Genomic DNA, 72,089 nt, shown 5'->3' with positions numbered 1-72,089 from the left:
GACTACCGGATGTTTCTCCGGTACTCCGTTTGCACACATCCTCGCCGAGGATTAAGTCGTGAATACCTTCGAACGACAACTTAACATCTCCGACTGAACTAGTAATTGTTATCACCATCCCGGACCAACAATCATGTAAAAATGATAATAGTAACAATGTCATGACCTCATCTTCAAATCCGATATCAAATTAAGCCAGTCTTGAGATAATTGAATTGAACTCGTTCACATGATTAGTCACAGAACTACCCTCCTTCATCTTTAGAATTACAAACTGACGAATCAAATGCACGTGCAGATGATTTTTCATACATATTGGACAACGCCTTCAAGAGATTGTAGGTAGTCTTCACATTGATAATAATTTATGCTACATACTATTCCAAGGACAACCTTATCACTACAAGTGTCTTTCGATCCGGTAGATACCAATCCTCCTACTCCATATCTTTGCTCCATATCTTCAGGCTTCGATTCCTTCAATGGTAAATGCAATTATTTTTATAGAGATAATCTTCGATTTGCATTCTCCAAAACCCACAATCGTTTCCTTTATGGATCTTAAACTTCCCTTCTTTTGTTGTCATAATTCTGATACTAGTTTCTCTTAAAGAAAACCTACCCTGCTACTTTAACACTTGTCGACCGCCTAAACAATGTTGTCAATAAGTAGCCCTACTATCATGACTGCCATAAGCAACCCTATTTTTCCTTGAAAATTCTGGGTTTTATACCCATGTGAGGCGTGAGGTTAGGAGTTTGATTGCTATCTCTTGTGGTGCCACATGTGAGGAATTTTTCCCTGAAAATCTTTATGAGGACTGGATTTGCCCCGTAAAGGAGCTCGAACTCGGGGTGCTCGCTGAAATATTACGAGTAGGCTTCCACTTAATTCGTTTTCCGTTTTCAAAAAAAAATAACAATCCTATTTATTCGGACTATTCCAGCAGATTGCCATAAACAACCCTGCTTATTCGGACTGCTCATAAGCAACTCAACCTCTACACTCAACAAGATTTTGGTTCTTTAATGGAGAAGCACAACTGAGTACAAGTATAGTAGGTAATCCATCGTAATTGAATAGATCCCATGATGATCGAGGTATCACCACTAGATTATGGCAGCTACAACATGTGCCAAGGAAGGAAGCATTGTGAGGGCGATAGTGCGAGAACACAAAATGATTTCAGGGGGGAAGGAATCACGTGTTGGGTTTTAACGAATAGAAGGGGATCTAGCGGTGTTGTCATGTGAACACACTGTGAGATGTAAATGACCCCTCGGATTAAGAGCCGGTGGGCGAGCTGGGCCACTGCCCTGGGCTGAAGAGCATCAGATTGTATTGCTTCTTATGGTATATGTTCATATATATTATTGGCCATATTAATGATCCACTACGGTAAAATACATGCAGCTATAAGGCGCCAACTCTAAAAATCAAATTCAATTGAGTAGCTAAAAGATATGATGCACACGACACGATTTAATGTATGGGTAAATGCAACGTCGCAATACATCTAGATTGAGGAGTTTCCTCAATCCACATATTGACTTTTGATTTAAAATATGAGTCCCCCTCTAATTTATTTTATTCAAAGTAAGGTTTTTCATTTTACACATCATCCTACATTGACTTACTACACACCAATTTAATACGAGTTTTTGATCAAAATGGTTTTTTTTTTAAAAAATATTTACCAAATAGGTGTAGTTTTAAAAATATTTACCAAATAGGTGTAGTTTTAAATTTTTAATTTTTTTTTTAAATTTCAGTTTTTTTAATATTTTGCTGTTTTTTTAGCATACTTTTTTTACTTTCTTTTTTACTTTTTGCTATAAAAAAATGTGTTTTTTTTTTGTTTATATACATCAAACAACAAAAAAAAAATGGTTTGTACACTGCTCGACCGATTAGAACACAAAAAAACGAGAATGTTTTTTTCTTATTTTTTATTGTTATAGTATCTATATGAGACAAAAAATTATTTTTTTATTGTTTTGTATTATTCCTTGAAAAAAAAGATTTTTTTTTCTTGTTGCATCTAAACTCTAGATATACAAAAAGAAAAGAATTATGTATTTTTTTTTGCTACGACATATATGTATTTAAAACTAAAATTGTTTGTTAGTTTTTATAAGAAGTCTTTGTTGGTTTAGATTAAAAAAATTGTTGTTATAATGTTTTAAGTACAAAACCAACCATTGTTTCTTACAAAATAAATAACATCGAAATAGCTTGTTTCGATAACCACTATTTGAAAAAAAAAAGTTAAAAGAATAAGATCTAAAATCGAATGAACCAAACAAAAAGATATTGAATATGTCTTCATTTATTTTGTTTGGTTCATTCAATTTTATACCTTATTTTTTTTAATTTTTTTTCTTTTTTTTTCAAATAGTGGTTATCGAAACAAGCTATTTCCATATTTTTATTTTGTTTTGTATTTCTTAGAAGTGATTGTTGGTTTTTTTAAATAAAACATTGTACCAATAATTTTTTTAATCTAAACCAACAAGGACTTGTAAAAACTAAAAAACAATTTTTTTTTCAATATAAACCAATAAATATCATCTTTATAAAAAACCATCTAAATAATTAATATATTAATAAAGCTAAACATTGTTGGAAAACAATTCTAAAATTAAACTATTTAATTAAAATTGATTTGATATATATTAGTTTTAAATACATATATATGGTAAGAAAAATATACACAATTCTTTTCTTTTTGTATATCTTGAGTTTTAGATGCAACAAGAAAAAAATTCTTTTTTTTCTTCAACGAACAATACAAAACAATAAAAAAATGATTTTTTGTCTCATATAGATACTATAATAATAATAATAACTAGAAAAGTTACCCCCGCTACGCGGGGGCCAGAAGCTTTCAATGTTGTTTCTGAATTGATAAATATGACAGACATAGAAAATGCAAGGATGAAAAGTCCGGGCTTTGCCCCGGACAAAAAATGTAAAAGTTTTGACTGCAAGGACCAGAAGTGTGAAAATGGCTAAAGAATTAAAGGGTTAGGAATTAGCAACTTTTTAGAAAAGGGATCAAAGTTGTCAAACCGTTAAAGTTTTGTGGCCAAACTTTAAATATTAAAAGGTTCGAAAAAAGTGTAAAAATATTGATTGCAAGGACCAAAAGTGTCAAAATGGGTAAAAAAGAATAATGAGCAAAGTTGCCAAAAAACATCCAAATTTAGTATTCCTAACTTCCAACAATAATACAGGGACCAATTCTGCCAAAAAAATGGGAAGTTGAATGGAACACAAACAAAAGGACATGAATAAATTAATTAAAGAAGTACAGGGACCGGATATGTAAATCAAAGGACCAAACCTGGACAACCAACTTCACTATTCCTTTCTTCCACAACTTTAATATATATACTAGAAAAGATTCTCCGGCGTTGCCGGGGTCGGAAGGTATTGCTTTGTAAAGTAAAGTAGCATGTTGATTGCTTTTTGTCCGTTAATGTGAGGGTAATTTGGTCTTTTCAGGTAGTAGGGACTGAATTTGTCATCATGGGTAAACCTTATGAACCATTTATATAATTTTGTCGGCAAATTCAACAAAACCCAAGGACCATTTATGTAAAATAAACCAAATCTTCACTGTTCATAAATGTTTTTACACATTAAAAAAAACCCATTAATTAAAGAAGTGACGATAAAAAAAAAATGGGAATCGTTTTAAGCAAAAGCGGAGCGAGAGAATTGAGCGGAAGAAGTAAAAAACAATAACTTAGGGGAAAAGTGGCAACAGGTAAAACAGTTGAGGCAAAAGAGTAAAAAAAAAAAGTTGTAGAATTACCATTTCATAAAAGTGTTATCCTTTAAACAAAGTGACACACAAACAAAAATGGAGGGACCGGAAATGTAATTTAAGAGACCAAAAGTGGCAAAAATATCTCAGCTTTACTGTTCTTTTTGTCCACAACTTTAATATAATAATAATAATAAGAATAATAATAACTAGATGAGTTTCCCACGCATTGCGTGGGTTAGAAAGTACGTTAATCAACATGGTTTGAGCTGGCAATAACTATGATCTCTTGAGTTATCTGCAAGAAACAGAAAAACCTTAACGACATAATGGCAATGTATTTTCATCGATATAGTCAATGCGTTAGTTACATCGGAAGGCAAAACAACAATCGAAATATGTAGAACCGATTTCTTTCATGGTGTCAAAATGCTGTCTCGCTGCATTTAATGAAGCGTGTGCAGTGTGTGAAGGTAGATATGTGCCATTTGGCGTTTGTGCTTGCCATGTTGTAGTATGATGCCGATTGTAGACTTGGAATGTCCCTTGGATTCATCCAAAGTTCAGATGTCTCTGCATGGAATGGAATCAGTCTTTGCATTCCATTGTATGAATGGAATGAGTTTCTTGTATTAAATATATTTAATGAGAAATTGTGAAAAATATATTAATAGCACTGAGCTTTACCTAAGGATTAGGGACATAAACATTCCCATCTTTGTACATAAGCCAGGCGGAATCATCAATTCCGGAGGCTTGCTGCTGTTGTTGCTGTTGTACCATGGGAATTGTGGTTGCAGGAATGGTGTTAGCCACATGAGAACTAAATCCCTGTATGGAAAAAAAACACACAAATGATCAATTATCAAATCAGTCATTTTTTGAATCAAGCCATCTACATTTTTATTTTACCCATAAATCCAAAAAAATACGTTAAAATAATATTTTTTGGTGAATTAAACCATGGCATAATAATATGTAAAAATGAAATCATTTTTACCAGATACGTTAATTTTGGTCATGACCAATTTCGTCATTTTGGTGAAAATAACCATTTTAGTCATTTTCCCATATCAAGCTAGTTAAACAAAATAAAAATAATAAATAAGCAATATACCAACTTGCTCTCCCACAATGGCATCATTTCCATCAGAAGCAGCTGCACATGTACTCACAGTAAACCCAAAGTCAACATTTGACAACATTTGTGTAGCCTTCAATTATCATCCTCATAATCCTTATTTGATATATAATTCTTTAGATTTTTTCAATGCATCAACAACTAACAATTTAGGTAACTTTACATAACTAAAATAAGAAAATAATGAAATCAAATATAAGGTCTAACTATTTTTTTTTAGTAACTGTTAGGTTAACAAATGACACAATTACATATGGATTCCAATGGAGTTGATTTTGACCCTTTTAAAGTCAAATCGATTTGTCTTCAAATTTGAAACCGATAAGATTTGTTATCATTGTGGTTAAAAAGTCTAAAATAAATGTCTTTTTATGTCAAATTTCTTGAATCTTGGAAAAGAAGAAAACCCGAATATCAAGTTGGAATCTTTCACTTTCTTCCACAAACTTAAGTAGATATGACTTTCTAAAATTAAAAAGATTCATTTGTGACTTTGGACATCTATAAAAATTTTGTTATCATAAAAGAGAAAGAATTTGAATGTTGAGTTAACGGAATCTTAAAAAACAACCCCATAATGGAGTTGAAATCCATTACCCTTGACCATAAGTTAGAGTCAATTTTGACTTTTTTGAGTCAAATTTATTAATTTTTAACTACAATATCGATAAAACTTGTTTTCACTATTAAGACAAAAAAAATGAAAAGTATGTTGTGATCACCGAAAACATTTGACCACAGAAAATTCAGTCCATCAAAAAAAGATTGAATTTACAAAGTCAAAAGTTGACTTTCACTAATAAAGTCATCTTTGACTATTCATACAGTGGAGGCCTGAACTTCAACGATTTAAACCAAATGTTCCAGACTTCCAGTACCCGTTGGGACAAAATTACGTGCAAATTCAATTTACATTTCAAACAATAATTTTATTTTGCATTTCAAGATTCCTTTAAAACAACCACCTATATATAATATAATTTCTTGAAAAAAGAAGCATTTTAAGAAGATTTTTCGTTTTTTTATTAACAGATCTTCGTGATGACAGAGGATATTTAGCTGATCACTTGTATTCCTAAATTCAACATGATCTTCTTTGTCAGAACTAAGAGAAGTTTTCGCCACACACTATAGATTCACTCTTGGTCATATTTATTCGGTAATTGTAAAACGGCATGTGATGAACTGATAGAGTAGAAACATTGACGAAATAAACTTAATACATAAATGATACATGTAAAAGAAATCAGATTAAGGTAACAAATTTGTGAATATAAAATCATAACAAACCTTGATTGGCTATTCATATTTGTGCTCCCATTTGCAGAGTTGATAGCAGCCCCGAATTAACTAATGGACCTAAACACATATCAATGATTCCAGAGATCAAAATCTAACGACAGAATTGAATCAAATTAAAAATGGTGACATACCTGGTTGAAATATTCAACTTTTCAATAATACACAATGCCAAATGGGACATGTAGAAGACCTCCGATTTCCTACAAATAAAAAAAAAAGTTCAGTAATGGAAGAATTGGATAAAATTCATTTCAAACTCTCAATTGTGAATCAGACTGGTGTTAAATGAAGTTGATTTGAGGGTTGTTGGGCAAAAGACATTGATAGTAACCAAAAAAAGCACTTTCCCATGTTTCCCGTCTTCAACATGTACATATGACCAAGTAAGATATTGATACAATCATTTGGAGCACAGTCGTACCTGAAACTTAGTTTTCCAATTCCAAAGACTCCTTTTAAGCTTTGTTCCCCCTAGTATTGATACCTGAGATCATGAATTTAAAACTGAATTTAAAATTTCTTACCTGAAGAATCAAGCAGTTTCATTTCAGCATACAGTGCAAGGGGGATTCAGATCATCGGGATTTTAGGTTTGGGATGTCCGGCTGCTTGGTCGCCATCGCACCAGGGGTCGTCGTCGCCCTTGAATCGACGATGGTGGATGGAGCAGAGGTACCACCAGTAGCGCCAGCGTCCGTTGTCGCTGCCTCCTCTTCCCTGTCCGCCGTTTAGTCGACATCATACACCGATCGTTGCTTGCCTGTAGCAGGTAAAGGTTCCGACACTGCATGTTCTTGAAGCATTTGCAATCGGCAAGGGATCGCGTATACTGGACTTCGACGGTAATCGTAGAGCAATCGTAGGCACGCAGACATAATCGGCGGCGAGGAAACGGCCTCCGACTCATCTTCCTGCCGATGGATTGAACACAACACAGACGTGACCTTTTCCTTCTTTTTTCCTGTATTGATCTTTTTGATCTGTTAGTCGACTCGATGTAAGAATTTGGGGTAAGGAAAGAAGATTATTTCTCCAAACCATTTCCTTAATATATACGAAGTGACACACAAACAAAAATGGAGGGACCGAAGAGGGTTAGGAGACGGTGGAATCTGGAAGAGGATAAAAGGAAGATTGTGGAAGGATCAGGGTGGAAGGATCGGGATAAATTAATTAAGTGACGGAAGAAATAAAAATAGAGGGAGCGGAAATGTAATTTAAGGGGCCAAAACCAACAAAAATGTCTCAGATTTACCGTTCTTTTCATCCACAATTTTAATATATATATAATAATAATAAAACATTCTCGTTTTTTTATGTTCTACTCCGCGTCGAGGAGTGTACAAACCATTTTTTTTCTCTTGTTTGATGTATATAAAAAAAAATATAGCAAAAAGTAAAAAAAAAAATAAAAAAAGTATGCTAAAAAATAGCAAAATGATTAAAAAAATTGAAATTTTAAGAAAAAATTTAAAACAATACCCATTTGGTAAATATTTTTAAAACTACACAGGTAAATATTTTTTTTAAAAACACCACCAAAAACTCAATTTAATATTAGATAAGTTAACGTCAGCCTAAACTCTACAAAAACCAATGCACCTTTTTTTAAGAAAAAAGCCACGTGCCTTTTTGGCTTATAAGAAGCCACACATCATTTAAACTTTTTTTTTTTTTTACAAACTAATATAGATACATCAAACTCTTAATTTAAACATTTAAATTTTATGATATTTATTATTAAACCTTACGGTTAAATTAATTTTACTTACTATAATCTTAATAATAAAGTATTTTATAATATATTAAAGCAAAATATTTCCTATTGTTTTTTTTCTTGTTTATTTACAAATTAACCCTTAGATATATCAAACTTTTAATTTAAACCTTTAAATTTTATGATATTTATTATTAAACCAAGCCGTTAAATTAATTTTATTTACTACAACTTTTCTTTTACTCCAAAATTTTGAAATTTTCTAAATTTCAAATATTATACCAAAATGTTCATATTTTCGTATTTTTCAAATTTCAAATTTTTTTATTTTCTAATTTTGAAGCACTTGTTTTTCTGAAGATATATTAATCTCTGATTAATTTTAATATTTTATTAATAATCTATGGTTCCCGATTAATCTCCGTCAAGACCGATTAATCTTTTAACCCCCGTGGACCACCAAATGATTGTTAAAACCTATATATATATATATATATATATATATATATATATATATATATATATTAAAAGTAATATGTTTAGACTATAGTAACACAACAAGAAATAAAGGTATTAGGGGCGACAGTATTAGAGACATCAAGGGGTATTAGCGGCGACACATGACAACATGCATTTGTGTCATCGCTAAAAGCGCCCCGTCACCGCTAAACGATTGTGTAACACCGTAAATTTCAAACAAAATTTTCAATTTAAAATCACATAATTCTCATAACACATTTCGCAAAATCCCATTTATTTAATTTACAAAACGCAACTCCATAATTGTTTGATTAATAATCCAGGATCCTCAAAACATAACTCTTTCTCTGGTGTGTACAATCGAACCGACACCCTTCCGCGATCCTGAGAAGAACCTGAAACACATATCACATAACACGGTAAGCACGAAGCTTAGTGAGTTCCCCAAAATATCACATACAACTCATTAGCCACTCGAGGTTATAACTCTGTAAGACCCTCTTGGTCAATGTGTCTCAGTGGGACCCTCCAGTCCCACAACTCTAGTGGACCCTCCAGTCCTAACTCTGGGACCCTCCGGTCCTAACTCTGTGGACCCTCCGGTCCTAAATTTGTATACTCATAATAAAACATAGCATAAATCACATAGACATAATGCAAAACATCACAGTACTCAAATAAACACATAATACCCTCTGGTCACCCTACTCTGGCTACCACTCTAGGTATGTATAGTGAGAAGACTCACCTCGTAAGCAAGCAAGCAAAACCTTGTACACGAATCTCAAACTAGCCTCCGCCTATCACATAGGATAAATATCTTCAATTAATACTCTATTCTCGACTCTAAATAAACCAAGGGTTATTCTCTCTCTCTCTAGCTCTTGAAATGGGTAAAAGACCATTTTACCCCTCTATGGCTCTCCATTACTCATATTGACCAAATCCTAAAGTCAATAGAAGTTAAACTCGAGTCAACAGTCCATGTTTGACCTGACTCGCCGAGTGCACCCATGTGACTCGTCGAGTCCACTCTTTTCCTCAACAACACATAGATCGAACCCAATAACCCGAAAAGCACCACCGAAAGGATCTCATACGATACAACTATCTTCCTCCATGGACACCTGAATTCAAACAAGAACTCCCAAACCCAGAAAAGGACAGACTCCTCTGCCACTACGATACCCGTTCTGACTCTCCAGAACCTGAAGACTCTAGTGACCTGTCTCACTGCCAGATCGCCCTCTCAATATATCACCATGTTATTCGTCCCTCGAATAACAGACCTCGATAACTTACTGCCCCTCTGATTCTCTTGTTGTGTCCGATAGAAACAAGTCAATGCCCAAAAATTGGCTACCGATCACTCATTCCAGACATACTAAACGATCCAGATCATACTCCAAGGAACGAAATGATCACATCACACCAGGGACCCATCCACTGTACTGCAATCACAACCTATCTGAACAATGAACTCTCAACACCCTGTCCTCAGACACAAGAAAAAATCATGCTTGCTCAGAAGTATCTTCTGACATCTAACGATCATAAACCCTAACTCCCTTTTCAATTATCCCTTTCAACACTGAACACCAGGTCAACTCCCGATCCAACAGTTGAACCTCCAAAGGTTACCCATTGCTTACTCCAAAACGTCTCACTGACTTCCTTCTCTCTATAAGTATCTCGGCCCAGTGTGACACACAAGTCACGAAGTTCGCTTTACCCCAAGCGAATACTACAACCCCAACTGAAATCGTCTCACCCTCGACCTCTGTCGTCTACTACTCTTTAGTTCCATACGTCTCGCGGTCCTTCCCATACAAACGAACTGACCCACTCAGGTCTAAGACATCAGATGACACACAATACCCCTCAAAATGGAACCCATCTGCGAATCCGGAACCTCATCTCGCCTACTCAATACACGAATTGTCCCATATTCAACTCGAGAGTCTGATTTCACAGCAAAATTGGAACCACTCATTTCCAATATGTTACTCAACCCAAACTCGCGATTCGCAAATTTATGCACACACCGTCTCTCCAATTCCTTTCGATTACGATAGTCCCTCCTCAACCCGGGATACAACAATCCTCGACCGACACGGAGACCCCAGTCTCGCCCCTGGTCCGACAACTAGGTACCAAAAGACTCAAGTGGTAAGGCTACCCAAGCCTAAGAACTCCTCTGCGTCATACTCTGTCTAGTGAATACTACAGCTCCCCGTAGATTCACAACGCTGCTCTCTTGCTCGTATGGTTCCCCGCAGTTCCACAATACTCTTCCGCTGACCAGTGAAAACTACGGCTCCCCGTAGTTTCACAACGCTCTCCCTCTGACCAGTGAAAGCTACGGCTCCCCGCAGTTTCACAACGCTCTTCTTCTGACCAGTGGAAGCTACGGATCCCCGCAGTTTCGCAACGCTCTTTCGTTGTTTGGTGGATACTATGGCTCCCCGCAGTATCGCCACACCCCCTCGCTAATTGGTGAATACTACGGCTCCCCACAGTATCACCACACTCTCTCGCATTATCTCATGCTCCGCGGCCCAACATAGATAGGTGCACACACCCATCCAAAATAAGCATCACTACTCCTGACGGCAACCGTCATGAAAAAACTCATTTTCTCGCCGCAATTCACATTCTTAGATAATCCCACTTGATGTCAATTAGCCGAATGGCTCCCACTTGAACCATAGATGCTTGATACACCACTTACCATCCCATAACCCAATACTCAAAATAATTTGAAATTTAGGACATCATACTCGAATACCTCGGTACACCATCACAGGACCTCACGATGTCTTGCCTCAACCACTGATCTCATATTCACAGCATCATACTCAGATACCGCAATGTACCTTCTCATAATCTCACAACCGATCTTCCTCTCGCACAACTTGTAACTTCAGAATATTCCCATCTCACAAATTGAAACACAGAGGAATCGTCAATGACTGAAAACACGTTGACGAAAATCCGAAGCTCCACCCTCTACTGATCACCGCCCATACGAACTACTCACACTAACTCGAAAATTGGTTGACAAATCAACTGTTGCCCCTCCTGGAGTATAGATCACAATCTATACCTATACCCGCAAATCTCAGCTATTGCACCTTGAACTCGACGATCCAACCGCCTCGAACTCAACAATTGCAAACTCGAAAAATTCCTAGTTATAATAGATTCTCTGACCAACGGCCACCTGCCGTGGATTCATTCATCCTTCCTTAAGCACATACCCATACATCATCCCGCCTTGCGCCTCGCCTCATCCACCAATAACCAAGATCTCATGTGTCCGCATCGCGGATCTCCATAACCAGTTCTCTAACCGCACTTTGAACGGATCGCAGATCCTCTCAGTAAAATATTCAGTTCTCTCCCACTCAGGGTTCGAACCATCACCAATTGGCATACCAACAGTCTACTCCACAGACTGTTTCACCAGGTACGTCACACTTGACTCTTGGATTCGTACCACGTAACACTCGATGATCTTCTGATGAAAACCAAACAACTCCAAATATCCCGTAACTTAGACAAAAATCTCAGAATCCTCTCGACGTGACTGCCTCTAGACATCTCGAAGCCTCAGACCGACACGCCGCCGGATACCCCAACTATTTCGAATTAGTCCTGACTCTCCATCTGGAAATAATGCACGATCACACACCTCGTCTCTTATTCCTCGACCAGCCTCTCATCGCAGAAATCATCATAAAAGCAAGAGACCTCACTCTCACAGTCGATGCACAACGTAGACAACAAGGGCCACCGCCCCAGTATACTCCTCTTGATCACTTGAAACCGCTGCTAAAAGTATGCCTGACTCGACTAAGGCATCTCCTTGTCCTCATCTCAGTCTCCACTAATAGCTCTCTTGTGGTATATGGAATACCTCGCAGCAAACATACTGCCCAAATACTCTTGTGAAAAGGTTGCAACCCTATGCTACCCCACGGGGTTTACCTCCAACTCTGAAACCGGAAGTTCAATATCTCGTTTTGCTTCTCCCAGGAAATGGGAACAGTGCAACTCTTGTCACAGAAAGTGACATCTCAACTATCGGCCGATTGCTCAACTCAGGCCGCAATTCTCCATAAAGTCTCATCTCTACTCATCCATGTGTCTTGCGACTCTAACTGGTATCTCACCAATGGAAATCTCTCAAAACTAACTTGATTTCCCTCTCCAGGTATGCTCCATTAAAACTCGCTCGACATGGCCCTCTGGCCCCACACTCTATCATATCTGCTCTCAGTCTAATCAATCACAACAGAATAACTAGTAAAACCAGAAGCACTAGCCGCCACGAATCATGGTACTCGAACCATGTGATCTCCTCTCAATCTGCTACGAATCATGGTACTTGAACCATGTTATCACTTCTCAATCTGCCACGAATCATGGTACTCGAACCATGTTATCACTTCTCAATCTGCTATGAATTATGGTACTCGAACCATGTTATCACTTCTCAATCTGCTACTTAGAACCTCTGGGATTCTCCCTGTTTCGATTACGGGTCCTCTGCTTTCAGTAGTACGGGCCCATACTACCTGCCACATCTACCCACACTTCCACACGGATCGTCCCAGATTTCCTAAGTAGCTGCTCAACCTCCTCGATCACCAATCCCGATATACATGGTCGCTATCCAGCGAATATTCTCCTTGATCAACGTACTCATCTGACTAAGATATCTCCCTAGGATCTTCCTAGGTTCTCACACTTCTCCGCCATCAGCTGCTGAAGAACTCCTTATGGTGTCAGGCATCTACCTCCTGAATATCTTCATATTTACTCGGTAGCTGACTCCCATCATCAAGAGTTCCACAAAGCACAAAGCAAGCATCATTCAGGCATCGAATAATCTCCACCAACACATAAAACCACTCTAGGCTACAACTCCAGTTGCTCTACTCACACTCAAAAGGTATCACCAAACTCAAGCAACCCTACCTCTCGCGGGTATCTCACTACTCCCTCTGTAGACTCCTCAAATGCTCATCTAGGTATCTCTCCTAGATTACTGCACTACTCAAAGCTCTCTCTAAAAGATTCCTGCTAGATACTCTTACTCAGCACATACTCAAGGCACATAACAGATAGCAGCAACTCCTAGGCTAAGGCATCACAAATCAGGAAACTCTAGCCCTAAAATATGAAATACCTAGCCTATCCTCTAGCATGCATCACTAATATCTCAATAATAAATCGTAACACAAATAAGTAAGGGTATTTTGGGAAATCACCGTTCGGGCCCTGGCTGATTGTACACACTTCTCCAACTCGTTTTCTCTTAAAGCTCTTTCTCATTTTAGAAAAATCATTTCTTTTGAATTTTTTTCTCAAATCCTCAGTTTGAGTCCAGACACACCCGAAGGTACATCTGAATCCCTCAAACCTAGGCTCTGATACCAACTTGTAACACCGTAAATTTTCAAACAAAATTTTCAATTTAAAATCACATAATTCTCATAACACATTTCGCAAAATCCCATTTATTTAATTTACAAAACGCAACTCCATAATTGTTTGATTAATAATCTAGGATCCTCAAAACATAACTCTTTCTCTGGTGTGTACAATCGAACCGGCACCCTTCCGCGATCCTGAGAAGAACCTGAAACACATATCAGATAACACAGTAAGCACGAAGCTTAGTGAGTTCCCCAAAATTCCACATACAACTCATTAGCCACTCGAAGCTATAACTCTGTACGACCCTCTTGGTCAATGTGTCCCAGTGGGACCCTCCGATCCCACAACTCTGGTGGACCCTCCAGTCCTAACTCTGGGACCCTCCGATCCTAACTCTGTGGACCCTCCGGTCCTAACTCTGTATACTCAGAATAAAACATAGCATAAGTCACATAGACATAATGCAAAACATCACAGTACTCAAATAAACACATAAGACCCTCTGGTCACCCTACTATGGCTACCACTCTAGGTATGTATAGTGAGAAGACTCACCTTGTAAGCAAGCAAGCAAAACCTCGTACACGAATCTCGAACTAGCCTCCGTCTATCACATAGGATAAATATCTCCAATTAATACTCTATTCTCGACTCTAAATAAACCAAGGGTTATTCTCTCTCTCTCTCTCTCTAACTCTTGAAATGGGTAAAAGACCATTTTACCCCTCTATGGCTCTCTATTACTCATATTGACCAAACCCTAAAGTCAACAGAAGTCAAACTCGAGTCAACAGTCCATGTTTGACCTGAATCGCCAAGTGAACCCATGTGACTCGTCGAGTCCACTCTTTTCCTCAGAAGTCTCATGAAGGTCCAGCTCAGCTCGTCGAGTTGACCCCCAACTCGCCGAGTTATCGTATGATCAATATCATTGGGACAAACTCTCACCGACTCGTCGAGTCAGCTCATCGACTCGGCGAGTCCATTCAAACTCATTCCCCATTCAGACGATTCAAAGCAGATCTACCACTCCAAACACTAGATCTAGCATCTCAAGCCTCATTTGTCACGTAAAGCTTCAATCTTTACGTTCATGTATGGCAATTTTGCTCCAATATACCAAAACATGTTCTCACAAGGTGTTAAGCACAATAACCCTCATGTGGATGAATAAAGTTGGGACCTTTGGACTCTAGGGACCTCACAAGGTCCAGATCTGAGGTTTAAACCCCATGATAACTCTATTGCTTGAAGTCCCAACAAAATGTGTAAGAAACCCTAATATTCCACAATAATGAGATCTAGGCAAACAAATGAGAAAGGTGCAAGCTTTTACCTCCCACTGAAGCCCTTGCATGAAGATACACTAGATCCAACCGATTCTCTTGCTTCCTTGTTGGATAATCTCATCTTCTTCTCAAAAAATGCACTAAGTTACTCCAAGTTTAGCTTCTAAGACTCTCTTAGCTCACTACACACGTTTAGGGTTTTACACAGGAAGGTTAGGCAGCTGGTGAGGCAGAAATGGGGGCATAAGTTCCCTTATATAGGCCCCAACCTCGGGATATTAGGGTTTCACAACACAGCACCAACTCCGCGAGTCGGATCTCTGACTCGTCGAGTCCATTCATTAATCCCACACGGACAGCTCGACTCTACTCGACGAGTTGGACTCACAACTCGTCGAGTCACTCCATAAATCTCAAACTTAAATCACACAATAATATACCTGAAAGTCCGGATGTTACAGATCGCCTCTAATTGTGTAGATCGGCGATCTGTGTAACTTCGCTTAGAGTCAATCTTGGTCGTTCCTTTTTGAACTGATCCAACGGGCATGGTTCTTGCGCATCAAAGCAATAGAAGCGACGCGAATAGAAATGTCGGCGTCGTCGCTACTAGTCACCAAAAAAGACGCGCGATCCATTCCCTCCATCTTGTCGCCCCAATTACCGCATTGTCGCCGCAAATAGAGTCGTCGGTAAAGGGTTTGTCCCCTTTACCCCTGCATCGTGTCTCAGAACAAGTGACAGCAAAAAAAATTCACTCTCCTCTCCACCAGCGATTTCCGACGAAGACAACACACAACATCGATTTCTCCGGCGACCACAACCACAAAAGCCTCTCTTTTCTCCTTTCCACTTCACTCCTCCTCTCCCCCACTTCACTTCACTCGGCTGTGATACATTTTCCGGCGAGAACTCGCTGTGGTACTCCCTTCCTTTTTTTTTCGTTCAATTTCTTTTCTGGAACAAAATTGTATGGTAATTTCAGATTTTGGTGGTTTCACAGTGATTTCTTTTCTGAAAAATTACTTCTCCGGTGACCACGTTTTTTTCCGGCGACCACGACCACAATCGGTGCGCATGTGAATGCCTTTACTTACACCGCTTGCATAGTGAATGGTGTTAGGTTTATGGTACTTATGCGTGACACCTAACGATCAACACAAAACTCGGGGGTTCTAACTGAGGGAGAGAATAAAGAGAAATATTATGGTCAACTAGAAGAGATTATCGAGTTGCATTGTCCTCATAAATATTCCATCGTACTTTTTTGTTGCAAGTGGTTCGATACTGGATGAGTTAAATCTGATAATAATTTCACCAGTATCGATCCACAACGCGAATTGAGCAGCGAAGATCAACTCATATTTTCTACGCAGGCCAAGCAAGTATTTTACATCCAAGAACTTTCTCGAAGTGACGAAAATGACAACCAACGGTGGGTTGTTGAAAATGTTAATCATAGAAGAATTTGGGATCTATCGATGAACGATGTCGACCATGATCCCATTGAAAATGTCGACAATGATTCAACTGATGTCGTTCTTAGTAATGTTTCTTCTAATTTCACTCTCTCAATCGACTTTAGCCAGTACTTTTAAAATTTTCAATATGTTGAAGATGATATTGAAGTTGACCCGCCAACGAGTATCATCAATAATGTGTCTGATTGCGAGACTGATTATGATGAGGAAGATTCCGATTATGATAGTGATGTGTCAGCAGACACTGAAGTGTCTAAAATACAAATTGCCTTAGTTGTTGAGGTTTCTCTACAGACTCATCAAATAGCCGCCTCTGGTGGTGATTTAGACACCATTGATTGGATCATAATATTTGAGAAGGTGTTGGGTACACAAAGGGGGCATGTGAGAGGCATTGGGCCTAAACCTTCTTCAGCTATCGATACAAGTGCTCTATCCCAATGACAGTCACAGTCACAAGCACCGCAACCAATGTAGGTACTTGTTAAATTCTTAAAGAATTTGGTAGCTTTGTTATATTGTTAAGAACTCGATATATTTGTTGTATTTTTTGGTAGCTTGGTAGTTTGTTAAATTGTTAAAGACTTAATTGATTTGGTCGTTTAATAGTTTGTTAAATTGTTAACGACTTAATTCATTTAGTGCTTTGATGGTTTGATAGTTTGTTAAATTGTTAATGACTTAATGTGTTTGTGACTTAATTGTAGGATGTTGATGTGAATGCTTTTCTTCAAAACTCGACATTTGTGACGGCCATTGGAGACATTATCCGCTCATTCAAAAACCAAGTCAACAACGAGGAAAACAATGATGGGGAAGACGAAGAAACATATTATTTCTTGTTTTATGTTACGGATGATGTTATTTTGGATTTATTAGATAGTTTATGGATGATATATTAGATGTTTATTTGTGATTTATTAGATAGTTTATGTAATGGTATATTTTATGTTTTATGTAATGTGGTATGTATTATTTATGTATTTTTATCAAATCTGCATTTTATAATATATACAAACTAATATCATAAAAAATATGTTTTTTCTCAAAAAAAAAAAAAAGCCATTAGCAGCGACACCTTTAGGGACGACATCGACCAATTGCGACGACCCATGACTCCAGGAAGCTTTGCCGGAAAAACCCCGGCCGGTGACGGAATGTCAATAGAGACGACGCTATTTGCGATGACAGACGAGTATTAGAGACGACCAGTATTAGAAACGACACTATTTGTGACGACAAACGAGTATTAGCTACGAGGTAATTGCAACGACCCTTTAGAGACGACGTGTCGTCGCTAAAGGTATTAGCGACGACAATAGGCATCAATTGCGATGATGTTTGTCGCCACTAAAGGTAACGTTTTTTGTTGTGGAAGACCGTAATGTAACTTATTAATATATATATATATATATATATATTAAAGATGTCTCCCCTTAGGAACAGTAACGTTCCTAAGGAGTTGGCAAAGTTGGTCCTCTGTTTATATCCGTATGGTAAATTTCGTCTGTTTTGTGGCTTTTTTTTTTTACAATAGGTTCTTTTACACCATTATCTAGATTGGAATAGACATGTGTTGTTTCTATTTTCGAACATATGTCCAACTCCACCGCCTTTGACTGCTTTGAAACTTTAACCAGATTCTCGATTCTTCTTCAGTTCTTCTGGTCGTACCCTTTGTGATTAACATCCATATTTTCTTCCTTCTTCTATCTAAACCTTCTCATATTTTGGGGGTATTGTTGCTCTGTGAGAGTCGTCCTCGAATTCCTGTCGGTTTGGAGAAATTATCCTCTTTCCTTCCCCCAAATTCTTATATCGACTCAAATAACAAATCAAAGATCAATACAGGAAAAAAATAAGCAAGGTCGTGTGTGTGTGTGTGTGTGTGTGTTGTGTTCAATCCATCAGAAGGAAGACCAGTCGAAGGCTGCTTCCTCACCGCCAATTATGTCTGCGTACCCTACTACGGTGTTATGGCTCGAATCTTCCATCATCGACTCAATTCGGGCACATGTTTTTCTCTCACCTATTCCACCGCTTCCACCACTTCCCACTACCCCTTCAAACGCCGATGTAGTCAAAGCCTTGTTTGAGATGCTCCATGGAACGCCGTCTCCCTACCGCTATTAAATCTTCTACATAGTCTCTTTTCCCTGTTGATATGTGTTCTTTGCCTCGTGCAATTCCTCAGAAGAAGCCGACATTGGCTGTTTCTTTCGTTGGTATTGAGCCGACTAAACAAATATGGAGAAGAATACAAACCGAATAAACCATGTTGCCACCGGGACATGCGTTCAAGATTCAAAGGTCCATTTTGAGCGACAACAAGAACAAGAACAAGTTCAATTAAAAGTGGGAGTAACTTCAGATGGTAGTGTTTTTTTTATTTCAATCGCCCTTCCCACTATGTATTTACTATGTTTTCTACATATAATTTGGGGTTTTTTTTTTCTGGCAGCAAGGGAATTTGATTGATGGTTGTAGGAGGATTAATCTATTACAGAGTACAAACACGCAGGTCGACTTCCACGTTCTGCAACCACCGCCATCTCTCACCCTCCCTTTATATACTCGATCTAACCCACATACCTTTGGTTATGTTGGGTGTAAAAATTAGTTTATACTTTGCTTTTCTTAGATATTGTAGTTTTCGGTCTGAGGCCGAAAACTCATTGGGTTTATTTTTAGCTTGGACCGAAAACCCATGTGTTTTCGGTCTGGGTATTGGGTTTGGGCTTTGGCTTTAGTACATAGGTATAAATAGGGCAGAGGAGGAGTGTTTTATAAGCATTAGACTAAGGAGGGGCGTTTTCGGCTAGAGGTGCATTCATTCATAATCATATTGTAGAGAGAGAAAGTTAGAGAGAAGAAGTGTGTGTGTGGATCTTGTGTAAGGATTATCATTCATATCATCAATACATCATAGATTCATCAAGTTCTTCTTCTTCTTCTCCATTTTATCTTGCATCATCCGCTTGATTGGGATTCCGCACCATCAAGCGGATCGGATTGATACGTCAATCAAATTTTTGGGACTTACAGTTGGTATCAGAGCTTGGATTGTATCAATCTCCTTGGCAAGATTTGGAGCGTTTTTTCACTTTTTCTTGAAGAATTTTACGTTTTTGGATAGTTTTTGAAAAAATATTGGGGGTTTGTTCTTCGTGTTTTTCATAAAAATGGTTTTTTGATCAAGTTTTGGTGCTAAAAAGGTGAAAAATCGCGTTTTTTGGTCGTAACCAGCGAGGGTGTGGCGGCGGTTTTCGGTCAGCAGCTAGGGTTTGCGAGGGGTTTTCGGCCGGAAACACGTTTGCGGTCCGAGGAGTACTCGGTCCAAAGCTGTTTACAGCCGAAATCGGATTTTCGGTGGAGCGTCTGAAGGTTTGCGGTGCACGTGTTCATTCCGTATTTTCGGTTCGGACATTTTCGGCCCAGCAGGCGTTAGGTCCTCGTGTTCTCGGCCAGCAGGTTTTCGGCCCACGTGTGCGGTCAGCAACTCGCTTGTGGACTAGTTCATAAAAAATCCGGGGTATAGCAAGATTCGAACCCGGGTCTCTCCCACACACAACCCACACCCTTACCAATCCGTCTAGCAAGCCTCATGTTATATGTCTTCCCGATTTAATTCAAATAACTTCGTTTTTCGGTTCTATTTTCGAATTTTTGATAATTTTAGCCCAAAAATCAATTTTTCAAATTTTAAAATTTCGTTTTCAGCCCATAGCTTTGACTTTTAATTTTTGACTATCATTTTTGACTTTGACTTTAAACTTTGACCTTTGACTTTAAACTTTGACTTTCTCGTTTAACCTTCAAATTTTCACTTTTAGCTTTTCGGTTTGACTTTTAAGTTTGACTTTTCAAGTTTGGCTTTTTAAACTTGACTTTTAAGGTTGACTTTCGAGGTTTTAAGTCAAAGGGCATTTTTGGTAAACAATGAGTTCCGCAAACATTCCGGTCAATGAAGTTACATGTTCTCAATCTTGTGAAGCTACTGTTAAATTTCTGCGTGATCAAATTGATTTATTGCGTAGAGAAAATGAGGACGTTAAGTATGAAGGCTATACCCTTAGGAAAGGTCAGAAACCCCTGAAAGAACAATTAGAGGCCAAAACTAAGGACTTTAGGAAACTTGAGGAAGAGTACAACAATAAATGTGTGAATTATGATTATGTTAAGTTAAAACTTGCCAGTTTGAATGCTGAACTTGACACATTGAAAAACAAATTTGAAAATGAAGATTTTAATTTCAAAAAATTTGATGTGTCAAGTAAAATAGTTGCATCCATGATAGAAAAACAATTAACATTTAAAGATAATCAATCCAAGGGTCTAGGGTATCATAGTGTTTCACCTCCTTTCAGTGACAACTATAACCCACCCCTTAAATCCATCGAGGAAGAGATACCTGTTCAGTATGGCCAAACCCCTGTACCAACTTCAATTAAGACTGAACAATCAGGGCCAACTGAGGGTGTTGAGATGAAAGATACTAATGATTCTACTTCCTGTGCAGGTAAAGTAGCGGAGGATGAGGAAAAGGAGAACAAAACTAATTCTAGTTCTACAAACTTTGTTAACTGTCAAACCAATGACTCCTTAAACTCTGAATCTGTTGCTTCTAAATCAGTCACTTCTCATCAACCTGCTGTTGGTAAATATAGGCCACCAGAACAAGTGAAACAGTTGGCCTGCTGCAAGTGTGCTTGTGGGAATAATCAGAAACGAGGCAAGGGCACGCCACCAGGGGCAGGAAGAAACAATTCCTATGTGAAGAAAAAGACATGTTTTCATCTTCTGTTTGTGATAAGCAGGATATGTCATGGGAGAGAGTACCTTGCACAAACGACAAAGGTCAACCCAGTTTCAAAATGCACTGGGTTCCAAAGACCAACTGATCCCGCTCTGTGCTGGAGTAGCTATGGAGGCATATCATCTGACTTCGGTTTGTTGATAGTGGTTGTTCTAAGCACATGATAAGGGACATCTCTCAAATGTACAACATTCAAAACTTAGAGTGAAAGTATGTGTCCTTTGAGGGAAAGGAAGAAAGGAAAGGATCACACATGGGGTTTGTGCTTTACGATGTGAAGAATTTTCCGATCTGTTCTGAGATAGAAATATGCGTGATGTTCTCAGACCTTCTGGATGCAAATTCAATCGGTGACTTATGGTTTGAGTATTCTTCTCGATACTCCTGAGTTTATCTTAAACTGATTCGTTTTGAAGACAATGTTTTATTTTCTTATAGTTTTTCGTATGTAGGTTTTGTTAATTTGGGAAGTGATATGAAGCATAGTGCTAAATGGAAATTTATGATGAGTGTAATGCACTAAAGCCAAATTGTCTAGACTTTGTGTTTAATGTGCTGGTAGGCACAAAGGATTCAAAAGGACTAGACTTAGTTTGACAAATGAAAGGACTTGAAAGTATGAACTTAGATAGTTTCATTTGGACTGACCATATGACGCTCGGGTAGATTGAGCAGTGAGATAAACATGGGAACCTGCGAGATACACTAAAAGTTAATTATCTAGAACTGTGGCTCAACATTTCCTTGATGTATGGACTCATGTCCTTAACTCCGGTACTGATAGGACAACTGGGGGGTTCTGATAAAGAAGGGATGTAGGAAATTATTTTCTTGCTTTCTATCTGTCAGTCATATGTTACCTCCTTTACGCGAATGGAACATATCCGACCTGGAATGCAACATATGCAAATCTATTTCTATGCATCTTCTTATCTATGCATTTCTTTCTATCTGTTAGTCATATGCTTTCTCATTTGCGTGATTGAAACAATCTGACCTGGAACACAGCATATGCATTATTCTATCTCTTAACCCCTCTATCTGTTTTAGTCACATGTTGTCCCCTCTGCGTGATTGGAAGAGATCCGACCTGGGGCACAACATATGCACTTCTAAATCTACTTCTCTCTTAATAATTGAATAGTCACCTAAAGTAAGGAGTTCTCTGGAAGTTCTTGATTACTGGGGTATATCGAGAAGTGGGAAACACGTTCTAGTACATCTAAAATTGAACCATTTAATAGGTTGTCTGTAGATCTCGCTGCTGAATTTAAGTGGACAACAATATCCTTGGTCGTCGTCAGCTAAATGGTCTATTTAGGAATATAGGTGCAAATGTCTGGTCACTTATTATCTGTCCAACTTGTCAATTTCCTTCGTGTTTAAGTGAACCACAATACCGGTGATTGACCAGATCTAGACATGCAGGCGTGTGCTGATAAACGATATTGAATTGTTTGACAACTTTGATCCAAAAAGTCTTAAATTTAGTCATTATTTTTGTTTTTGTTAAATTTTTTCATAGTTTTCCTCTATGCACAAATTTAGGGGGAGACTTAAAAATTAAAAAAAAAAATCAAACAAAAATCAGAAAACCAAAAATCCAAAAATAGTGTTATTTCTGTTTTTTTTTTTCTTTTTCAAAAAAATATAAAAAAAATCCAAAAATATTTTTGTTTCTGTTTTATTTTTTTCAGAAAATATGAAAAATCCAAAAATATTCATCCGTGATTGTCGAAGAATTCTCATTCGAAGGAACAAGAAATGAATATTATTCTTTCAACATTCAATCTTTTAACCCCAGAAGCAAGGTGAAGCTGTACTTGAAGATTATGTGACAGATTGCATTGAAGCCTCCTCAATCAATTTGCTGCTATCTATGTACCTGCTGAAGTGATCCAGAAGATTCGTTCTCTCTGATATTTTCTCTAAAGATTCTCAAGCTGAAAGCATAAATTTTCAAGAATCTATACATGAAGCCTCCACACCCAACGTGCGTTCAATGTCAAATTTTGAAGAGAAACCCAAATGTTCAAGATGAAGTCACTCACGTAGAAGATTCATTTGTTCATCTTGAAGCTGTGAAGAAATTGAAGATAAACGCTGAAGCCAAGCTCACAGAGTGAAGACTGAGAAGAAATGCAAGCTACAATCCTAGGGGGAGTTTGTTGGGTCAAAGGAAAAGAAAGCTATAAACCAAGGGGGAGATTGTTGGGTCTAAAAACTGGTTTATACTTTGCTTTTCTTAGATATTGTAGTTTTCGGTCTAAGGCCGAAAACTCCTTGGGTTTATTTTTAGCTTGGACCGAAAACCCATGTGTTTACGGTCTGGGTATTGGTTTCGGGCTTTGGGTTTAGTCCATAGGTATAAATAGGGTGGAGGAGGAGTGTTTTATAAGCATTAGACTAAGGAGGGGCGTTTTCGGCTAGAGGTGCATTCATTCATAATCATATTGTAGAGAGAGAAAGTTAAAGAGAAGAAGTGTGTGTGTGGATCTTGTGTAAGGATTATCATTCATATCATGATGTGTGATTATTGCACTAGTTTTAGTCCTACTTTTTAAATATAATTTAAACACACAAAAGGCAGTGTACTTGTCAATTGGTGGTATAATTAAGCAAGCAGGGTATTGAACACAAAGAACGGTAAATAAACTAATTACTAGAATTATCTTAAAAAAACAAATAATAAAATGAAAAAGGTTTTCTCTAGTTTTGCAAAACCAAAAACTTAAGCACTTATCTAACACTCAAACAAAGCAATTAACAGCTAAAACAAATAAAAATCAACTAAATTCAATATTAAAGGAGACTTCTGTTCAGGTTCGACTTACTTATTCCTATGGTTGATTTTATGGCACGTGCAATGGATTAATTTGTCATTGACTACCGATTAATGTGATTAGGTTCATGTTCACTATTACTAATCCTTAGAAAACAGATCAATTCAAACAGTGGCCAGTTGGTTAAACCAATGAGTTTCCTAGTTTACTGATTCGGGTTAAGTAAGACTTGTAGTTGGCTAATTAAATTGCTAATTCAATTAACTTCTTGTATGATGGTTCGTCACACAAGCTCACACATTGACTTACCTATTTTCTAATTAACCCCTAGTTCCATGTTTACTATTCCTAGGCATATAGCATTGTTTTCACATAAATTATATGAGACAAACAATTAAGAGATGTTCATACAACTTAATAGACTTGAAAATTAACAGAAAATAGTTATTGTCAACACATAAGGGTCTTTAACAAGCTGAACAAAACAAAATTCACCAAATTAAACAATCCAAGCCATAAAATTCAAACCATAGTAATAAGTTTGTCTACCCTAAACAGAAGCTAAGAGTTTTTAGCTCATAATCATGGCAGAAAATATCTCACAAAATGAACCTAATGATCTAAACATGATGTAAACACTAGATTAAGAAAAGAGAATAAAATTGTGCCTTTCGATCTCCTCAAAATTGAATGCTAAGGTTGACCACGAGTTCCAGAGCTCCAGCAGCACTCTCAATCACAAATCAGTCTCCAAGGGTTCCAGAGAGAAGTCCTTGTTTCGTGAGTTTATGCCATTTATATAATTTCTGAAAACAGGGGCGACTCGTCGAGTCCATAGGCCGACTCGGCGAGTCCCTCACTTAAAATTCGTGCGCGGTAAGGTACTTGATACTTCGCGAATCTTCGTGCCTACTCGTCGAATAGGTGTCCAACTCGCCGAGTACATCCGGTTTTTTACTCTTTTTCTTCTTTCTTCAATTCCCGAACTTCCGATTGCATTTCCCGCTTCCTTTTGCTTCCGAGCATTTCTTTTAGGCTGAAAATACAATTTAAACATAATTAAGTACCTTTTGCTTGATAATTGCAATAAAATAGCCAAAAAGTATTAAAATTCTACACAAAATATATATCAAAATATGCACATATCATATCATCAGTACATCATAGATTCATCAAGTTCTTCTTCTCCGTTGTATCTTGCATCTTCCGCTTGATTGGGATTCCGCACCATCAAGTGGATCGGATTGATCCGTCAAGCGAATTTTTGGGACTTACAGGTTAGGCTCTCGATTTTCTGCATTGAAATCCCTCTTTCACTCGATTTTATTTTGTTTCATTTGATTTGAATCCATAAGGTATAAATTTCTAATTTGATTTGATTTTTTGTTCCAGGTTTTGAAGAACTCGGCTTATATACTCATCAGGTTTTGAATCCCTATTTATCCTCTTTTATTCTATTTATCTTCTACTTAAATCAACTCTTTTAAGATAAAATACCAATTTCCTTCAAGCCATCTCACTCTATAATGTTATATTGAATTTTTACTGATGGTCTAGAGCAAATCGATGATGTTGAAGATGATCTGAAAGATAGGAAAAGTAGAAATTATTGTTGGGAGTTTCATGTTCTAGGGTTCAACCAGTGTGTGCGTTTTTTTATGCTTCTATACTCCCTCCTCTAAAACTGGAATTAAATAAAAATTACAACGCTTTTTCCATCTCCTTCCAGACATACCAGCCTCTTGAGATTGGAAAAGTGGGAAATGAAGACGATCAATTGGGAAACTTAATTGAAAGAGACGTTGTCATGTATTATTGAATTCTCCTACTCCATTACAGTTCAAAGGTAAGATGTTTTTTTATGTTCTCTTTGTCATCTGTTATTACAAAATTGCTCACTGACTCAAACTAAAAAATACTTAATTTTGTTGTCTCATCATTGTAGCGGTGTTTTTTTTTTCATTTTGGTTTTATGCTTGAAGGCATGCTCACAGTTCATCTGCTCACTGCTCACTGATGACTGTCACCGCTAATTTTTGTTCTTAAAATTACCAACCGGTTGTAAATTTGGTGTCTACAATGTTTGAATTGCTAATTTTGTTTTATAATGTTTGAATAGTGTATTTGGTTAGTGCATTTGGATGTGTTATTATGTTCATTTGCTCACTGTTTGAATTGCTAATTTTGTTTTCATGGCTCTGGATCTAGATTTGGGCACTACCATCATTGGTTTTGAGAAGACTGCTATTTCGAAGCAATATATGAATGACGTACATCAAAGGAAAAAAAGGAGAAAAAAAGCAAATGACTAGATAAAGTAAGTAATAAAATCGTTTCATGCTAATTGTTATATGACTTGGTGCATTTATAGGGTTGTAGTAACATTTTTCATCTTGAAATTGCTGTCAGGTACCACAAGCATCAGATTAACACTTTGTTCATGTAGGTATGAATCACATGATTGCAACCCAAGATAATTTGTACAAACTTGTATGGACTTTTATGAAATTTACCAGAATGGATATTACTTAGGATACAATGTTTTTTTCTCTCCCTTACAATATCAAAAGGCCATTGAAGAAGAATGTATGAAGCTCGAGGAGAAATATTTGTAGAAAATAATAGTTAATGAAGTCAAAGAGAAGATAAATTTTAACTTTTTATCATAATTTTGTCACTTTCTTTTACTTTTCTTGTGTTTATTGATTTGGTTTTAATCCTTATGTAATATATGTGTGGCTTTCTAGGAACCGACTACTATTACTTAAACAATTACTAGGAACTGATATCGATGTCCACCATGCTTTGGGTAAAATCATCATAGATAGCAATAACAATCCAGAATACTTTCTCACTACCATGCATATATATTTTCAATAGTTTGGTGGCATTCTTGAATCTGTTATCATCACTGATAAAATCATCTATATATCTTTCTACTTTAACCCCAGGACTACAAGTACAAATCACAACTCATTCATTCAAACTGTTGATATGAATTTTATTTCAGATTTTTTATATCTGTTTTGGGTGTTCTTTTTTAATAAGAAGCTTCCACCTACGTATTCATGCCATATTTATATACATTTTTTTTTATCTGTTTTGGGTGTTCTATTGATATGAATTTTATTTCAGATTTTTTTTATCTGTTTTGGGTGTTCTTTTTTAATAAGAAACTTCCACCTACGTATTCATGCCATATTCAGGTGAATATGACATAGCAAACTCAGAAAAGGTTTGTGTTGAGATCATACATAGAATGGTATGCTTTCTTTGGATTATTCATTAAACTTATAATTATTTAATGTCATATATGAATAACCAACTTTTTAAACCATTCAAAACACAAAGCAACCGATGAATAAACTTTTTATAAAATATTAAAAAAAAAGATCAATTCCAACATATCATGTAGGGAATATATTGAAGCAACTAGGGAGATTGAGAATCAGCTCCAAAGAAGGACAATCAAAATAACCTTTGATGATATTGTTGTAGCATGTGGCAAGTTTTAGTCTTCTTATTGGTTTTCAACTTTTAATGTGATTAATATTCTATTTTAAGCATAATATTAAGTTCTCTCTCTTAACTTCATTTTCATTGTATTTGTATTGATTTTTAGTGGTGGTACAATTGTTGGATTGTCAATTGTTTCATGCCTAAGTGAGCTTAAAACAAAAGTAAGTTCATTATACATTGTTTATTTTAATCTAAATTCTTTTATTGAGTCAAGACTATGAATTTGAGATAATAATGGCAAGTTACTGCATATTGTGTGTGTGATGATCCTAAATACTTCTATGATTATATCCAAGGTCTACTTGATAGACTTGAAGCAGGATTCAATTCACATGATATAGTCAAAATCGAAAATGTAACAACATAAATTTGTTTTCATGTATATATATTTTGATGTTTGTTTAATATTTTGTTTTGGTAGGCTAAAGGAGTCAGGTATACCATAAGTATTGTAGAAGAGCTTACATTTGTCAAAAAAGTTGCAGAAAGCACTCGTGTGATCCTGGACCTGTTTACAGGTTTGACTTAGCCTCTCATTGACTGAGTGGAAGCTTCAAGTAATTCTTAGTTTGATTAGTAATACAAACAGTTGCCAAATGCTCAAATAATGCTTATAAGCAAAAAGGTAGAAAAATAAATACAAATAATTAGTTTTTATTTCAATTTCTTGCATTTAATCCTTTATTGGCCTACATACAACAAATAGCAATGTCCTTTCAGTTTATTGTTTAATATAGTATCTTACTTTCACTTATATTTTTTAATTTTTGTTCATTTTTGAAAGATACTTTAGTGTCTAATATAGCAACTTGCTTTCACGTTAAACTATAAAATGAAAGTACATTGCCACTTCTTTCATTTAGTCGATTGGGATAAATGCAAGAAATGCCAATGTATCCACAACCTAGCCTTAACCATTTCTTTATTTAATATTCGAGAGGTAATTTTGAACTCAAGATTTACTCTTTTCTTATTTTTTTTATTGAAGCATGTTGTAAAAAGAATATTTTTTTTTTGTATACTTTTACTTTTTTTTAACAGGGTGTTGTTGCTGCACTTGCTATTTACTTTGCAACACAAATGGGTCATTATCTTATAGCATACTACAACATATTCGACTATTATGTATTTGTAAATGGGCGAAACGTAGACAATAGCAACATACTTTACGGTAGTTACCAATTCAAGCAATGTACTATATTTTCACACAAAAGCAACACCTTCCAACTCCGCAACGCGGGGAACACCTTTCTAGTTTATATTAACCAATATAGAAGATTAAAATATAAAAAGATATATAAAACAAAATACTATATATTATTTATATTAAAAATACTAAAAGATCGAATATAATATATATGTAACATCCCATTTAAAATAGAATAATTAAATAATAAATCGGAACCCCGAGAAGTAAATATTATTATTATTTTATATTAATATTGTCTAAAATTAAATAATAATTAGCGGGGTGTTGGTTTCGGGAAGCCAAGTATCGTGATTTAAAGTCTCGGGGGTTAAAATGTAATTTTTGGATTAGTTTTGCAAGAGATTCTCAAAGTTGAGGGCTGTTTGGTAAGTTTTGGACCAGAATTGGGATGGAATTTATTGTTGAGGGCCAAAAGGGTAAATTATGGTCTCATATTGGAAGAAATTATTAGGAGGGGGCTGGAAACGTAAATATGGGGGAAATGTATGTGACCGGGTATATAACCCGTCACCATGTTCTTAACCCTAACCCTAGGTGAAGGCAACAGCCGCCAAACCCTAAGTACCGGCCGTCACTCCTTCTTCTTCGACTTCCGGCGCCGCTACTTTCCTCCGTCGAGTCGCACACCACCTCAGTTGGAGCCCAAACCACCGGAGCATCCACGTCCTGTCCATCCTAACGTCGGGAATCAATCCCGCTTGTATCTCAGCCGTCGTGTTCATGAGGACTCCTCTTGGCCGCCGCCGCTTGAACCACCAACGATGTAGGCCGCTCCATCGTTCTTCCCTCCAACTGTCATGAGTCGCTGCGGGGGTGGCTGTGTGTTGGATGCTGTTTCACGTCGTACGAAGCCAAGGAAGACCACCGCTCCGAGCGGCTGTCTCATTCTGTGACCACTGGGTGCCGCCTGCCACACGCCACCGTGAAATGGTGGCTGTGTTCGTGGCTTGCAAGGTGGAATGTTGCTATCATGGGTTCTGTCGACATGGAGTCACGAAAATCCACCATGGCTGCCGGCCATGGTGGCTGCCGCCGTCAAGATCGCTATGGTTCGCTATTTCCGGTGAATGTCGGCGTAAGGCATGGCTGCCGCCGTCAAGATCGCTATGGTTCGCTATTTCCGGTGAATGTCGTCGCCGCCTTACGCTGCTAGGGGGCGAGTGGACTCCTTCAAACAGGGACTGGTGTGTGCGTGTTTTCATTACTGTGTAGCGGTGTCGGGTGCTTTTTGGACGGAAATATAAAAGGGGACCACCATGGCCGCCAGCCATGGTGGCTGCCACCATATACCACCACCGGCCACCACGAGGTGGTTGGGTGTGTGTGTGCTATTAGTGAGTGTGTATGTGTTTATTAGTGTGTTTGTGTGTGTTGGTTAATTGGGGTTTAGCATTGTAATTGTAACAAAAGAGGAATAATGAAAAAAGGAACCCAAACCACCACCATAGGGTGGTGGCTGCCGCCACCGGCCGCCGTGTCGGGTGGCGGTGTGCTTGTCTTGTTGTGTTTGACTCGTTTGGGGATGTTTGGACAATGTGGAATCAAGGAAACCCTAATGGGCCCAAAGAAGCCCTAGTGGGCCCAATGGAACCCTAATGGGCCCAATGAAGATCTAATGGACCTAAAAGCCCACTCACTTGATTAATGGGCTAGTAATTGGGTTGGAAACCCTAATTAGGGTTTGGAAAACCCTAATGCCATGAAACCCTAATTTTGGGATTTATCGGGACCCGCACGTGGATTAATTATTAAACTTAAAATAATAATTAATAATCATTGACAAACTAACTTAAGGCAATAATGGACTTAATGGATTAAGTCCTTAATGGATTAAGTCCTTAAGGGGTTAAGTAAGAAACACTTAACCCTAATCATCATTTCATGTGAAAGCCCTAATCTCACTCGGGCCTTGAATTGGGCCTTCCTATTGGGCTTTGGTAATTGGATTATTAATGGACCATCCAAGAATGATCATATAGACTAGAATATATTGATGGGCTTAGGGTAAGGCCCATATGAGGGTGTGGGCCCAATTTGGAAAATTGGGCCATAGTTTGGGCCTTGATGATTATATGATATTGGGCCATATGTTGGGCTTTGGCCCATTACTTGACTATTGAGCCTTTAGTGTGTGAGTTGGACTTTGGGCTTGGAACCCAATTATTAATTGGGTGTTGTTTGATGTTGACAGTTCGGGAATCTGTCAACCAGCAGCTGGAGTTTTATCGGCGACACTTCAGCAGTGCCAGGTGAGTTCTCCTCACTATATCAACAGGGTCTAAGGCACCAAGGCCGGCCCTTTATGGATTGTATTCGGATTATTGCATGTTATGCTTACTGATTTATATCCCGGTAGTTAGGATGGTGATATGCTATGCTTTAGTGACCCGGTTGGGTCGGTATCCTGGTATATAGGATGATGCTATGTTAGTGACATGTTAGGTCGATATCCTGGTTATAGGATTGTTGCTATGCTTTGTGATCTGTTAGATCGGTTTGACTGTTATATATGCATGCTAGTGTTATATGATGTCTATGTGCACATGATGGTCCTGGTTATAGGATGATGCTATGTTAGTGACCGGTTAGGTCTGTATCTCGGTTAATGGGATGTTGCTATGATTGGTGATCTGTTAGATCGGTTTGACTGTTATATGAAATGAGCTAGCGTATGATACTTATGTGCACATGTTTGTTTGATTGGGGGTTGGGTTGAGGCGGTCCTACTTTGTGCTGTAGGCCAACATACCCGACGAGCGGTCCGGATAGGCTGTAGGCCCTGCGTGGCGGTCCAGACGTGCCGAAGGCTCGAAGAGCAGTCCAGATAGACTGAAGGCCTATGAGGCGGTCCAATCAGGCTGATGACTCATTATGCATGTTGTTCTGTATTGGTTATATGATATGGTTATGTTTGTACGACGTTGGTATTTTGGGGAAACTCACTAAGCTTCGGGCTTATAGTTGTTGATTTCGTTTCAGGCACTTCTGATGATTGCGGGAAGGCAAAGGCGTGATCGTGCACCTCTTCATATTTTCATGATTGATTCTGGGAATACTCTGATGTCTAAACTATTTTGAAAACAACCTGTAATGATTTAATGGTTTTAAAATGTGTTAAAAAGTTTAAATTTGGCTTGAATTTTATGGGTGTTACAGTATAACATGAGAAGCCTAATATGTAAAATTTGTTTATGAGAATTATACCTATAACAATGTTTAGATGTTATGGATGATGTCTTATTATACTAACATAATCATTCATGAATTTGTACGTAATGCTAATTTAATAATGCATTAATTAAATAAGTTTAAAAGTTAATAATAATAATAAATTTATTTATGATATTATTTATACTATCTATGATATTAGGTAGATGAAAATTTATTTGGAATTTTATTTTTTTATAGTATTATGTATGCTATTATATTATAAAAACAATATTATTGTTGTTTTTTTTTATCTTAATAAAAAATAAATTTAAAATTGTTAATATTAATAAAGTTAGTAATAAAAATGTAATTATTAAATAATAATGATTTATTGATCAGGTAATAATAAACTAACAATAAAAATTTATCAAATAATAATTATATTTTGATGATGACTTAAAAAGAAAGATCAGTGATAATTATATGGTAATAATTTATCATCATTTACCTAAAAAGTAAGTCTAATGATGTAGGTTGGTGTGTCTATAGTATAGTATGACCCTTTAAGATATCAGTTCTATTATCTGATTTTTTTTTATTTCAGTTATATACATAAGTTTTGTAGTGCTGCTCAACTTGAGAAATGAGATTTCATGGAGATCGATCATGGTTTGTCCAGTAGCAAGCAACAAGTCGGTCGAGGGCAAGCAAATTTTTGAATATTTATTTTCTTTACCGAGGTAATTATTCTGATTTATGATATTATTTTTCTCAATTTCTCAAATTATAAATGTTTTTTTATTTCTAAATTTTGATTGTAAAGCAATGACCTAGAGTTTTTTATTTTTATTTTTTATTACAATAGATGAAGACAATAAGCATTAATGTAAGTTTTCTGAATTTAATTTGGTACAAAAAAAAACTTTTTTTTTCTGACATCCATGGAACATGGTCACATCCCTTCACAATTGTTAGTTGTTGCCTATTATGCAATAAGTAGAAATTCAGCAAATTGCAAGCAAAATCAGTTTGTGGATGTGGGTTCTCCAATGGTTGTATGATGTCGATTGAAGTTATAAAAAATATTACAGAAAGTTTCCATTATCTGTTGCACTAGATGTCATTTGTCAACATAATAGTTTGTTAAAAATGTTAATCAATTCAAAGGTTTAATTGTTTGTTTATAGAAAAGGGTTATAATATCTTTTGGAAAGAACAAAAATTCTAAATTTCGATCTAATGTGCATATTTTATGATGATATGTAGGTTGGAAATTTAGGCCACATGCCTTTACGACTTTACCATTGTTATAGCATTTAAAGAGACTTTTCTCTATTTTGTTTTGTGTTTATTTTCATGGTTTTGATGTGTACATCTAATAACACGGAGGAAAGATGTTTTGATATGTACTGGCCGTTAAATTTGTTGAGTAACCAAAATTGTTGTTTGTAAATTAAATGTTGTTTTTTGTTTAGTTTCGTGGATTTGATAGACTATTGTTGTGAACTAGATGTTATGTGATGAATTTGTCTAGTGTCATTTATCTACTAATTCTTGTTTTCTTTGTTTTTCACTTTTCAGATCCATTTGTTTCAAAAGTTCAAGCAATTTCCATTAATAACTTAAAACATAAACTTATTCCAAGTTTTATCCTTTCTACGCCAAGTATAGTTTTATATTATAAGATGTACTTAATTGTTTTTGCTTCATAAAAATACATGCATCATTTAGGCGATTGCAACTTTATAAGTTCTAGTTTGTATCCATATAGATTTTTCAAATAAAATGAAATGTTGCATTTTTGTTTTATAAAATATAGGGGCACTATTAAACCTTTTTGCCCGGGGCATAGAAATCTAATGGACCGGCTTACATTGAAGCATGTACTTGATCAGAAACCTATGATGTATCGATGTCAACAATATTCGAGTGAGTGTTAGCAACTAGCCAGAGATTTTGTGAGTGGGTTTGTTGAATTTCACGTACATATACATTCTTTTATGTGTAGAGGTGTAGATAGGTGTGCCGCTTTAGTTATCAAAATGTATATTATGCATATAAATACATATAGTGGCAGAGTGAAAGAAAAAATAAACTTGAGGATTTGGACGCATGCATGATTGATGAACATGCCATCAAATTGACATTTCATGTTGTTGACAGTTATACTCATTATCTAAGATAATTAATTAAGTGGAAATTTAAATTAATTAATTAATAAGTTAAGAGCTTTGCGAACGTCTAATTAAGGTGCGTATATTGATTTACGGATTAAAATGATCTCGAGTCTGTTTGTAGTTATATATAATTATGTGCTTTATGATATTACATGATATATACTAATCATGTTTTATAATATTTTTTAGTCTATGATAACTTAATTTTGAAAGTCTTTTGATCATAGTATGATAGTTAGTAGGAGTAGACAGACTTTAAGTATGACTTCTTTACCGATTAAGGTGATTTAATTGGAGATTCTTAGGGTAGACTTTTTTTAAGAAGTGAAAAATTATAATATTTCAATTGTGGATCCAGACGAAATAAAGTAATATGAAAATATTTTAAAAGACGTTTTAAATGTTGAAAACAATATGACATTCTTAATCTACTTTCTTATGGTGGACTTGTCTAATATTTTTTTGGGATTATTTTAAATTAACGAACAAATAGTATTCTAGTGATGTTACTACATTGAGATTTGAGAGACGATCTATGAAGGAAACAATAATGATTGTTTTTAGTGTTGCCTTGTTTCAAGCTAGTGGATAGCATATTTGGGTTATATAGATTTAAATATAAAAGAGAACATGAAAAGTGGGTCAAACTTAATAGAAGGCATACAAGATTACTTTACAACTAAAAGTGATTGCTTCAAGACGATCGATAAGGGAGGTTATTCTGAAATTATGGAAATAGGGGTGTCGAAAAACCCAAACCCGAATTAGATAAATTGGGTCGGGTTTCATAGGGTCTAAAAGAAAATTTGGGTTATTCGGGTTAATCCGACAAACCTAGAAGGTTTCAGGTAAAGTTCTTTGCTTTTATTCAGATTTTGGTTAACCCGAATAACTCGATTAAGAGTGTCTACATACGAAAACAATGTACAATAGTTAATGCATATGGTACATTATATGTTATGTTTTAAAGATTATCTTGAAAAATATGGCAATTGATGCAATGACAGACACATAAATTTACAACAATAATGACACAAAAAAAAAATCGATCAAATATAATAACGTAAATCTTTTTAAAGGTGTGCATGCATTAAAAATAACAAACTAGTAGCTCTCGACTTATTTAAATTTGACATCTACACGTATGTATATTTCTATAATTGTATAATATGTGCATTGTAGGCATATAAATTAGGAGGTAATATTTCCATTTGTCTTTTATTTATTCATTGAAAAAAAAATTGTTTCGACTTTAGACACTTATCATGATTCTTTATTCTTTTTAAATGAATAAATAAATAACATAAATCACTTTCATATGAATATCCCTCACTTTTTGTTCTAATATTTTAATAAACAGTTGTTGAGATAATCTGAGTATTAGAATGGAATTTATATATGAAATGATTCAGTATATATTTTGTGTAATAGGCAGTGTTGGGTAGTCAAAAGCATTGATCATCCCCTCTTCCAAGGCGTGTATCCTCCTTTAAAGGCATTGATACTCGGAATCTACATTTTCACCCAAATGGCAATTGCTTGCTTTTCTGAACTCCACCATTCGATCAAGCTGTTCCACTTCTGTTTTTTTCTCTTCTTCCTTGTGCAGTTGTGCCCTTGTGACCTTGTCCTCTCTTCCACACAAAATAAAGATTGTGCATTTTTTAAAATTGTATTGTTTATGGAGCATAACTTACAACCATACTAGTTGCTCAATTATTTTGGTAGTTGCATAAATCATAATAATACAATTTTTTTGAAAAATATTTATATTTGGGAGACGAAATTGAGTAGTGCATCTGGGACACCTACTAGATCCCCCTGAATTCATGTACATACATATTTGCCCTTTATGTTTTTAACTTAGGCATTCCACTTTCAATCAACTTGTATTTAAAAAAAAAGTTTTAAATCTGTGATATTACTTTTGTAGAACCCTTTATATCGACTCATGAATAATTAGAACAATGCAAAAAAGTGTCGAATTTTGTCTTAAATACATGGAATGAGGGACATATAACATATTAAGCCAAACGAGGAAAAAAATGGCTAAAAGATACATTCTACAGGATGCATACGACATATACCATGGAAGCGTAGGTGATTTTGATTGTAAAATGCAATGATGTGACTCTTTGTCTTTTAAAGTAATATGTAAAAAGTAATGAATTGTTTTTAAATAGTTTATATATATATATATATATATATATATATATATATATATATATATATATATATATATATATATATATATATATATATACACTAAAGTCCCAATATTTTCATCGATTTGACAAGAAAGTCCTAAACTTTATTTTTTTGACAGTAAAGTTCAAATTACCGGCAGTTTTTGACACTTTTACCCTTTTTTTCCGGTTAGCCGGTAATTAGTACTTTTTTGTCAAAAAATAAAGTTTAGGACTTTCTTGTCAAATCGTCAATTAAGACTTTACTGTCAAAAAAATAAAGTTCAGGACTTTCTTGTCAAATCGTTGAAAATATTAGGACTTTAGTGTATATATCTTTTTTTTGTTAGAAATTTAATGGTATGATACTTTTTAAGTATAAGAGTTATTGAAACATTCTCTAGTCAGCTAGATACTATTTAAATCCTTAACGTTTGCTTCTTGTTAAATCGTTTTTTTTAATCTCAACAAACCGATATTGAAAAAAAGGGCAATTTCGCTTTTTTCGGTTTCTTATTTCTCTATTTTTGGGACTACAAAAAGTTAACACAACTCTGGTTCTTTCTTTCTTTATTGATTATCTCTGTTTTTTCAATGTCGGTTTATTGAGATTAGAAAAACGATTTAACAAGAAGCAAACGTTAAGAATTTCAATAGGATCTAGCTGACTAGAGAAGGTTTCAATAACTCTTATGCTTAAAGAGTATCATATCATTAAATTTCTAACAAAATAAAAAGGATATATACACTAAAGTCCCAATATTTTCAACGATTTGACAAGAAAGTTCAGAACTTTATTATTTTGACAGTAAAGTCCTAATTGACGATTTGACAAGAAAGTCCTAAACTTTATTTTTTTGACAAAAAAGTCCTAATTACCGGCTAACCGGAAAAAAGGGTAAAAGTGTCAAAAATTGCAGGTAATTTGGACTTTACTGTCAAAAAAATAAAGTTTAGGATTTTATTGTCAAATTGATGAAAATATTGAGACTTTAGTGTATATATATATAAATATATATATATATATATATATATATATATATATATATATATATATATATATATATATATATATATATATATATATATATATATATATATATATTAGCCGTTACCCGCGCTAAGCGCCGGGCAGCAAAAAGTTTCTTTCGGAAGATAGTATTAATGTGATGATTAGTTTCCTTTAGACGTGAGCTATTCATTGCGGCCATTTGGTAGACTATTTTGTGTCGAATAGTTCATTTCAACAGATAGTTTCTTGCTGGGTGCATAGTCATACAATACGACAAAAGTTGAGTCTACATCTCAAATAATTCATCTAATAGTTCATACTTGATTTTACAATATATAAATAACAACAATCTACAACCATGTAGTTTTGTACATTTATAACATGTCCAATATATAAACTACACCAATCTGCAATCATGTTGCTTCATCTGCTAGCCCTGCATTAAACATCAAATAAGCATCTAAGATACATATTTGAAGAAATTGTAAAATAATAAGTTGTTGATTGTACCTTGTTAATCACATAACACTTCTTTGTACACAACGTTTGATGTGTAGATTCCATCATTATCAAACGTTTTTTCCAGCTTTACTAATACCTTGGTATTGACACGTGATATTCCTCTGGACAACGCCACATAAAGCTGGCCATGTGAGAATACCGATTCTGGTAGATAAACACCTACATTTGGAATTGGTTGTCATTGAGCTTTGTTGATTGTCATAGAGAAACTAAGCTGAATTGGAAACTGATTTCTCTTAAGTTTGAATGGGAAAATCTCATCGTCAGACGGACATAGAGGAATTCTTGGTAAAAACACTCTTTTTCCAGCATGTTGGCCAACAGCTATCTCTGCATCAATGACATTTTGTTGGAAAACTCGACATATCAATCTGGTGCCATTACATAACCCATTTGAAGGATCGATATTTCGCAAAAGTATTACAGGGCACCCAGTTTTTAACCGAAGATAATGAGGGGGTACACCACTAACATTTAGCGAGTTCAAATATTCCATCGGATATAAGTTATTTTTGTCATCTTCCGCTTCATCAAAACTATAGTAAACTTTTTGCTCGCCAGAAAATCGTTCGATCAACTTATTATTAATCTCATCAACACTTTCATTTTTAGTTGACAATATCGCCCTTGAAATGATAAATTTTGAATCGGCGACGTTGGATTGCAAAGAAGGAAATATTGCATCAATCAGAGCGTCCACTGATTTAGTTTTATCAGTGTATGGAATGGACATGTTATCAGGTATACGAATATAGGACTCGTCCAATGTTTCCTCCTTTCCATCACCGACTCGTAATAAAAAATCAGAAAACCGTGGGTCATTTACCGCTCTCATGTTGATATTTAATCGAAGCCTTTTAACTGAAGCCCATAGAGGTGAGATTCATAAGCTAGAGTCGACAATTTGTGCTCGAGTGCCACGTCTCACAACCGGCAACACTTGTCTAAAGTCACCTCCCATAACCATTATCTTTCCACCGAAAGGGAGCTTCTCATATGTGATGTCTTGCATTGTCCGATCAACTGCTTCTACTGCCTGCCTCTTAGCCATTGCTGCTTCGTCCCATATGATTACCTTTGCCTTGCGAAGTATCTGAGCCTTCCCGCTTTGTTTAGTGATCTTGCACATCGATTTATTATCAAGATTGAGGGAAATTCCAAATCGTGAATGAGCTGTTCTCCCTCCTGGCATGTTGTTAGCCGCAACACCTGACGTGGCAGTTGCAAGTGCAATAAGACCACGGGCACGAATATTGGCCAACAAAGCTTTGTACAAAAATGTCTTTCCAGTTCCACCGGGACCATCTATGAAGAACACACCCGTAATATTTTGATCCACATGACTCATTATCTCATCATATGCAAACTTCTGGTCTGGATTGAGAGAGTCTCGCGCATGTAAGTCTTCATATTCCACATTTATAGAGTATTCTTCTTGCACCTCACGATGACCTCTTGATTGTAAATCGATGTGTGCACTGACATTTGGAAGGTCGTAATCACTAAGCTTTTTACTCATAGATTCTAGGAAGACTCTAATGTCGATGAGGATCATATTTTGCACTCGTTCGGCACATCCATATTATTTCCTATAATCTTCATAAAGAGAATCATAGTGGTCGTCCCATAACTTGCAAACATTTCCTGATTCACAAAAAATCAGCATCGTCGTAAATAACCTTCTAAGTGCGCTGGCAAATTGAAATAAGGAAGCCTCTACAAGACACTGTGACAAATTATCATCGGTCTCTATTAAACCTCTTTCAAGAGCTGCTTTTCAAAATGTAGGGTGTAATACACCATTGGCTGTATATAAATCTTCAAAGCAGGTAGGCCCAGTAATATGACATAAAAGCAGGCGTAGGTAGTATCTCTCTCCTTCAGCTGGATTAACATAAACAAGTCGACCAATCATTGATTTATGTTCCCTGGTCCTCCAACAATGGTTGCTCCGATTCCATGTAAAATGTTTGGGAAAATCCTTATACAAATATTTTCTCGCATTGGAATCTTCTTTATTCTTCTTGAAAAATGCCGTCAACATTGAATTTTTTTCTTTCTCCCTATCAACAATGTCTTCCATTCTGTCACCGTCTTTGAACCTAACCAACTGTTGATTCGGGAGATGTATTTGCAAGGCCAACACACAAGGGTGAATTTTTGAAAGAGGAAAGCTAAAAACTCGCCATAATGCCTCAGGAGGGGACACATAATGTGCATCTTGAAACTTTCGTATCTCATTAATAACAACATTTTCTTGGTCTTTATCAATATGGATAACTTGTTTGTCATGGCCCTTATAAACATATTTGAAGAGGTACTTCACAGACTTTATACTCGAACAAACCTCAACGTTGATATGACAATTAAACATCATTAACAACTTTGGGTTGTATGGAGCCACCCATCTGTTATCCAATGTTGTATTTCTTATAGTCACCTCAATTCCATTATTTCTCCTTCTATATAATGGATATGAGTCCTCTCCTTGTGATGTCTTTTCATTGAATTGCCTAGGATATATCTGAAACGACATATTTTTGGCACACCCTGCATACATGGACTTTTTTCTTGTAAGCTACCACAAGGACCGTGCATCATGTGACTTTTGACAAGATCATGCATTTCAGGAAACCTTATTGGGTCGGGAATTTCCGCACACACAAGTTTGTCATAATCGCCTGGATTATTCATCTTATATCCAGGTGTCATTATTAAGAGGAAATGTGCATGTAGCAATCCACGCTTTTGAAACTCTATCACATACACATATGACCCCACCACACCGATTATATGTCTCTGGAATAACTGTACCTTGAGATCCTCTAACTTAGCATGAAAAACTCTTGCAACAAGGTCTGGTCGATCTTGAGCTGACTGTCCAGGCAATAACTCATCATCGATTTCTTTCCATTTTGGGTTGCACGTCATTGTAAGAAATATATCAGGCCTCCCATCATCTTGAACTAAAGCCATGGCATCCAGAAATCTTCGACGCATGTCACGTGGACCTCCAATGAAACTTGCAGGTAACACAACTCTCTGTCCAACCGTACTTGGTTGAGCCTCACCAGCGTTGAAGCAATCAACAACACCCTGGTATAAATCGGCTCTAATTTTGGTTTGGTTCTTTTCAACAAAAACAAAACGTGTAGTCTCAATCTTTATATAGGTATCTACTGCAAACTGCTGGAACAATCTCCCTCCCATCAAAATCACATTATCATTCGACCATATCTGGAACTTGTAACAATAGTACTCCCACATACTTACAGTATTTCTGCCTTTTTTTGAAGTAGATCCTGTGATATCATAATTTATGTGAAAAATATAAATTTAATATCCAAATATTTAAGGCAATATCTGTTACATGTTTTAAATATGTAAAAGAATGTTAAAGGCGTACCTTCTGAACCTTCATCATTGTCTTCATTGTCACTATGAATCTCATCCATGGCGACCCCATATCTTGGTATTTTAGGATGTCATCCAGACTCACCATTGGGAAAGAATAAAGGATACGACAAAGGATCATAACAACCAAAGTGAGGTTGAATTTCAGTACTATAGTTAGACCTCCCATAGACAATAATACTTCTTTTATATGCAGTGATGTTGTCATTTCCTTCAACTCAAATACCAGCAACCTATGCAAAGGTGTAGTTCAATATGGTGATTAATATGATATGTATAATAATAAATATGACACATTTAATTTTAAAATGAATAAAGATAAATGTTAATATTCACACCTCAGATGTGGTCGGCTTATTGTACACCCTTTGGTCAAGTTCCACCGATGCATTCAAAGTCACTCTATAATTATCAAGCGGTCCTAGATCAGAAAGCCGTTTAAATGTTCTAACGTACGGATTCGAAGCTAGAATACGTGTTAGTTTTTGGATGATTCTTCTATCAACATTCTTCCAGGAGGATCTCTGTGATATTTCAGCTTCACCGTCATAAAAAGACAACTGTAAATACCTCGATTTTCCATCCCTTGAAATTAACTGATCGATATTATGATAGAGTGTTCTGTGCGCACAAAAAGTGTAAACTCCAGAAGTCATATTGGCCAATTCTTTATCCACCTTTACACCCAGTGATGCGAAAGAAAAGTTTGAGTTATACGCCCTTATATTGTACCTGAAGCTTTCTTCTAGCTGCTCTTGCCTTGTGAAGAGTTGGTGCAATTCTGTGGGAATAGGGAAATATGCCAGTTTTGTCTTCCCACTCATGCAACAAAAGGTAGGGAATTCATATTGTAGTCGCTTTGCTCCACAATAAACACAAGGGTTTTAAGCCTTTAATATACGATGTTCCATACGGATATTTTCATAAACAAAATCATATGGATCCTCCTGAAAGGCGTATACTCTTCTTTTTGTCATCATAGTTCGTTCCTTTCTTCGTTGATAATATTTTTTATTATAAGTACTCGTCCTCTGAGCAGCACTTATAACACTCACAGAGGAATCTTCGTTGATATTTGTTTCGTTTGTCTCCATTGTAGGGCAACTTGTGAGTGTTGTAGGTTGACTACATCCTTTACCGTTAGCTATCCTTCTCATTTCGTTTTTCTCCTTTTTTCGTGCATAATAGTTTCTATTGTATATTTTTCGATTTTCTACAAATATATTATTTGGATAAATAGTCATATATTATAAATGCAAATATATACTTATATAAACGACATACCTTTTTCTATATCTATCGGGTTTTGGGAATCATCATAGTTTTCGTTTCCCTTATCTACGGTCCTCATTGAACACTATAATGGAAATGTTAAGAATAAGCACATATTATATCATCAAGAATGTAGCATTTTGTAATGTAGACCATGTGATTTAGTAGTCATGTATGTGTGTGTTTCAGAAAGCAACACAACCCTTAATAAATAACCAACTATACTAAAAACTTGTAATCCAAAAACACAATAGAAAAATAAACCACACATGAAAATTTCCATAGATATCCAAAAATTATTATTTATCAATTCATAAGTCAACACAAGAAAAATAAACCACACATGAAAAAATTCACCACAATATGTCTAACATTAATGTAGATCAACTATAAAAGCAACGCACTCATAAAAGTTGTCAAAACTTGAAAAAAAAAACACCACCAAATGTCTCACACGGAATTAAAAATTCTTCTAGGCATATTTATGATGTTAAATGCTTCTGGCATCCTCGGTTGGAACTCTACGTTGCTTAGTTTGGTTGATATCAAAATGTTCACTGAAAATAAGATAAAAACTATTAAAATGTATTGATTTAGTTATTTTAATATCACTACAAATATTATAATTTTCTAGAAAAAGCTTACTTGAATCCAAATGAACCAATTTCACCCGAGAAACAAATATTATATATTTTCTCTTTATCGCATAGACAGTCTTCACAATCTGATGGCGTGTTCGGTCGGTTATATATAGTTTCATCTTTATTATACTCCCCCTATTTATAATCAAATATTTCCAAAGTCACCTAATTTTGTTTTAGTGTAATAATAATAATAATAATAATAATAATAATAATAATAATAATAAACACTTACGGCCCATCTTGGAGATATAAAGTGAACGAAGTTAACGTCAGTACACCATAGTAACGGGAATAGTTTCGCTTCCCTTTGATGATTTTTCCAACAATATCTAAAAATAGCGATAATTAAAAGGACAACTTGTTATTATTTTAAAAACTTTAGAATGCTAAATATATATATAAGTTATTAAATTTACCAATCATCATTTTTCTCTCTGTCCGATCCTCTACTAAACTTTTATTGAGGGAACCAATGGAAAAACCAGAAACCATGATATGATAGCATCGGCCAAACGATTAAACCGTGTGTTATTGCTGATCTTAATCATCAAATCGCCACGTAATAAACTGTATTCTTGATATCTCGGATACTCAGCATAGGTTGGTTCGATTTGGAAATGGTTTAAAGAAAACACACCACCCAATAGATTCCCCCCATAAATAAAACGCATCATTTGTTGTGGAACAACTGCTAACAATTTCTCTCTCTAATAGAAAATGTAATATTTTTATAAACAAAATACTTATGATAAATTATGAAAATGAAAATAAGATATAAATAGTTTTTTAAACATACATTTTGATCAATGAGAACCATGAAGAGTTTGTTTGCTCTTGAGTCCCTCCAAATGAAATCAACACGAACGGGTGTCAAAACATACCACAAATGGTAGTTTAGTAGCAATGAAAATGCATCAACGTAAATTTGACCATTCATGATTCTACAAAACGAAAGTCAGATGTGATTGATGTAGAATTGATTTACATCGTTATTTATATTAAAAACTATGTCGATTTGAGATGCCCAAAGTATAATAACATATGTATCGTAAATTTGAAATATCCAAGCAATAAGAGTTTTTATTACATGATTTATTTATTAAATATCACAGAAAACCTAAAGCATATATTAATAACAAATATTAATAAGATTTATTTGATCTGAATTGTAAGATTTAAAAAGTTTAATAACAAATATTTAAGTAAATAATGGATGTTACAAAAAGTCAAAAACAAATTTTGAAGACCGTTGGATAAAACTGCTTTAAATACTAAAAAAGATAGGAGTCTGAACTTTGAAACTCTGAATTCTGTTCGCAAATAAACCGAGAGAAAAAGGACCGCTTATTTTTAATAAGGCCCAATATTGTTTATACTTTTGGGCCATGAGAATGTTATATGACTTCTGAAGACATTAAAATAAAGCCCAATTCATAGTAGCATCCACTTATTTTTAATAAGGCCCAATATGTTTTCAGAGTCGAGACCGATATCATGTTTTTTGCTCTATCGCTCTAAAATCTAAATAAATATATAGCATATAATATTGAATTAATTAAAAACATCGCTAAAACATAATTTAACAAGATGATAAGATAATTTGATAAAAAAAATACTATTATTTATATTTTTTAATTAATCAATGTCATATCATTATGTCATCTCACCAATTATTTTTAGATAACTAATTGGATTTAATATTAAATAATTTGGATATTCATTGTTTTAACATCTTTTTGAATTAAATCCTATGATTTAATGTTGAATGGTTAAGAATTTAAGATAATCTCTTCATATCTGTTGTTTAAATAATTTAATATACTCTCTTCAATTACCTTTTTTTTTTCTTCATAAAACAATATATGTAATTTCATGAATCATAATGAATCTTGTGAATACTGTATCATTTATCAATAATTAAACATTAAATTTTCAAACAACTTAAATTATAACAGCCTAATTTTCAACTACCACAACAATATATTGAATTGATAATCAAACAAACAAGCATGATGCAAACAACAAAATCTAAACCTCATCCTGGATGCAATTTTTAAAAAACAATCTTCACATGGTTACACCAAATTCGATCTAGTAAAGTAGAAAATGAAGAATTGTATTTGAGACATAAGAATTTTATCATTTCAAACAGATAGAAGAAGTAAAGAAACCTGAATTCGTTAAACAGATAGAAGAAGTAAATTTATCACTTTAGACAAAAGACAGAAGAAGATTCATCAAACAGATAGAAGAAGTAAAGAAACCTGAATTCGTGTAACGAAATGTAATGCAATGCAATGAAGTAATCTTCTAGTTCCCGTTTCCTTGTTGGTGAATTGTGCTGTGAAAGTAAAAATTAAGAACATAATATATAAGATTTATAGACGGAATAATGTATCATATGATGTATTTTCAGATATTACTAACCGTCAAAAGTCATACCAAAAATATTTTAAATCATACCATAAATACTAAATGTCAAAAATCATACCAAAAATATTTTAAATCATACCATAAATACTAAATGTCAAAAATCATACCAAAAATATTTTAAATCATACCATAAATACTAAATGTCAAAAATCATACCAAAAATATTTTAAATCATACCATAAATACTAACTGTCAAAAATCATACCAAAAATACTTTAAATCATACCATAAATACTAACTGTCAAAAATATACCAAAATTAATTACCGTATTTTACTTTGAAGATTCAAAGTATAATGTCCTAATATGAAAAAAACAAATGTAACAATTACAAATAGCAACATATTATATTGAATATATTAATTAACAAAAACTAATAAGATTCTTGTATTTTTGGATATTGAATAGTTATTTTTATCATTTTAATTTTCAATAGTAAAGATAATATTATCTGATAAAGCGATTTGGGAGTTTGTATGGATTTAACTAAATATTACCTGTTGGATATTTAACCCAAATCGACTAATTTATAAGTTAATAGGTCAATATTGCCTCATCAAATAGAATATGAAAAAAAAAAAAAAAAAGTTTGACTTACATCTAAATTTGATTGGATTTCTGCATTGGCTTCTGGAGCTGGAACTGCACGGCTAACCCGTTCACGTGTCCTTGTTCATCTATTTCCATCCACATCATGAGATTTACTGCTTAAACCTCTTTGCCTATATGGATAAAAATGTAATGCAATTTCCATTATTAACATTCAGACCAAATTATGAAGAAAAAAAATAGTTTAAAGAAAATACAACATAACAACCTTCTAGCTTCCTCATCCCTCAATTTGACATCTATTTCTTTGCTTGGAGGGTATTTTGGTAATTCTGATGGTTCACAAGCATAAGGCTCGGTGCCGAAGAACTGCACACAGCTCAAGAAACTTAATCCCACCTTCCAATTTCCCCACTCTATCCTGTTAAATGTAAAAAAATACCAATTTCTTTATTATAATGTTTTTAAAAGTGGATTTTTTTATTATTTTTTTTATATAAAAGTTGTGAGACCTGAAAGGCAGCATTGGTAAGTCTGATCTTGCGGAATTTCTCTTCATCTGGCTTAGTTGCAGCATTCTTGATGTAAGTCAACAGAGTGTTGAATGCTGTCTTCACTTTTGCCTCGTCATCCTAGTATACATCAAACAGTTAAATTAATAATAAAATTAGCATAACCTCAAAACCCAATTTTATATATTTTCATTATTTCTTTACCTTATTGCTTTGCTTAAGAGATCTTAAACACTCTCTCATTTGCTCAGATTTTGTAGCAGGCCTGATGGGCAATGAACTCTGTAATAAAAAAAAACAATATTCAAATTGTGAAGAAAAATATTAATTTTTATTAAATGTTAAAATTTATAATATATAAAAATAATACCTTCTTTTCCTCAACTACAGGTGCAGAAGGTTTAGGTGCAGTGGGGTCTTCTGCAGGCAATCCAAGCTTCCTCAGATTTATAGTGATAATTAATTAATTATTAATTATTATTATTATATTAAGAATTTAAGACCTTATCTTCTTCCAACTTTTGTCTGATTTTCTCTTTAGCCCTTCTTTCCTCTTCCTTTTCTGCTTTACGCAAGGCTATTATGCTACAAAATACAAAAATAAATAAATAAATAAATAAATAAATAAAGTTACCGTTTTCTTTCATTTTCTTCCTCCATGCGTTTTGCTTCAAGTAGTTCCTTCCCAATTCGTATCCGCTCCTAAAGATAATTTTATATTAAGTACATGATACAAAATGACGTAAATACCCTTCTACTTTATTAAAACTCAAAAGAGAAGAACATATTACACATTCTACTTGGAATATTGGATGAAATTATGTTAAGAGTTTCACAAACTGAAGGCCACTTTAAGAACCAAGAGTATAAATGTATAATTTAACACAATTTTACAAAACTGAAATTAAGTTTTGAGATTATTTATCTTTCAAGAAAAAGAAATAATTACCTTCTCTCGTTCTCTTTCCATTCTCTTTTCTTCCTCCTCTTTTCTTTTTGCGTGCTCGCTCCCTTAAACATAAGCAAAGACCAAAATATGAGTTAACTAAAGAAGTAAAATAAAAAAAAAACATTTTCAAAATTTTTAATAAACGGATAAAGAAAGAAGAATAAAAAAATTATACTTCAGTTCTTGTGCTTTTGCTTTTCTTTCTTCAGGTGTAAGAGAAGGCTTGGAAGGTTCTGATTTACTCTTCGCAGACACCTTAGCAAAGAGTAACATAAAACTTAGTACAAAAAGTAAGCTTGATAAATTATTTTCCCATTTGATACTATAAAGGCAAAAGAATTTTAAACAGATACATGTTAAATATTAATAAACAGATTTCTTGGAATAAGAAATGTTAAGTGAGTATGAGAGAAAGAGAGTAAGAGTACCAAAGGCATTTGATCTATGTCTGCATCTTCTTCATGTTCGACAATCCAATTTGCAGCAGCCTCAAGACTTGAGTTACCTAAATACAAATGTGTTAGATAAAAGCAATATGTAAAAGCTAGGCTAAAAACTAATCAGACAATACTAAGCGCTGAATGAATTCTTATAAAATACAAAGAACTGAAAACCACTTAAGTTTAGACAGCTGCTATATAGCAAAATTCCAATTCCATTACGTATAGCAACTTTAGTTAAATAGTACAGAAGCATGGATAGAAATAGTCTGGAAAGAAACCTTGAATCAAAGACTTCAGCCCACTCACCAGAGAAATGAAGTGCCCGAGTTGATCTTTCCTTTGAGAAACCCATTGATTCAAGCTCCTCTAGTAGCTTTAAGTCAACATCAGGAACAAACATTTCTAACAAAGAAACATGCAACATTTGAAGTCCTCAGTCGCAGCTAGAAGAGGTCGAAGGAAGAAATCCCATCCTTCTCCAAATTCTTTGATTCTGTCCCTTTATTCATATTATAGAATTCAAACAGTCTATCCCCCAAGCTAGGTTGACCATCATTTGATTTAATCAATATATCAATGCACGGGATTTACCCAAAAGATTATCCCAATCTCGGACTGTGTCATCCTCACCAACTTGAGACTCAAACATAATATCCGTGTAAAAGCAACAAACAGAAAAAAAAACAAGTATCATCAGATATGACAGTAACTATGAAAGAAGAGGATGCATGAAATGGAACAGAAACAGAAACAGAAAGACTACCTTGGTAAGCATTTCCTGAGGTATGATTTTGGGCTTTTTCTTGTTTATGGTGTGCGATGTCTGGTGGCGATCGCGATGGAGAGGACAGTCTAGGGTTAGGGCTTGCAGTTAATAGTGTCCGATGGTGGCAGCGAGATAGAGTTAGGGTTTCTAGGTAGAAGCGGGGCTGCAGACGACGACTGAAGGTAACGACAACGTCGACAGGGTGGCGATAGCAAACTGCAAGTCTTTCACTTTTTGATTTTCTGTTTGCTTACACACAAGAATCGAATGGGGGCTTTTTCTTGTTTATGGTGTGCGATGTCTGGTGGCAGCGAGATAGAGTTAGGATTTCTAGGTAGAAGCGGGGCTGCAGACGACGACTGAAGGTAACGACAACGTCGACAGGGTGGCGATAGCAAACTGCAAGTCTTTCACTTTTTGATTTTCTGTTTGCTTACACACAAGAATCGAATGGGGGCTTTTTCTTGTTTATGGTGTGCGATGTCTGGTGGTGATGGAGGGGACACTCTAGGGTTAGGGCTTGCAGTTAATAGTGTCCGATGGTGGCAGCGAGATAGAGTTAGGGTTTCTAGGTAGAAGCGGGGCTGCAGACGACGACTGAAGGTAACGACAACGTCGACAGGGTGGCGATAGCAAACTGCAAGTCTTTCACTTTTTGATTTTCTGTTTCCTTACACACAAGAATCGAATGGGGGCTTTTTCTTGTTTATGGTGTGCGATGTCTGGTGGCGATGGAGGGGACACTCTAGGGTTAGGGCTTGCAGTTAATAGTGTCCGATGGTGGCAGCGAGATAGAGTTAGGATTTCTAGGTAGAAGCGGGGCTGCAGACGACGACCGAAGGTAACGACAACGTCGACAGGGTGGCGATAGCAAACTGCAAGTCTTTCACTTTTTGATTTTCTATTTGCTTACACACAAGAATCGAATGGGGGCTTTTTCTTGTTTATAGTGTGCGATGCCTGGTGGCGATGGACGGGACACTCTAGGGTTAGGGCTTGCAGTTAATAGTGTACGATGGTGGCAGCGAGATAGAGTTAGGATTTCTAGGTAGAAGCGGGGCTGCAGACGACGACTGAAGGTAACGACAACGTCGACAGGGTGGCGATAGCAAACGGCAAGTCTTTCACTTTTTGATTTTCTGTTTGCTTACACACAAGAATCGAATGGGGGCTTTTTCTTGTTTATGGTGTGCGATGTCTGGTGGCGGTGGAGGGGACACTCTAGGGTTAGGGCTTGCAGTTAATAGTGTCCGATGGTGGCAGCGAGATAGAGTTAGGGTTTCTAGGTAGAAGCGGGGCTGCAGACGACGACTGAAGGTAACGACAACGTCGACAGGGTGGCGATAGCAAACGGCAAGTCTTTCACTTTTTGATTTTCTGTTTGCTTACACACAAGAATCGAATGGGGGCTTTTTCTTGTTTATGGTGTGCGATGTCTGGTGGCAGCGACATAGAGTTAGGATTTCTAGGTAGAAGCGGGGCTGCAGACGACGACTGAAGGTAACGACAACGTCGACAGGGTGGCGATAGCAAACTGCAAGTCTTTCACTTTTTGATTTTCTGTTTGCTTACACACAAGAATCGAATGGGGGCTTTTTCTTGTTTATGGTGTGCGATGTCTGGTGGTGATGGAGGGGACACTCTAGGGTTAGGGCTTGCAGTTAATAGTGTCCGATGGTGGCAGCGAGATAGAGTTAGGGTTTCTAGGTAGAAGCGGGGCTGCAGACGACGACTGAAGGTAACGACAACGTCGACAGGGTGGCGATAGCAAACTGCAAGTCTTTCACTTTTTGATTTTCTGTTTGCTTACACACAAGAATCGAATGGGGGCTTTTTCTTGTTTATGGTGTGCGATGTCTGGTGGCGATGGAGGGGACACTCTAGGGTTAGGGCTTGCAGTTAATAGTGTCCGATGGTGGCAGCGAGATAGAGTTAGGATTTCTAGGTAGAAGCGGGGCTGCAGACGACGACCGAAGGTAACGACAACGTCGACAGGGTGGCGATAGCAAACTGCAAGTCTTTCACTTTTTGATTTTCTGTTTGCTTACACACAAGAATCGAATGGGGGCTTTTTCTTGTTTATGGTGTGCGATGCCTGGTGGCGATGGAGGGGACACTCTAGGGTTAGGGCTTGCAGTTAATAGTGTCCGATGGTGGCAGCGAGATAGAGTTAGGATTTCTAGGTAGAAGCGGGGCTGCAGACGACGACTGAAGGTAACGACAACGTCGACAGGGTGGCGATAGCAAACGGCAAGTCTTTCACTTTTTGATTTTCTGTTTGCTTACACACAAGAATCGAATGGGGGCTTTTTCTTGTTTATGGTGTGCGATGTCTGATGGCGGTGGAGGGGACACTCTAGGGTTAGGGCTTGCAGTTAATAGTGTCCGATGGTGGCAGCGAGATAGAGTTAGGGTTTCTAGGTAGAAGCGGGGCTGCAGACGACGACTGAAGGTAACGACAACGTCGACAGGGTGGCGATAGCAAACTGCAAGTCTTTCACTTTTTGATTTTCTGTTTGCTTACACACAAGAATCGAATGGGGGCTTTTTCTTGTTTATGGTGTGCGATGTCTGGTGGCGATGGAGGGGACACTCTAGGGTTAGGGCTTGCAGTTAATAGTGTCCGATGGTGGCAGCGAGATAGAGTTAGGATTTCTAGGTAGAAGCGGGGCTGCAGACGACGACTGAAGGTAACGACAACGTCGACAGGGTGGCGATAGCAAACGGCAAGTCTTTCACTTTTTGATTTTTTGTTTGCTTACACACAAGAATCGAATGGGGGCTTTTTCTTGTTTATGGTGTGCGATGTCTGGTGGCGATGGAGGGGACACTCTAGGGTTAGGGCTTGCAGTTAATAGTGTCCGATGGTGGCAGCGAGATAGAGTTAGGGTTTCTAGGTAGAAGCGGGGCTGCAGACGACGACTGAAGGTAACGACAATGTCGACAGGGTGGCGATAGCAAACTGCAAGTCTTTCACTTTTTGATTTTCTGTTTGCTTACACACAAGAATCGAATGGGGGCTTTTTATTGTTTATGCTGTGCGATGTCTGGTGGCGATGGAGGGGACACTCTAGGGTTAGGGCTTGCAGTTAATAGTGTCCGATGGTGGCAACGAGATAGAGTTAGGATTTCTAGGTAGAAGCGGGGCTGCAAACGACGACTGAAGGTAACGACAACGTCGACAGGGTGGCGATAGCAAACGGCAAGTCTTTCACTTTTTGATTTTCTGTTTGCTTACACACAAGAATCGAATGGGGGCTTTTTCTTGTTTATGGTGTGCGATGTCTGGTGGCGATGGAGGGGACACTCTAGGGTTAGGGCTTGCAGTTAATAGTGTCCGATGGTGGCAGCGAGATAGAGTTAGGGTTTCTAGGTAGAAGCAGGGCTGCAGACGACGACTGAAGGTAACGACAACGTCGACAGGGTGGCGATAGCAAACTGCAAGTGTTTCACTTTTTGATTTTCTGTTTGCTTACACACAAGAATCGAATGGGGGCTTTTTCTTGTTTATGGTGTGCGATGTCTGGTGGCGATGGAGGGGACACTCTAGGGTTAGGGCTTGCAGTTAATAGTGTCCGATGGTGGCAGCGAGATAGAGTTAGGATTTCTAGGTAGAAGCGGGGCTGCAGACGACGACTGAAGGTAACGACAACGTCGACAGGGTGGCGATAGCAAACGGCAAGTCTTTCACTTTTTGATTTTCTGTTTGCTTACACACAAGAATCGAATGGGGGCTTTTTCTTGTTTATGGTGTGCGATGTCTGGTGGCAGCGAGATAGAGTTAGGATTTCTAGGTAGAAGCGGGGCTGCAGACGACGACTGAAGGTAACGACAACGTCGATAGGGTGGCGATAGCAAACTGCAAGTCTTTCACTTTTTGATTTTCTGTTTGCTTACACACAAGAATCAAATGGGGGCTTTTTCTTGTTTATGGTGTGCGATGTCTGGTGGTGATGGAGGGGACACTCTAGGGTTAGGGCTTGCAGTTAATAGTGTCCGATGGTGGCAGCGAGATAGAGTTAGGGTTTCTAGGTAGAAGCGGGGCTGCAGACGACGACTGAAGGTAACGACAACGTCGACAGGGTGGCGATAGCAAACTGCAAGTCTTTCACTTTTTGATTTTCTGTTTGCTTACACACAAGAATCGAATGGGGGCTTTTTCTTGTTTATGGTGTGCGATGTCTGGTGGCGATGGAGGGGACACTCTAGGGTTAGGGCTTGCAGTTAATAGTGTCCGATGGTGGCAGCGAGATAGAGTTAGTATTTCTAGGTAGAAGCGGGGCTGCAGACGACGACTGAAGGTAACGACAACGTCGACAGGCTGGCGATAGCAAACTGCAAGTCTTTCACTTTTTGATTTTCTGTTTGCTTACACACAAGAATCGAATGGGGGCTTTTTCTTGTTTATGGTGTGCGATGTCTGGTGGCGATGGAGGGGACACTCTAGGGTTAGGGCTTGCAGTTAATAGTGTCCGATGGTGGCAGCGAGATAGAGTTAGGATTTCTAGGTAGAAGCGGGGCTGCAGACGACGACTGAAGGTAACGACAACGTCGACAGGCTGGCGATAGCAAACTGCAAGTCTTTCACTTTTTGATTTTCTGTTTGCTTACACACAAGAATCGAATGGGGGCTTTTTCTTGTTTATGGTGTGCGATGTCTGGTGGCGATGGAGGGGACACTCTAGGGTTAGGGCTTGCAGTTAATAGTGTCCGATGGTGGCAACGAGATAGAGTTAGGATTTCTAGGTAGAAGCGGGGCTGCAGACGACGACTGAAGGTAACGACAACATCGACAGGGTGGCGATAGCAAACGGCAAGTCTTTCACTTTTTGATTTTCTGTTTGCTTACACACAAGAATCGAATGGGGGCTTTTTCTTGTTTATGGTGTGCGATGTCTGGTGGCGGTGGAGGGGACACTCTAGGGTTAGGGCTTGCAGTTAATAGTGTCCGATGGTGGCAGCGAGATAGAGTTAGGGTTTCTAGGTGGAAGCGGGGCTGCAGACGACGACTGAAGGTAACGACAACGTCGACAGGGTGGCGATAGCAAACTGCAAGTCTTTCACTTTTTGATTTTCTGTTTGCTTACACACAAGAATCGAATGGGGGCTTTTTCTTGTTTATTGTGTGCGATGTCTGGTGGCGATGGAGGGGACACTCTAGGGTTAGGGCTTGCAGTTAATAGTGTCCGATGGTGGCAGCGAGATAGAGTTAGGATTTCTAGGTAGAAGCGGGGCTGCAGACGACGACTGAAGGTAACGACAACGTCGACAGGGTGGCGATAGCAAACGGCAAGTCTTTCACTTTTTGATTTTCTGTTTGCTTACACACAAGAATCGAATGGGGGCTTTTTCTTGTTTATGGTGTGCGATGTCTGGTGGCAGCGAGATAGAGTTAGGATTTCTAGGTAGAAGCGGGGCTGCAGACGACGACTGAAGGTAACGACAACGTCGACAGGGTGGCGATAGCAAACTGCAAGTCTTTCACTTTTTGATTTTCTGTTTGCTTACACACAAGAATCGAATGGGGGCTTTTTCTTGTTTATGGTGTGCGACGTCTGGTGGTGATGGAGGGGACACTCTAGGGTTAGGGCTTGCAGTTAATAGTGTCCGATGGTGGCAGCGAGATAGAGTTAGGGTTTCTAGGTAGAAGCAGGGCTGCAGACGACGACTAAAGGTAACGACAACGTCGACAGGGTGGCGATAGCAAACTGCAAGTCTTTCACTTTTTGATTTTCTGTTTGCTTACACACAAGAATCGAATGGGGGCTTTTTCTTGTTTATGGTGTGCGATGTCTGGTGGCGATGGAGGCGACACTCTAGGGTTAGGGCTTGCAGTTAATAGTGTCCGATGGTGGCAGCGAGATAGAGTTAGGATTTCTAGGTAGAAGCGGGGCTGCAGACGACGACCGAAGGTAACGACAACGTCGACAGGGTGGCGATAGCAAACTGCAAGTCTTTCACTTTTTGATTTTCTGTTTGCTTACACACAAGAATCGAATGGGGGCTTTTTCTTGTTTATGGTGTGCGATGCCTGGTGGCGATGGAGGGGACACTCTAGGGTTAGGGCTTGCAGTTAATAGTGTCTGATGGTGGCAGCGAGATAGAGTTACGATTTCTAGGTAGAAGCGGGGCTGCAGACGACGACTGAAGGTAACGACAACGTCGACAAGGTGGCGATAGCAAACGGCAAGTCTTTCACTTTTTGATTTTCTGTTTGCTTACACACAAGAATCGAATGGGGGCTTTTTCTTGTTTATGGTGTGCGATGTTTGGTGGCGGTGGAGGGGACACTCTAGGGTTAGGGCTTGCAGTTAATAGTGTCCGATGGTGGCAGCGAGATAGAGTTAGGGTTTCTAGGTAGAAGCGGGGCTGCAGACGACGACTGAAGGTAACGACAACGTCGACAGGGTGGCGATAGCAAACTGCAAGTCTTTCACTTTTTGATTTTCTGTTTGCTTACACACAAGAATCGAATGGGGGCTTTTTCTTGTTTATGGTGTGCGATGTCTGGTGGCGATGGAGGGGACACTCTAGGGTTAGGGCTTGCAGTTAATAGTGTCCGATGGTGGCAGCGAGATAGAGTTAGGATTTCTAGGTAGAAGCGGGGCTGCAGACGACGACTGAAGGTAACGACAACGTCGACAGGGTGGCGATAGCAAACGGCAAGTCTTTCACTTTTTGATTTTTTGTTTGCTTACACACAAGAATCGAATGGGGGCTTTTTCTTGTTTATGGTGTGCGATGTCTGGTGGCGATGGAGGGGACACTCTAGGGTTAGGGCTTGCAGTTAATAGTGTCCGATGGTGGCAGCGAGATAGAGTTAGGGTTTCTAGGTAGAAGCGGGGCTGCAGACGACACCTGAAGGTAACGACAACGTCGACAGGGTGGCGATAGCAAACTGCAAGTCTTTCACTTTTTGATTTTCTGTTTGCTTACACACAAGAATCGAATGGGGGCTTTTTCTTGTTTATGCTGTGCGATGTCTGGTGGCGATGGAGGGGACACTCTAGGGTTAGGGCTTGCAGTTAATAGTGTCCGACGGTGGCAACGAGATAGAGTTAGGATTTCTAGGTAGAAGCGGGGCTGCAGACGACGACTGAAGGTAACGACAACGTCGACAGGGTGGCGATAGCAAACGGCAAGTCTTTCACTTTTTGATTTTCTGTTTGCTTACACACAAGAATCGAATGGGGGCTTTTTCTTGTTTATGGTGTGCGATGTCTGGTGGCGATGGAGGGGACACTCTAGGGTTAGGGCTTGCAGTTAATAGTGTCCGATGGTGGCAGCGAGATAGAGTTAGGGTTTCTAGGTAGAAGCAGGGCTGCAGACGACGACTGAAGGTAACGACAACGTCGACAGGGTGGCGATAGCAAACTGCAAGTGTTTCACTTTTTGATTTTCTATTTGCTTACACACAAGAATCGAATGGGGGCTTTTTCTTGTTTATGGTGTGCGATGTCTGGTGGCGATGGAGGGGACACTCTAGGGTTAGGGCTTGCAGTTAATAGTGTCCGATGGTGGCAGCGAGATAGAGTTAGGATTTCTAGGTAGAAGCGGGGCTGCAGACGACGACTGAAGGTAACGACAACGTCGACAGGGTGGCGATAGCAAACGGCAAGTCTTTCACTTTTTGATTTTCTGTTTGCTTACACACAAGAATCGAATGGGGGCTTTTTCTTGTTTATGGTGTGCGATGTCTGGTGGCGGTGGAGGGGACACTCTAGGGTTAGGGCTTGCAGTTAATAGTGTCCGATGGTGGCAGCGAGATAGAGTTAGGGTTTCTAGGTGGAAGCGGGGCTGCAGACGACGACTGAAGGTAACGACAACGTCGACAGGGTGGCGATAGCAAACTGCAAGTCTTTCACTTTTTGATTTTCTGTTTGCTTACACACAAGAATCGAATGGGGGCTTTTTCTTGTTTATTGTGTGCGATGTCTGGTGGCGATGGAGGGGACACTCTAGGGTTAGGGCTTGCAGTTAATAGTGTCCGATGGTGGCAGCGAGATAGAGTTAGGATTTCTAGGTAGAAGCGGGGCTGCAGACGACGACTGAAGGTAACGACAACGTCGACAGGGTGGCGATAGCAAACGGCAAGTCTTTCACTTTTTGATTTTCTGTTTGCTTACACACAAGAATCGAATGGGGGCTTTTTCTTGTTTATGGTGTGCGATGTCTGGTGGCAGCGAGATAGAGTTAGGATTTCTAGGTAGAAGCGGGGCTGCAGACGACGACTGAAGGTAACGACAACGTCGACAGGGTGGCGATAGCAAACTGCAAGTCTTTCACTTTTTGATTTTCTGTTTGCTTACACACAAGAATCGAATGGGGGCTTTTTCTTGTTTATGGTGTGCGATGTCTGGTGGTGATGGAGGGGACACTCTAGGGTTAGGGCTTGCAGTTAATAGTGTCCGATGGTGGCAGCGAGATAGAGTTAGGGTTTCTAGGTAGAAGCAGGGCTGCAGACGACGACTAAAGGTAACGACAACGTCGACAGGGTGGCGATAGCAAACTGCAAGTCTTTCACTTTTTGATTTTCTGTTTGCTTACACACAAGAATCGAATGGGGGCTTTTTCTTGTTTATGGTGTGCGATGTCTGGTGGCGATGGAGGCGACACTCTAGGGTTAGGGCTTGCAGTTAATAGTGTCCGATGGTGGCAGCGAGATAGAGTTAGGATTTCTAGGTAGAAGCGGGGCTGCAGACGACGACCGAAGGTAACGACAACGTCGACAGGGTGGCGATAGCAAACTGCAAGTCTTTCACTTTTTGATTTTCTGTTTGCTTACACACAAGAATCGAATGGGGGCTTTTTCTTGTTTATGGTGTGCGATGCCTGGTGGCGATGGAGGGGACACTCTAGGGTTAGGGCTTGCAGTTAATAGTGTCTGATGGTGGCAGCGAGATAGAGTTACGATTTCTAGGTAGAAGCGGGGCTGCAGACGACGACTGAAGGTAACGACAACGTCGACAAGGTGGCGATAGCAAACGGCAAGTCTTTCACTTTTTGATTTTCTGTTTGCTTACACACAAGAATCGAATGGGGGCTTTTTCTTGTTTATGGTGTGCGATGTTTGGTGGCGGTGGAGGGGACACTCTAGGGTTAGGGCTTGCAGTTAATAGTGTCCGATGGTGGCAGCGAGATAGAGTTAGGGTTTCTAGGTAGAAGCGGGGCTGCAGACGACGACTGAAGGTAACGACAACGTCGACAGGGTGGCGATAGCAAACTGCAAGTCTTTCACTTTTTGATTTTCTGTTTGCTTACACACAAGAATCGAATGGGGGCTTTTTCTTGTTTATGGTGTGCGATGTCTGGTGGCGATGGAGGGGACACTCTAGGGTTAGGGCTTGCAGTTAATAGTGTCCGATGGTGGCAGCGAGATAGAGTTAGGATTTCTAGGTAGAAGCGGGGCTGCAGACGACGACTGAAGGTAACGACAACGTCGACAGGGTGGCGATAGCAAACGGCAAGTCTTTCACTTTTTGATTTTTTGTTTGCTTACACACAAGAATCGAATGGGGGCTTTTTCTTGTTTATGGTGTGCGATGTCTGGTGGCGATGGAGGGGACACTCTAGGGTTAGGGCTTGCAGTTAATAGTGTCCGATGGTGGCAGCGAGATAGAGTTAGGGTTTCTAGGTAGAAGCGGGGCTGCAGACGACACCTGAAGGTAACGACAACGTCGACAGGGTGGCGATAGCAAACTGCAAGTCTTTCACTTTTTGATTTTCTGTTTGCTTACACACAAGAATCGAATGGGGGCTTTTTCTTGTTTATGCTGTGCGATGTCTGGTGGCGATGGAGGGGACACTCTAGGGTTAGGGCTTGCAGTTAATAGTGTCCGACGGTGGCAACGAGATAGAGTTAGGATTTCTAGGTAGAAGCGGGGCTGCAGACGACGACTGAAGGTAACGACAACGTCGACAGGGTGGCGATAGCAAACGGCAAGTCTTTCACTTTTTGATTTTCTGTTTGCTTACACACAAGAATCGAATGGGGGCTTTTTCTTGTTTATGGTGTGCGATGTCTGGTGGCGATGGAGGGGACACTCTAGGGTTAGGGCTTGCAGTTAATAGTGTCCGATGGTGGCAGCGAGATAGAGTTAGGGTTTCTAGGTAGAAGCAGGGCTGCAGACGACGACTGAAGGTAACGACAACGTCGACAGGGTGGCGATAGCAAACTGCAAGTGTTTCACTTTTTGATTTTCTATTTGCTTACACACAAGAATCGAATGGGGGCTTTTTCTTGTTTATGGTGTGCGATGTCTGGTGGCGATGGAGGGGACACTCTAGGGTTAGGGCTTGCAGTTAATAGTGTCCGATGGTGGCAGCGAGATAGAGTTAGGATTTCTAGGTAGAAGCGGGGCTGCAGACGACGACTGAAGGTAACGACAACGTCGACAGGGTGGCGATAGCAAACGGCAAGTCTTTCACTTTTTGATTTTCTGTTTGCTTACACACAAGAATCGAATGGGGGCTTTTTCTTGTTTATGGTGTGCGATGTCTGGTGGCAGCGAGATAGAGTTAGGATTTGTAGGTAGAAGCGGGGCTGCAGACGACGACTGAAGGTAACGACAACGTCGATAGGGTGGCGATAGCAAACTGCAAGTCTTTCACTTTTTGATTTTCTGTTTGCTTACACACAAGAATCGAATGGGGGCTTTTTCTTGTTTATGGTGTGCGATGTCTGGTGGTGATGGAGGGGACACTCTAGGGTTAGGGCTTGCAGTTAATAGTATCCGATGGTGGCAGCGAGATAGAGTTAGGGTTTCTAGGTAGAAGCGGGGCTGCAGACGACGACTGAAGGTAACGACAACGTCGACAGGGTGGCGATAGCAAACTGCAAGTGTTTCACTTTTTGATTTTCTGTTTGCTTACACACAAGAATCGAATGGGGGCTTTTTCTTGTTTATGGTGTGCGATGTCTGGTGGCGATGGAGGGGACACTCTAGGGTTAGGGCTTGCAGTTAATAGTGTCCGATGGTGGCAGCGAGATAGAGTTAGGATTTCTAGGTAGAAGCGGGGCTGCAGACGACGACTGAAGGTAACGACAACGTCGACAGGGTGGCGATAGCAAACGGCAAGTCTTTCACTTTTTGATTTTCTGTTTGCTTACACACAAGAATCGAATGGGGGCTTTTTCTTGTTTATGGTGTGCGATGTCTGGTGGCAGCGAGATAGAGTTAGGATTTCTAGGTAGAAGCGGGGCTGCAGACGACGACTGAAGGTAACGACAACATCGATAGGGTGGCGATAGCAAACTGCAAGTCTTTCACTTTTTGATTTTCTGTTTGCTTACACACAAGAATCGAATGGGGGCTTTTTCTTGTTTATGGTGTGCGATGTTTGGTGGCGGTGGAGGGGACACTCTAGGGTTAGGGCTTGCAGTTAATAGTGTCCGATGGTGGCAGCGAGATAGAGTTAGGGTTTCTAGGTAGAAGCGGGGCTGCAGACGACGACTGAAGGTAACGACAACGTCGACAGGGTGGCGATAGCAAACTGCAAGTCTTTCACTTTTTGATTTTCTGTTTGCTTACACACAAGAATCGAATGGGGGCTTTTTCTTGTTTATGGTGTGCGATGTCTGGTGGCGATGGAGGGGACACTCTAGGGTTAGGGCTTGCAGTTAATAGTGTCCGATGGTGGCAGCGAGATAGAGTTAGGATTTCTAGGTAGAAGCGGGGCTGCAGACGACGACTGAAGGTAATGACAACGTCGACAGGGTGGCGATAGCAAACGGCAAGTCTTTCACTTTTTGATTTTTTGTTTGCTTACACACAAGAATCGAATGGGGGCTTTTTCTTGTTTATGGTGTGCGATGTCTGGTGGCGATGGAGGGGACACTCTAGGGTTAGGGCTTGCAGTTAATAGTGTCCGATGGTGGCAGCGAGATAGAGTTAGGGTTTCTAGGTAGAAGCGGGGCTGCAGACGACACCTGAAGGTAACGACAACGTCGACAGGGTGGCGATAGCAAACTGCAAGTCTTTCACTTTTTGATTTTCTGTTTGCTTACACACAAGAATCGAATGGGGGCTTTTTCTTGTTTATGCTGTGCGATGTCTGGTGGCGATGGAGGGGACACTCTAGGGTTAGGGCTTGCAGTTAATAGTGTCCGACGGTGGCAACGAGATAGAGTTAGGATTTCTAGGTAGAAGCGGGGCTGCAGACGACGACTGAAGGTAACGACAACGTCGACAGGGTGGCGATAGCAAACGGCAAGTCTTTCACTTTTTGATTTTCTGTTTGCTTACACACAAGAATCGAATGGGGGCTTTTTCTTGTTTATGGTGTGCGATGTCTGGTGGCGATGGAGGGGACACTCTAGGGTTAGGGCTTGCAGTTAATAGTGTCCGATGGTGGCAGCAAGATAGAGTTAGGGTTTCTAGGTAGAAGCAGGGCTGCAGACGACGACTGAAGGTAACGACAACGTCGACAGGGTGGCGATAGCAAACTGCAAGTGTTTCACTTTTTGATTTTCTATTTGCTTACACACAAGAATCGAATGGGGGCTTTTTCTTGTTTATGGTGTGCGATGTCTGGTGGCGATGGAGGGGACACTCTAGGGTTAGGGCTTGCAGTTAATAGTGTCCAATGGTGGCAGCGAGATAGAGTTAGGATTTCTAGGTAGAAGCGGGGCTGCAGACGACGACTGAAGGTAACGACAACGTCGACAGGGTGGCGATAGCAAACGGCAAGTCTTTCACTTTTTGATTTTCTGTTTGCTTACACACAAGAATCGAATGGGGGCTTTTTCTTGTTTATGGTGTGCGATGTCTGGTGGCAGCGAGATAGAGTTAGGATTTCTAGGTAGAAGCGGGGCTGCAGACGACGACTGAAGGTAACGACAACGTCGATAGGGTGGCGATAGCAAACTGCAAGTCTTTCACTTTTTGATTTTCTGTTTGCTTACACACAAGAATCGAATGGGGGCTTTTTCTTGTTTATGGTGTGCGATGTCTGGTGGTGATGGAGGGGACACTCTAGGGTTAGGGCTTGCAGTTAATAGTATCCGATGGTGGCAGCGAGATAGAGTTAGGGTTTCTAGGTAGAAGCGGGGCTGCAGACGACGACTGAAGGTAACGACAACGTCGACAGGGTGGCGATAGCAAACTGCAAGTCTTTCACTTTTTGATTTTCTGTTTGCTTACACACAAGAATCGAATGGGGGCTTTTTCTTGTTTATGGTGTGCGATGTCTGGTGGCGATGGAGGGGACACTGTAGGGTTAGGGCTTGCAGTTAATAGTGTCCGATGGTGGCAGCGAGATAGAGTTAGGATTTCTAGGTAGAAGCGGGGCTGCAGACGACGACTGAAGGTAACGACAACGTCGACAGGCTGGCGATAGCAAACTGCAAGTCTTTCACTTTTTGATTTTCTGTTTGCTTACACACAAGAATCGAATGGGGGCTTTTTCTTGTTTATGGAGTGCGATGTCTGGTGGCGATGGAGGGGACACTCTAGGGTTAGGGCTTGCAGTTAATAGTGTCCGATGGTGGCAGCGAGATAGAGTTAGGATTTCTAGGTAGAAGCGGGGCTGCAGACGACGACTGAAGGTAACGACAACGTCGACAGGGTGGCGATAGCAAACGGCAAGTCTTTCACTTTTTGATTTTCTGTTTGCTTACACACAAGAATCGAATGGGGGCTTTTTCTTGTTTATGGTGTGCGATGTCTGGTGGCGGTGGAGGGGACACTCTAGGGTTAGGGCTTGCAGTTAATAGTGTCCGATGGTGGCAGCGAGATAGAGTTAGGGTTTCTAGGTAGAAGCGGGGCTGCAGACGACGACTGAAGGTAACGACAACGTCGACAGGGTGGCGATAGCAAACTGCAAGTCTTTCACTTTTTGATTTTCTGTTTGCTTACACACAAGAATCGAATGGGGGCTTTTTCTTGTTTATGGTGTGCGATGTCTGGTGGCGATGGAGGGGACACTCTAGGGTTAGGGCTTGCAGTTAATAGTGTCCGATGGTGGCAGCGAGATAGAGTTAGGATTTCTAGGTAGAAGCGGGGCTGCAGACGACGACTGAAGGTAACGACAACGTCGACAGGGTGGCGATAGCAAACGGCAAGTCTTTCACTTTTTGATTTTCTGTTTGCTTACACACAAGAATCGAATAGGGGCTTTTTCTTGTTTATGGTGTGCGATGTCTGGTGGCAGCGAGATAGAGTTAGGATTTCTAGGTAGAAGCGGGGCTGCAGACGACGACTGAAGGTAACGACAACGTCGACAGGGTGGCGATAGCAAACGGCAAGTCTTTCACTTTTTGGTTTTCTGTTTGCTTACACACAAGAATCGAATGGGGGCTTTTTCTTGTTTATGGTGTGCGATGTCTGGTGGCAGCGAGATAGAGTTAGGATTTCTAGGTAGAAGCGGGGCTGCAGACGACGACTGAAGGTAACGACAACGTCGACAGGGTGGCGATAGCAAACTGCAAGTCTTTCACTTTTTGATTTTCTATTTGCTTACACACAAGAATCGAATGGGGACTTTTTCTTGTTTATGGTGTGCGATGTCTGGTGGTGATGGAGGGGACACTCTAGGGTTAGGGCTTGCAGTTAATAGTGTCCGATGGTGGCAGCGAGATAGAGTTAGGGTTTCTAGGTAGAAGCGGGGCTGCAGACGACGACTGAAGGTAACGACAACGTCGACAGGGTGGCGATAGCAAACTGCAAGTCTTTCACTTTTTGATTTTCTGTTTGCTTACACACAAGAATCGAATGAGGGCTTTTTCTTGTTTATGGTGTGCGATGTCTGGTGGCGATGGAGGGGACACTCTAGGGTTAGGGCTTGCAGTTAATAGTGTCCGATGGTGGCAGCGAGATAGAGTTAGGATTTCTAGGTAGAAGCGGGGCTGCAGACGACGACTGAAGGTAACGACAACGTCGACAGGGTGGCGATAGCAAACTGCAAGTCTTTCACTTTTTGATTTTCTGTTTGCTTACACACAAGAATCGAATGGGGGCTTTTTCTTGTTTATGGTGTGCGATGCCTGGTGGCGATGGAGGGGACACTCTAGGGTTAGGGCTTGCAGTTAATAGTGTCCGATGGTGGCAGCGAGATAGAGTTAGGATTTCTAGGTAGAAGCGGGGCTGCAGACGACGACTGAAGGTAACGACAACGTCGACAGGGTGGCGATAGCAAACGGCAAGTCTTTCACTTTTTGATTTTCTGTTTGCTTACACACAAGAATCGAATGGGGGCTTTTTCTTGTTTATGGTGTGCGATGTCTGGTGGCGGTGGAGGGGACACTCTAGGGTTAGGTCTTGCAGTTAATAGTGTCCGATGGTGGCAGCGAGATAGAGTTAGGGTTTCTAGGTAGAAGCGGGGCTGCAGACGACGACTGAAGGTAACGACAACGTCGACAGGGTGGCGATAGCAAACTGCAAGTCTTTCACTTTTTGATTTTCTGTTTGCTTACACACAAGAATCGAATGGGGGCTTTTTCTTGTTTATGGTGTGCGATGTCTGGTGGCGATGGAGGGGACACTCTAGGGTTAGGGCTTGCAGTTAATAGTGTCCGATGGTGGCAGCGAGATAGAGTTAGGATTTCTAGGTAGAAGCGGGGCTGCAGACGACGACTGAAGGTAACGACAACGTCGACAGGGTGGCGATAGCAAACGGCAAGTCTTTCACTTTTTGATTTTTTGTTTGCTTACACACAAGAATCGAATGGGGGCTTTTTCTTGTTTATGGTGTGCGATGTCTGGTGGCGATGGAGGGGACACTCTAGGGTTAGGGCTTGCAGTTAATAGTGTCCGATGGTGGCAGCGAGATAGAGTTAGGGTTTCTAGGTAGAAGCGGGGCTGCAGACGACGACTGAAGGTAACGACAACGTCGACAGGGTGGCGATAGTAAACTGCAAGTCTTTCACTTTTTGATTTTCTGTTTGCTTACACACAAGAATCGAATTGGGGCTTTTTCTTGTTTATGGTGTGCGATGTCTGGTGGCGATGGAGGGGACACTCTAGGGTTAGGGCTTGCAGTTAATAGTGTCCGATGGTGGCAACGAGATAGAGTTAGGATTTCTAGGTAGAAGCGGGGTTGCAGACGACGACTGAAGGTAACGACAACGTCGACAGGGTGGCGATAGCAAACGGCAAGTCTTTCACTTTTTGATTTTCTGTTTGCTTACACACAAGAATCGAATGGGGGTTTTTTCTTGTTTATGGTGTGCGATGTCTGGTGGCGATGGAGGGGACACTCTAGGGTTAGGGCTTGCAGTTAATAGTGTCCGATGGTGGCAGCGAGATAGAGTTTGGGTTTCTAGGTAGAAGCAGGGCTGCAGACGACGAGTGAAGGTAACGACAACGTCGACAGGGTGGCGATAGCAAACTGCAAGTCTTTCACTTTTTGATTTTCTGTTTGCTTACACACAAGAATCGAATGGGGGCTTTTTCTTGTTTATGGTGTGCGATGTCTGGTGGCGATGGAGGGGACACTCTAGGGTTAGGGCTTGCAGTTAATAGTGTCCGATGGTGGCAGCGAGATAGAGTTAGGATTTCTAGGTAGAAGCGGGGCTGCAGACGACGACTGAAGGTAACGACAACGTCGACAGGGTGGCGATAGCAAACGGCAAGTCTTTCACTTTTTGATTTTCTGTTTGCTTACACACAAGAATCGAATGGGGGCTTTTTCTTGTTTATGGTGTGCGATGTCTGGTGGCAGCGAGATAGAGTTAGGATTTCTAGGTAGAAGCGGGGCTGCAGACGACGACTGAAGGTAACGACAACGTCGACAGGGTGGCGATAGCAAACTGCAAGTCTTTCACTTTTTGATTTTCTGTTTGCTTACACACAAGAATCGAATGGGGGCTTTTTCTTGTTTATGGTGTGCGATGTCTGGTGGTGATGGAGGGGACACTCTAGGGTTAGGGCTTGCAGTTAATAGTGTCCGATGGTGGCAGCGAGATAGAGTTAGGGTTTCTAGGTAGAAGCGGGGCTGCAGACGACGACTGAAGGTAACGACAACGTCGACAGGGTGGCGATAGCAAACTGCAAGTCTTTCACTTTTTGATTTTCTGTTTGCTTACACACAAGAATCGAATGGGGGCTTTTTCTTGTTTATGGTGTGCGATGTCTGGTGGCGATGGAGGGGACACTCTAGGGTTAGGGCTTGCAGTTAATAGTGTCCGATGGTGGCAGCGAGATAGAGTTAGGATTTCTAGGTAGAAGCGGGGCTGCAGACGACGACTGAAGGTAACGACAACGTCGACAGGGTGGCGATAGCAAACTGCAAGTCTTTCACTTTTTGATTTTCTGTTTGCTTACACACAAGAATCGAATGGGGGCTTTTTCTTGTTTATGGTGTGCGATGTCTGGTGGCGATGGAGGGGACACTCTAGGGTTAGGGCTTGCAGTTAATAGAGTCCGATGGTGGCAGCGAGATAGAGTTAGGATTTTCTAGGTAGAAGCGGGGCTGCAGACGACGACTGAAGGTAACGACAACGTCGACAGGGTGGCGATAGCAAACTGCAAGACTTTCACTTTTTGATTTTCTGTTTGCTTACACACAAGAATCGAATGGGGGCTTTTTCTTGTTTATGGTGTGCGATGCCTGGTGGCGATGGAGGGGACACTCTAGGGTTAGGGCTTGCAGTTAATAGTGTCCGATGGTGGCAGCGAGATAGAGTTAGGATTTCTAGGTAGAAGCGGGGCTGCAGACGACGACTGAAGGTAACGACAACGTCGACAGGCTGGCGATAGCAAACTGCAAGTCTTTCACTTTTTGATTTTCTGTTTGCTTACACACAAGAATCGAATGGGGGCTTTTTCTTGTTTATGGTGTGCGATGTCTGGTGGCGATGGAGGGGACACTCTAGGGTTAGGGCTTGCAGTTAATAGTGTCCGATGGTGGCAGCGAGATAGAGTTAGGATTTCTAGGTAGAAGCGGGGCTGCAGACGACGACTGAAGGTAACGACAACGTCGACAGGGTGGCGATAGCAAACGGCAAGTCTTTCACTTTTTGATTTTTTGTTTGCTTACACACAAGAATCGAATGGGGGCTTTTTCTTGTTTATGGTGTGCGATGTCTGGTGGCGATGGAGGGGACACTCTAGGGTTAGGGCTTGCAGTTAATAGTGTCCGATGGTGGCAGCGAGATAGAGTTAGGGTTTCTAGGTAGAAGCGGGGCTGCAGACGACGACTGAAGGTAACGACAACGTCGACAGGGTGGCGATAGCAAACTGCAAGTCTTTCACTTTTTGATTTTCTGTTTGCTTACACACAAGAATCGAATGGGGGCTTTTTCTTGTTTATGGTGTGCGATGTCTGGTGGCGATGGAGGGGACACTCTAGGGTTAGGGCTTGCAGTTAATAGTGTCCGATGGTGGCAACGAGATAGAGTTAGGATTTCTAGGTAGAAGCGGGGCTGCAGACGACGACTGAAGGTAACGACAACGTCGACAGGGTGGCGATAGCAAACAGCAAGTCTTTCACTTTTTGATTTTCTGTTTGCTTACACACAAGAATCGAATGGGGGCTTTTTCTTGTTTATGGTGTGCGATGTCTGGTGGCGATGGAGGGGACACTCTAGGGTTAGGGCTTGCAGTTAATAGTGTCCGATGGTGGCAGCGAGATAGAGTTAGGGTTTCTAGGTAGAAGCAGGGCTGCAGACGACGACTGAAGGTAACGACAACGTCGACAGGGTGGCGATAGCAAACTGCAAGTCTTTCAGTTTTTGATTTTCTGTTTGCTTACACACAAGAATCGAATGGGGGCTTTTTCTTGTTTATGGTGTGCGATGTCTGGTGGCGATGGAGGGGACACTCTAGGGTTAGGGCTTGCAGTTAATAGTGTCCGATGGTGGCAGCGAGATAGAGTTAGGATTTCTAGGTAGAAGCGGCGCTGCAGACGACGACTGAAGGTAACGACAACGTCGACAGGGTGGCGATAGCAAACGGCAAGTCTTTCACTTTTTGATTTTCTGTTTGCTTACACACAAGAATCGAATGGGGGCTTTTTCTTGTTTATGGTGTGCGATGTCTGGTGGCAGCGAGATAGAGTTAGGATTTCTAGGTAGAAGCGGGGCTGCAGACGACGACTGAAGGTAACGACAACGTCGACAGGGTGGCGATAGCAAACTGCAAGTCTTTCACTTTTTGATTTTCTGTTTGCTTACACACAAGAATCGAATGGGGGCTTTTTCTTGTTTATGGTGTGCGATGTCTGGTGGTGATGGAGGGGACACTCTAGGGTTAGGGCTTGCAGTTAATAGTGTCCGATGGTGGCAGCGAGATAGAGTTAGGGTTTCTAGGTAGAAGCGGGGCTGCAGACGACGACTGAAGGTAACGACAAGGTCGACAGGGTGGCGATAGCAAACTGCAAGTCTTTCACTTTTTGATTTTCTGTTTGCTTACACACAAGAATCGAATGAGGGCTTTTTCTTGTTTATGGTGTGCGATGTCTGGTGGCGATGGAGGGGACACTCTAGGGTTAGGGCTTGCAGTTAATAGTGTCCGATGGTGGCAGCGAGATAGAGTTAGGATTTCTAGGTAGAAGCGGGGCTGCAGACGACGACTGAAGGTAACGACAACGTCGACAGGGTAGCGATAGCAAACTGCAAGTCTTTCACTTTTTGATTTTCTGTTTGCTTACACACAAGAATCGAATGGGGGCTTTTTCTTGTTTATGGTGTGCGATGCCTGGTGGCGATGGAGGGGACACTCTAGGGTTAGGGCTTGCAGTTAATAGTGTCTGATGGTGGTAGCGAGATAGAGTTAGGATTTCTAGGTAGAAGCGGGGCTGCAGACGACGACTGAAGGTAACGACAACGTCGACAGGGTGGCGATAGCAAACGGCAAGTCTTTCACTTTTTGATTTTCTGTTTGCTTACACACAAGAATCGAATGGGGGCTTTTTCTTGTTTATGGTGTGCGATGTCTGGTGGCGGTGGAGGGGACACTCTAGGGTTAGGGCTTTCAGTTAATAGTGTCCGATGGTGGCAGCGAGATAGAGTTAGGGTTTCTAGGTAGAAGCGGGGCTGCAGACGACGACTGAAGGTAACGACAACGTCGACAGGGTGGCGATAGCAAACTGCAAGTCTTTCACTTTTTGATTTTCTGTTTGCTTACACACAAGAATCGAATGGGGGCTTTTTCTTGTTTATGGTGTGCGATGTCTGGTGGCGATGGAGGGGACACTCTAGGGTTAGGGCTTGCAGTTAATAGTGTCCGATGGTGGCAGCGAGATAGAGTTAGGATTTCTAGGTAGAAGCGGGGCTGCAGACGACGACTGAAGGTAACGACAACGTCGACAGGGTGGCGATAGCAAACGGCAAGTCTTTCACTTTTTGTTTTTTTGTTTGCTTACACACAAGAATCGAATGGGGGCTTTTTCTTGTTTATGGTGTGCGATGTCTGGTGGCGATGGAGGGGACACTCTAGGGTTAGGGCTTGCAGTTAATAGTGTCCGATGGTGGCAGCGAGATAGAGTTAGGGTTTCTAGGTAGAAGCGGGGCTGCAGACGACGACTGAAGGTAACGACAACGTCGACAGGGTGACGATAGCAAACTGCAAGTCTTTCACTTTTTGATTTTCTGTTTGCTTACACACAAGAATCGAATGGGGGCTTTTTCTTGTTTATGGTGTGCGATGTCTGGTGGCGATGGAGGGGACACTCTATGGTTAGGGCATGCAGTTAATAGTGTCCGATGGTGGCAACGAGATAGAGTTAGGATTTCTAGGTAGAAGCGGGGCTGCAGACGACGACTGAAGGTAACGACAACGTCGACAGGGTGGCGATAGCAAATGGCAAGTCTTTCACTTTTTGATTTTCTGTTTGCTTACACACAAGAATCGAATGGGGGCTTTTTCTTGTTTATGGTGTGCGATGTCTGGTGGCGATGGAGGGGACACTCTAGGGTTAGGGCTTGCAGTTAATAGTGTCCGATGGTGGCAGCGAGATAGAGTTAGGGTTTCTAGGTAGAAGCAGGGCTGCAGACGACGACTGAAGGTAACGACAACGTCGACAGGGTGGCGATAGCAAACTGCAAGTCTTTCACTTTTTGATTTTCTGTTTGCTTACACACAAGAATCGAATGGGGGCTTTTTCTTGTTTATGGTGTGCGATGTCTGGTGGCGATGGAGGGAACACTCTAGGGTTAGGGCTTGCAGTTAATAGTGTCCGATGGTGGCAGCAAGATAGAGTTAGGATTTCTAGGTAGAAGCGGGGCTGCAGACGACGACTGAAGGTAACGACAACGTCGACAGGGTGGCGATAGCAAACGGCAAGTCTTTCACTTTTTGATTTTCTGTTTGCTTACACACAAGAATCGAATGGGGGCTTTTTCTTGTTTATGGTGTGCGATGTCTGGTGGCAGCGAGATAGAGTTAGGATTTCTAGGTCGAAGCGGGGCTGCAGACGACGACTGAAGGTAACGACAACGTCGACAGGGTGGCGATAGCAAACTGCAAGTCTTTCACTTTTTGATTTTCTGTTTGCTTACACACAAGAATCGAATGGGGGCTTTTTCTTGTTTATGGTGTGCGATGTCTGGTGGCAGCGAGATAGAGTTAGGATTTCTAGGTAGAAGCGGGGCTGCAGACGACGACTGAAGGTAACGACAACGTCGACAGGGTGGCGATAGCAAACTGCAAGTCTTTCACTTTTTGATTTTCTGTTTGCTTACACACAAGAATCGAATGGGGGCTTTTTCTTGTTTATGGTGTGCGATGTCTGGTGGCAGCGAGATAGAGTTAGGATTTCTAGGTAGAAGCGGGGCTGCAGACGACGACTGAAGGTAACGACAACGTCGACAGGGTGGCGATAGCAAACTGCAAGTCTTTCACTTTTTGATTTTCTGTTTGCTTACACACAAGAATCGAATGGGGGCTTTTTCTTGTTTATGGTGTGCGATGTCTGGTGGTGATGGAGGGGACACTCTAGGGTTAGGGCTTGCAGTTAATAGTGTCCGATGGTGGCAGCGAGATAGAGTTAGGGTTTCTAGGTAGAAGCGGGGCTGCAGACGACGACTGAAGGTAACGACAAGGTCGACAGGGTGGCGATAGCAAACTGCAAGTCTTTCACTTTTTGATTTTCTGTTTGCTTACACATAAGAATCGAATGAGGGCTTTTTCTTGTTTATGGTGTGCGATGTCTGGTGGCGATGGAGGGGACACTCTAGGGTTAGGGCTTGCAGTTAATAGTGTCCGATGGTGGCAGCGAGATAGAGTTAGGATTTCTAGGTAGAAGCGGGGCTGCAGACGACGACTGAAGGTAACGACAACGTCGACAGGGTAGCGATAGCAAACTGCAAGTCTTACACTTTTTGATTTTCTGTTTGCTTACACACAAGAATCGAATGGGGGCTTTTTCTTTTTTATGGTGTGCGATGCCTGGTGGCGATGGAGGGGACACTATAGGGTTAGGGCTTGCAGTTAATAGTGTCCGATGGTGGTAGCGAGATAGAGTTAGGATTTCTAGGTAGAAGCGGGGCTGCAGACGACGACTGAAGGTAACGACAACGTCGACAGGGTGGCGATAGGAAACGGCAAGTCTTTCACTTTTTGATTTTCTGTTTGCTTACACACAAGAATCGAATGGGGGCTTTTTCTTGTTTATGGTGTGCGATGTCTGGTGGCGGTGGAGGGGACACTCTAGGGTTAGGGCTTTCAGTTAATAGTGTCCGATGGTGGCAGCGAGATAGAGTTAGGGTTTCTAGGTAGAAGCGGGGCTGCAGACGACGACTGAAGGTAACGACAACGTCGACAGGGTGGCGATAGCAAACTGCAAGTCTTTCACTTTTTGATTTTCTGTTTGCTTACACACAAGAATCGAATGGGGGCTTTTTCTTGTTTATGGTGTGCGATGTCTGGTGGCGATGGAGGGGACACTCTAGGGTTAGGGCTTGCAGTTAATAGTGTCCGATGGTGGCAGCGAGATAGAGTTAGGATTTCTAGGTAGAAGCGGGGCTGCAGACGACGACTGAAGGTAACGACAACGTCGACAGGGTGGCGATAGCAAACGGCAAGTCTTTCACTTTTTGATTTTTTGTTTGCTTACACACAAGAATCGAATGGGGGCTTTTTCTTGTTTATGGTGTGCGATGTCTGGTGGCGATGGAGGGGACACTCTAGGGTTAGGGCTTGCAGTTAATAGTGTCCGATGGTGGCAGC

At 39.5% G+C, this 72,089-nt stretch overlaps 4 protein-coding genes and 2 long non-coding RNA genes across 11 annotated transcripts; 1 reads left to right on the top strand and 5 right to left on the bottom strand.

Annotated features, from left to right (window-relative positions):
* Positions 1-4,091: 4,091 nt before the first annotated feature.
* LOC145166877 (uncharacterized) lies at positions 4,092-7,372 on the bottom strand. Of its 5 annotated transcripts, XR_013740764.1 has the most exons (7): positions 6,773-7,370; positions 6,638-6,700; positions 6,348-6,416; positions 6,205-6,273; positions 4,891-4,932; positions 4,461-4,604; positions 4,092-4,346 (listed from the first exon to the last, which is right to left on the bottom strand). It is a non-coding gene; the product is annotated as an uncharacterized LOC145166877 (long non-coding RNA). The 5 variants fall into 5 exon arrangements; XR_013740762.1 differs by having other exon boundaries at positions 4,891-5,010; positions 6,638-7,372; XR_013740761.1 differs by having other exon boundaries at positions 4,092-4,366; positions 6,638-7,372.
* Positions 7,373-25,370: 17,998 nt separating this feature from the next.
* Positions 25,371-27,810, top strand: LOC145162784 (uncharacterized). 2 transcript variants are annotated; one of them, XR_013739329.1, is made up of 7 exons: positions 25,371-25,504; positions 25,620-25,651; positions 25,785-25,873; positions 25,957-26,073; positions 26,436-26,544; positions 26,637-27,489; positions 27,643-27,810. It is a non-coding gene; the product is annotated as an uncharacterized LOC145162784 (long non-coding RNA). The 2 variants fall into 2 exon arrangements; XR_013739328.1 differs by lacking the exon at positions 25,785-25,873.
* A 10,371-nt stretch (positions 27,811-38,181) lies between these two features.
* LOC145164330 (uncharacterized) lies at positions 38,182-38,736 on the bottom strand. Its single transcript, XM_079083056.1, has one exon. The coding sequence runs from the start codon at positions 38,734-38,736 to the stop codon at positions 38,182-38,184; it is 555 nt and encodes a 184-aa protein (XP_078939182.1).
* Positions 38,737-38,886: 150 nt separating this feature from the next.
* LOC145164329 (uncharacterized) lies at positions 38,887-39,522 on the bottom strand. The gene has a single exon (XM_079083055.1). It carries the CDS (start codon positions 39,520-39,522, stop codon positions 38,887-38,889), a length of 636 nt encoding a protein of 211 aa, XP_078939181.1.
* A 258-nt stretch (positions 39,523-39,780) lies between these two features.
* Positions 39,781-41,458, bottom strand: LOC145164328 (uncharacterized). The gene is made up of 3 exons (XM_079083054.1): positions 41,410-41,458; positions 40,639-41,305; positions 39,781-40,411 (listed from the first exon to the last, which is right to left on the bottom strand). Exons 1-3 carry the CDS (start codon positions 41,456-41,458, stop codon positions 39,781-39,783), a joined length of 1,347 nt encoding a protein of 448 aa, XP_078939180.1.
* A 4,906-nt stretch (positions 41,459-46,364) lies between these two features.
* On the bottom strand, positions 46,365-48,618 carry LOC145162783 (uncharacterized). The gene is made up of 11 exons (XM_079081828.1): positions 48,525-48,618; positions 48,204-48,280; positions 47,951-48,030; positions 47,776-47,833; positions 47,461-47,528; positions 47,329-47,411; positions 47,197-47,279; positions 47,031-47,108; positions 46,827-46,946; positions 46,583-46,735; positions 46,365-46,487 (listed from the first exon to the last, which is right to left on the bottom strand). The coding sequence occupies exons 1-10, from the start codon at positions 48,616-48,618 to the stop codon at positions 46,655-46,657; spliced, it is 822 nt and encodes a 273-aa protein (XP_078937954.1). The 3' UTR covers positions 46,365-46,487; positions 46,583-46,654.
* Between the last annotated feature and the right edge of the window lie 23,471 nt (positions 48,619-72,089).

Source organism: Lactuca virosa, chromosome 3 (assembly GCF_052849685.1).
Source record: "Lactuca virosa cultivar CGN04683 chromosome 3, Lactuca_virosa_CGN04683_v6, whole genome shotgun sequence".
NCBI lineage: Eukaryota > Viridiplantae > Streptophyta > Magnoliopsida > Asterales > Asteraceae > Lactuca > Lactuca virosa.
This window is presented reverse-complemented; position numbering and strand designations above follow the sequence as displayed.

Bases quoted from the DNA above. Each gene is read 5' to 3' on its own strand.
- LOC145164329 (XM_079083055.1), bottom strand. From the start codon at position 39,522: ATGAGTAAAAAGCTTAGTGATTACGACCTTCCAAATGTCAGTGCACAC.
- LOC145162783 (XM_079081828.1), bottom strand. From the start codon at position 48,618: ATGTTTGTTCCTGATGTTGACTTAAAGCTACTAGAGGAGCTTGAATCA. The intron at 48,281-48,524 runs GTGAGTGGGCTG...ATTTGTATTTAG, and splicing joins TCGGGCACTTCATTTCTCTG to GTAACTCAAGTCTTGAGGCT. The intron at 46,736-46,826 runs GTCTCACAACTT...TACATTTAACAG, and splicing joins TTACCAATGCTGCCTTTCAG to GATAGAGTGGGGAAATTGGA.
- LOC145164330 (XM_079083056.1), bottom strand. From the start codon at position 38,736: ATGTCCATTCCATACACTGATAAAACTAAATCAGTGGACGCTCTGATT.
- LOC145164328 (XM_079083054.1), bottom strand. From the start codon at position 41,458: ATGGATGAGATTCATAGTGACAATGAAGACAATGATGAAGGTTCAGAA. The intron at 41,306-41,409 runs GTACGCCTTTAA...ATGATATCACAG, and splicing joins CAATGATGAAGGTTCAGAAG to GATCTACTTCAAAAAAAGGC. The intron at 40,412-40,638 runs GTTTCCTGAAAT...ATTGGATAACAG, and splicing joins GAAATTCCCGACCCAATAAG to ATGGGTGGCTCCATACAACC.